Consider the following 72,089-nt stretch of genomic DNA (forward strand, 5'->3'; position numbering starts at 1 on the left):
CACATGCACTTACTTGCAAAGGACAGCAGATGGCAGTAAATGCACATACAATGCACAGCATGGCCCAGTGCTGAAAAGGAAAGAGCTGCTGAGACTGGGAATGCTTATGTCACTTCTAATTCTTCATCAATACATATTTGCACTAAGATCATCCATTACTTCTCTTATTTAATCGCCCGTAGCATGTTTCTCCTTTGGCATAGTGGCTCTAAATCCTCATATGAATTTCAAGAAATGTGTGTGCAAGTCATTACAATTTACTTATGGTGTTAATTGTTTTTGTATACACATTTTGTCTTTGATAAAATAATAAAATCTGTTTTTGACAAATTATTTAACCTCACACTTTGGCTCCATTTAGAAATGATTTAAGTTGGAATAAAAGCATAAAACAATACTGAATCCTGGGGGACAGTCTCAGTCCTGTATTTTCTGCTCAATCAACAAGCATCGATCCTTCCCATTCGCCTGATCAATATCCATTGTCAGATATGGTTTGCAATAAGGCTGTGTTAACAATGAGGGGGAGGGCAGGTGGGTGCAGGGTGTCCTCAGACACCACAGGAGCCCAAACCCTTAACCCCACCATGTTGCTATGTGCAGCCCTGCCTCGTGTCATTCAATCAATCAGCTTTGATCAAACCTGTCAGCTGTGCTCAAGTCACACAACTGTCTGTGTGTGTGTGTGCAGCTGAAGCATGATGAGCACGCTTTGGAGGACAATGTTGTCATCCACGTACATGTGCCTACCCAGACATAACCAATTTATCACCAAGTCTTTACCACCAAGTCTTATTACAGTGTCCTCACACTTCCCCGCACACACACACAAAAGCCATTAAAAACACAAAGTCAATGGACTCAGACAAGCAGCCGCATGTATTGCTTTAATATCTGCAGGCATTCCCGACACAGTAAAAAAGAGCTATGGGAGTGCTTCCATCGACTGTGACGAGCAGTGTTGCTAATGCTGCATGGGGAATTCTCCTGAAAAGCAATCACACAGGTAATCCACAGCAGTAGGAGTAGAAAATATTAGAAATATTGTGTTTAAACTGGATTTCTTTCATGAGGACAGGTGCAGGAAAAATTTTGATTTTACTCGGTAAAACCAGTTTGGGGTTTTCTAAACTGGTTGAGGAAGAATTTGTATGTAACGAGTCAGGAACAGTGGAAAATGGGATAAAAGTTAATATGAGAACATGTTATTTTATACTCTGTACAGTATACATCTTAAAAATACATTTCAGCCAAAAATAGATACGTGTGTGCCGCTGTAAATACCTGCATGCTGATGTTTTTTTCTTTCTTCTGTCAGACTGAGCACAGAGACTTGCAGGGTGGGGGGTGGGGGGAGGATAGATGGGTATGGAGTATAAAATCCCACTTCCCTGCAGAAATCTCAGCAGGTAAAAAGCAGATTGCAGCTGTTGGATGAAATCCATGAATTTAGAAAACAGGTCTTGTTGCCATGCAATTTTTTTGGAGGGGGGGGGGGTTGTCATGGCTTTTGAATAGGTTTCACGGGCCCCTGGGTCCTTAAACACACTCTCAATGAGGAAGCATGAAACCTTCATGTTCATGGGTGAGTTGTTCTTGAGTTCAAATGTATCCTAGCTTTAACAGAAATGATAGAACTAGGAGACGAGTAAAGGAATGAAGTTTGATGCTGAGCTCCTGTTTTCTTCAAGATGGGGAAGTAAAGTGATGTTAATGCTTTGTATCGATAGCAAACCTCGCAAATAGCTCCTTTAATGGTGCGCAACACTTTGGTAAACCACAAGTTTGAAACTAGTAGCTGGTAGTTGATAACAGTTTACGAACAGCTACACAAACTTAGTGAGGGAATCATCCCCGAAAAGCTGGTGCAACCCAATCCTGACATTTCTCCACAACAAATCACAACAACATCAACTCATCAGTCCTTGAAAAGAAAAAAAAGTGTTAGACAAACTCTTCCATGTCTTTTTATTGTGGCACTGTGCATTGTGCCAAATGGTGCTTGCAATCTCTGGTAGGATATGAAGATCTTAAATCTCTACCCATTAAAACTTCACTTGAGATCCGCTGCTTTCTCCACAGCCAGTTGTAAAGAAGGAAATATCGAGGCGATCTGAGTGACTCTGAGGCTGCGTTTTTATAACCGAGACGCTCGCTCTGAGATGCACTCGGAGGGCTAATCCCACTCTCTGAGGAGAGAGGTAGGTATTGGCTTTGATGATAGAAATGGATTAAACAGATTACATTAAAGGCCAGTCTAATTGAACCAATCTATCCTGATTCTGCTGCTGTAAGATAAATGATGAGAAGGCCAGATAGTATATATAGGTCGTGTGTTTGTGTGTCTGGCTTGGGGTTTCTCTGTGGACATTTACAGGCTTGCTTGAAAAACACAGCAGAAGCTCTTTCCTCATGTAGAAAAAGGTCCTATTGTATTAAAAGCATTATTGTAAGAATTCTTCCATAAGGATTGGGAAGTATTTCTGCCCAGATAAAATGAACTCTTACCAATATATGATATATGAAGGAATATTTCTGACATATTTTGCCAGTATTGTTCCAGTTATTAAGTAGTTTGTGCAACCAACATCTATGGCAGGGCTATTCAATTAAATTGGAATGGGGGCCAGTTCATGAAACTGAGGCAAAATAAGGGGCCAGAGAATATGAGCAATGACAGTAACAAATAAAAAAATTACAACAACATACTCAAGGAGTCAATATATTCTATTTTGTAAATGCAGAACAACATATGCACATAAAGCCACACATGGACTACTACTGTACAAACTTTTGTCCATTTTTTTCTTTTTAAGTTTGCACTCGTTTAAGTGATGGGCAACATCAAATTTATCTCCACCAACAAAAATAAAACCAATGTGCATAGTATTGTACAGAAAAGAATTATAACAACATAACAGTGCATGGCACTTTAACAAGACATTTCAAAACATTTCAAACTGCATTCAACAATAATCACCTCACTCATTTTAGCCCTGCTAACATGAGAAAAATCACTGTAACAGTCCCTCAGTTGATGTTAATTGAATCATAGTGTTCAAAAACCTCACCTCGGCCTTCCTCAGCTTCTCGAAAACGTCCGATGCAAGGCACTCTATTCTCCTCATATTTGATGTGTCAGATATCTGCTTGATTTTTTCCCCAATATCCATGCCACTCGTAACGATGCCGCTGTTGCTCTCTCTTGAGAGCATGTTGTCATGTTAGCCAACCTTCATGCTTGAAAGAAGAAGCAGAGCGTTGCACGAGCGCGCGAAGGGCGATTTTGATTGGTTATGTGCGGTCCCTCAAAATATATGTCTGGCTAAAATAGGTAGGAATTCTACCTGTTTTTCCACCATGACTTAAACGTGTGCACAGCACCTCCGACTGCACGAGAGAATGTATATATAGCCACAGTCGCTGTATGAGATTATCCGTATGAAATAATTACACTACACTCTAAGGGCCGGTACAAAATTCCTTAGGGGCTGGACCCGGCCCAAGGGCCGCCAATTGAATAGCCGGGATCTATGGTTTTTCCATTTTTTGGCACATTCAAGTGCTGGAAACCAAAGTGTTGCTCGAAATGGTAACATTACTCCTCTATATCCATGTATTCTTAATCATCTCCCAGATTAAGTTTCCAGCTCTGACTGTAACTTCTGAGAAAAAAAGTAAATGGGAAGAAATATCTACGTTGATAGATGGCCCGTCTCAGACAAGTTTTAGGTCTTTGCACGTTGGTTTTAATGATTCAAGTGGATTCTAAGATCTTAATGTAAGCACTGGAAATGGTTATGGGTAATATAAATGCATAGTTAATGGGCTGAAACATGCAAAACCACCAGTACCCTTAAAGTGCTGCTAATGGACTAAATGAATTTCATTAGTCTCAGTGTTTCGGTGGAGGATGACTGAAATTCAAAGGTATAAAATCTGAGGAGAAACACAGAGGACTTGTAAAGTTTTGGAAAAAAAATCTAAAATATACAGTCACTGAAGAGTCCGCTATTGCTCTTCCTCCATCCCAAGAGCAACGCTTCATACAAATCAAATTCTGAAACGAGTCAGCACAAAAGAAGTCAATTCTGCACCAGCATATTTCATCAGTCTCTCTCAATAGAAAAGTGTGTGTGTGTATGTACCTGTCGTCCCAGGCAGGCTCGTAATTGACAGTGTCCAGTTGAAGTGAGCGTGATGGGGTGACCTTTCCCTCCAACCTTGTTATCTGTGTGAACTCGTTAAGCAGGACTGTTTAATTAGCAGTGGGATGGCAATCAGGCAGGAGTCAGAGACCTCTGTGGTCATAGACACGGATCAATGGTCTTCAGGGAGTCTTTGCGCTCAGCAACAGGACACATATGTGCATACTTACACATACATGCAATCATACACTTAGGGAGAATTTACTACTTTAACTTTGTCTAAACATTTAGCTGATTTCATTGTGGACTTTAGGATTTTACCAGTGTGGGTTTTAAGGACCAATATCAATAAAGATATGGCTGAAAATATGTTTATATCTTTCAAATAAAGCTGCCAAACCCATACCTGTGAATGTTAGAATTCAGTTCTTATGTAAGCATATCCAAGGATTCAGACTTTCAGCATTTAGCTTTTAAGACTTTGTGATATTCATAAGTTCAACTAATGTATGTACGTCACCGTGGACGCCCTAAACCCCAATATATGGCTGTTGAACTTCTCATCTCAAAACCATGGGAATTAATTAGCTCCTTCTTGGGAGGCTTTCTGCAAGATTTTGCAGGGATTTGTCCCCATTCAGTCACAAGAGCATTAGTGAGTGTGGCCACTTATGCTGGATGATAAGGTCTGGCTCACAATTCATCCCAAAGATGTTGAACATGGTTGAGGTCAGGGCTCTGTACAGGCCAGTTCTTCCTCTCCTAACTGGGAAAACTGTTTCTTCATGGGCCAGGCTTTGTGCACAGGGATATGCCATATTGAAACAGGAAGTGCTCCTTTAGTGTAAAATATCATTGTATGCTGCTGGATTCAAACCCAGAGATACACAAAGGCATGGGTTGTCCACATACTTTTGGCCATATAGTGCAGGTTTAATTGCAGGTTTTACACACTCCATGCCACCAGTAACCCTGTGTGATCAAAGCGTATCCTCCTCTCCACCATAATAGTGGGAAACACCACTGCGAGACTAATATCCCTCTTTTATTAAAAGCCGAGCAGCAGACTGATAAAACAGCCTAACCCTGGTTGACATGCACACACACTTTGACATGGGTGTATACACATACACACACTCTTAAGAGTGTGTGCAAACATGTGCGTGTTTAAACTCGCACGCAGATGCACAAACATTCAGGCAAAGAAATGCGAGGCAGGAGCCAACAGCCGCTGCACCTGGTGAGATCCAAGTGAAAGTGAGAAGCATAAAAAAGAGCTGAACGCTCAGGTCTGTTGATCTATTTTTACCGCAGAGCAGGGGGCAGAGGGGGAGAGAGAGAGAGAGAGAGAGCTTCCTGCATAATGCATGGCCCTGTAGAGCAGCAGTGGCTTTTACACTGCGCTCTCTCACTGGGCTTCCAGGTGTCTGCGCTGTCTGTCAAACAGGGAGCATATAGCAGAGCCAGGTGCTCTCACATGGTGCTCTGGTTGATCTCTCTCGGAGCACGAGACCACCGGCTTATCCAGCTGCTCGTTCTCTCTCCAAACACAAGATCTGACCTGTAGTTTCATTCAAATCTGTCTCTGAGGTGTAAGAACAGTCAGAAGCTGGAGGGAGGAAACAAGTGCACATATGTACACATTATAGATTGCCCCAGTTGGAGTGAGATAGCACTTTGAAAACGGAGTACATCTAGGACAAATGCACACTATTGTTTCAAGGGTCGTGCAGCATTTTTTATTCATTCATTTATTTATATATTTTTTAGAATCTATGCAGTGGAAACTCATGAATTGAGCTCATGAATTTCCCCCCGTCTCAGAAACAATGCTGCTACAGTTTCTCTCCAAATTTAGCTGAGGAAATGTTTCTTTAGGGAGATAAACACAATGTAATAGCCACAGTGTGCTATTCAATTCTCTTCTTTGAAAATAACAGAATTAAATGTTGTAAAAGTTAGTTCAGTCGTTCATTTTCGTCTGTTATCAAGTCCAATGTGGTTGATTGTAGTAGTAGGTTTCAACAAAAGATTGAATATTTCTTCTTTTCTTTTTTGCTGTCACTGTTATATACTGTACACTTAGAATTCAGAGGATAAGTTTTAATGGTATATTCTTACACCTCTAAATAACTAGATTTGGTTTGGGGGCAGGCCATCTGTGCATCCCTAAAGGGGGGTTGGGTTGCTGCTGGGCATCACAAGGAGGGAGACTAATGAAAGCTTGATGAGGATGCTTCTCTGAATCCACCAGCATGATTAGGCTTTAATTACCAAGGGCCACCTCGACATATTCCCTATAATTGGAAATACCTAAGCACTTGGCTGCTCATGGCATGAAACCAAAGGATCCATGTCTCCCAAACGTTTGGGGAACAAGCTTCATTCTCGTTTTAGAGAAGCTGCAACAGGAGATTTTGAGGTGTTTCAGACTGAAGCTTGTCTTCATGCAGATCATTTGCTAGTTCTTTGTAATCTTAGCAAGGACTTCTTGTTATCAGCCCAGTCAGTGGCAGAGTGCACTGACAGTCTGAGCATGGAATAAGATATTGTGAGGGAGGCTTTAAACTTGTAGCTGCTTCCCAGTATGCTGGCATCTCCACATTGCCAGATGTGACAATAACATCCCTATATGGCTGCCAAACGCCTACAAGACACCCACAGGCATTGGCAGCTTCCCTGGTGAAATCTTCTGTTGCACAACCACATGGAGGAAAAAAAGGCTTTATGTTCTGCTGGTTAAGTGAATCACTGCCTTGCCTGAAGAATCGGTCTTTCTTTCATTACAGTCGCTTCAATTCAGTGCCGTCACACCATTTATACCCTCCTTCAATGCCGTGAGCTGCGGCTAAATCATTGTATGTAAAACAAAGACAACATTTCTGAAAAGTGCTCAGGTGTTTTGGCGCTGAATAGCGGAGCAGAGACAGTAGACGATTCAAGGGCAAGCTGATGCTCCTGCAGGACACAATGAAGAATGAGACAGTATATTTAAAAAGACTAATTTTTGTACCATTACATGTTAAATTTTGCTTTTAAAGTGAATTCAAGGTTGCAAAATAACCTCAAGCTCTCTGATACCAAATATGAGGATCTCTGTTCGTAAAAAAGAAAAAAGTTTTTCTGGTCACTCGTGCATAGAATAAACAGTATATACACTTATTAAGGTCAAGTACTTTGAATGAAAGTTAAAATCCAAATACATGCATATTCAGAAGATAATATCATGGGATGTTTTAATCCTGCTGTCCTACAAGATTTACATAGATGTTATCATTTGATGCAGATGAGTGGAAACAACAAAGGGGACAGGGTTACTGAGTACATGAAACCAAGCATTCAGCAGCCGTGTTTATCAACTCGGCTTTTCTATTATTCAGATTATTCTGCTTGGGATCCCCGGTGTAATTAGCCGAATAACAAATCCACCTCTTTCCACAGTCTGTCTGAGCATTGATTCTGTCAAATTCACCAGCTGTCAAGTGCTATAAGACAAGAAGAAAATGTGCGGAACATGCACATGTTGAAGTTTTACTTCCAGTGCTGATTGTGTGGTCTGACTTGGTTTAGGTTCATGTCCTAATGTACGTCTATGATACTAAAGGTCTGGTTTGAGGGATGCCATCATTGTTCTGTCGGCTGGTCACTCCACCACTTTGGTCCAGAGTAAGATAATTCAACAATTATTGGATTGATGTTCGCTTACTACCACCGTGAGGAATTACAGTAACTTTGGTGATCCTTAACCTTTTCATCTCTGGCCCTCATCAGGTCAAATTTCCACATCTTACCTGCAGATATTCAACATTAAACTGCATGACGTAGTACTTGCAAATGTGTGTGTTGACCTTTATGTTGATGTAAATTGTGATCCCCTCTTTGTTGAAACCCATTAAGGCCATTTAGCTCAGCTGTGAACTCACATACAACCTTATTTCCATCACACAGAATGAAAATGATGATCGAGAAGCGCTCACGGGACGTGCGACCTTTATTGAAAAATGACTCCATTATTTCTAATTTTATAACGTGTCTCCAGGATTGACATAGTAGGTGTAGTTAGGTAGATAATATGTGGCTGTCTGTAATTACAGATAAAAGAACATTAAGTTCGACAGATACATGTAAGCTTCTTGATGAGGGTGCCCATTTCAATTAGGGAGCATTAAATGAAACAAAAAACCTTATGGGAGTTTCTCACTGCCAGACCCAAGGAGAATTAATACACTGCATAGGGCCATTTACCAGGGAGTAATTACTCCCTAATTATCCATTAGTTATTCGATTACCCTTTTATCAGCTAGTCATGGTCAAAAGGCAGGAATAGCGGATAAGTCATCACCTTGGTTGGTAACAGATGTAATTAACGTGCCGTAGCTCCCTCGGAGGGAGACAACGAGAGAGTGCATTCAGGCAAAGTGAAGGTATTCTGGCCCATTTCCTGTGTTTGATCAAAAGGAACGATAAATCAGAGGCGTTTTTTTTTTTTTTTTTTTTTTTTTAAATCCATCCAAGGATGGTTTGCTGCAAGTGGCACAAAAGAGGGAGGGTGTAAATTAATTTTCCTGCCCACTTTCCCACTTGGTTTGCAGATTTAACTCTGAAAATGCAGCAAACCCTAAACGAGCCAGAGTTAGCAGTGCTGTGGTCAGTGCGAATAAAAGTGTAAGGGTATGTGAATAAACTCTGGGTGCTCTTTGTTAGCAAACTGAATGGCTCTGTGATTGAGACTCGATAAGAAATCAGAAAATATTCTATGAGAAGATGGATGATTAGGTGCATATTGTCGCTGGATGAAACTGCCATTAACAGACCAGCCAAGAATCATGAATACTCCATGCCAAACTGCTTCTACCATTTATTACACATAATTACATTCTTAAATAAAAACGATTCACCGAACAGTTCCTTGCATAGAGATATTACAATACCAATTTAAAAAAGAATTATGAAACAAACCAGTAACAAAAATAAATCTTTCTCATTTTTCCATAATAAAGAACATTATCGTACCCATACATCATAATATACAAATGATAAATTTGAAACACTTTGTACAGCGAAAGAAAAGGAGAAAGACAACGGAGGAAAAAAGGTGGAGAGGGGGGTGAGGAAGGGGAAGAGAGGTGGTGGTGGGGGGAGGGTGGGGAGTGGAGTGGGGGGGGGGGGGGGGGGGGTGGACAGAGAAGTTGAAAGGGATCATATCTGAGAAAATGGAAGTGGGGGGAGGGGAGGTGTGGGGGGGAGAAGAGAGGGAGGGGGAAGCGATGAGGGAATGCTGGTAGAAAAAGGGGGTGCGTTTGATTTGAAATTCAGACCTGGTGGAAACAGAGGTGGTGTCACACATAGTAATGCATGCCCCCCATCTCAAATCCCCCCCACCCCCCTCTGCTGAGAGCAAGGGCTGCAGTCAGGATCTCTGACTCTCACAATGTGGCATGAAAAACGGTGAAAAACACACAAGGAGAACGGAGAATAAGTGTGTGTGTGTGTGTGTGTGTGTGAGTATGTTCAGGTGTTTGTGTGTACTTGTATGTTTTGAATGCGCTTGTATGTATGGATCTGTGTCCGCGGAGTGTTTGCATGCATGTAGTGTGTGTAGGTATGTTTGAACGTCTGCAATGTGTGTGAATCCATGTAACGTGTAATGCAAGTGTGTACATTTGTGCTAAAAACAGCTACTATACAGACTTTGTGATCAGTGTTTCATCACCCAGGGTCGTCGTGTGTGTGAAGTGTAGTGTACAAGTGGACAGAAAACATCAGATATGCAAGTGATTTTTCCAAAAATTCAGAGTGCAAATACAAACAGACGAAGAACACACAGGCACAGCAGAATTGACAATCATTCATTAAGATGACACAAAACTGAACCGCATCCTCTGAGACAACATGAAACAGCCTTTCCAGAAAACACATTCACATTTGAAATCCCAGTTTTTGAGCTCCCGGTGTACACTTTAGGGACAATTTTTATTTATGTCAAGTCCCAAGAAGTCAGAATCAAATTTGAAACTGTCCTGTAAATGGGAAATTTCCATGTCTTGGCTCCTCAAAGTCTCAATGAACATGAAAACATTCATTCAGTCCAAAATCCTCTATGATTGGTACAGAACATGAACGAAAACAAGCAAACAAACAAAAAACAATCCAGAGCCGCACATTCCCACATTCGCAACAATTCAGTTCAACAGGAGAGTGTCCCGTTGAAATACTGAAACACACAAGTAGAGCTGCCATTGATGATACAATTTTAACCCGTGGGTTAAACTGCTAGTCTTCATTTTATCTTCCTCACTGAGAGTCGGGCTGAGCAGGGAAAACATGAACCTGCTAACCTGCTCTGACATTCCCATCTGAACTGGATGTATGAACCCAGTCTTGAAGGGGCTATATGTACGTTTTCTGTATCCAGGGAGAGGTGGTGGTGATGGTCGCCTGGCAACAGCTTCAGCCATTGTTGCATTTACAATACAAAAGGTTAGAATCTGAAAGTGACAAGACACATTGAAGCTAGCTGGTTAGCATGCTAACTGTGATAGAAATAGAGGCAAAATGTTTGATGCTGAACTCCCATCATTTCCTCTGGACTAACATAGGCTAGATAATAGTAGCAAAAACATACATATAGCTCCTTTAAATGTTTGTCACTATCCACTGAATGACTTTCAGTAATGACTGGTAGCATTGATAGCGTGCAGCCTGGATGGATAATGAGAATTTTTGGTCTCCTTGAAAATAAACCAGCAGTTAAAACTTGTATCAGTTGGTTTCTATTGTGGTCACTCCCTCCTCTCTTTGCATGTAGAGGCCTGTCACCATGATGTAAAAGTGAGCCTGGCTTGTTTTCACATTAAGAAAGAAAGTGTTTGCTATTAATGTGAAGCAGGAATTGATTTAGTATCTACTTCCAGAGCTGCAGACAGATCATGTCTAGATATGATTGAGCTGGGCTGCATTCATACCCAAAATTGAAATGCGCCTCTGGTATACAGAGTGAAATCAATTTTGTGTGTCCCTTGCCAAGAGGCAGAGTGCTGTGTGCTTCACTTTGCCTCAAACTATTAAAAGTCTTGTAAAATAAAGAATGAACACCTTGACGTAGCTGTTCCCAATCAAGTTCATCAGTATCTTGATAATCTACTTTTGTCCAAGCTGCCTTCTTGATTTGTGTGCGCTTGAGCTGAGCCGACGTTCATCCAAAATTCATTTGTGGATTAAACACATGACACTTTTAGTGTGATGTGGCAGAGAGCTGGATTTTATCTATCTATCATCTTTGTTCTATCGGACAAGAGTCAGATCATCAAGGGCAAATGTTAATTCCAGTTTTTTAGCAGTGCATATATGTGTCTCTGTGTGCATGTGGATTTCACTCCACTGCAGTTTCATGAGCTGATGGGGCAGTTATCATTGCTGACTGAGCAGATCCATCCCCACCTAACCTACTTCAGCCACCCACTGGAAATCTGCACTCATGGCCTCCCAGTACGACCAGTAAAATGTGTAGAGCTATCACCCGTGGCTACCTAGTTATTCCAAGTCTAACTGTTCATTTGTAATGTGAAAAAGAGAAACTATGAACAACAAATTGTGTCTGGTATGATCTTAGCAACCACACCAAGTGTTTTCATGGGCCCAGCAACATGTACAGACTTAGAACAGATACATTCACATTGATTTGCTCTGACAAGAGCCACCCAATTGATTGAATTTGTGTCGTGTGTCTTCCTACAAGTCCTTTCATGTCCAGCAGGGTAGAAATCTGCACTCAGACATACAGTACATGTACGGTCAGGAAGTCAGCAGGAATGTTCTTTTTTAGATATGCATAGGGCCAGATTAGGAGATGATGAGTGCTGCTTTTCTCTGAAATGAAGTCTGAAAGCTGCTAAATTGGAAGAGTTCTGCATGGGTGGTGCAAACGGGACAAACCCTCCTCGACCCAGTGGCTAGTTAGGTGCCAATCACTCTCAAAGGCCAAAGAGATCATTTCAGGCATCTACAGTAGACACTTGTGTTGTTTGTTTTTTTGTTTTTTGGCTGCATCCATTTCCAATGTGTTCTTCAAAATGGTCTTTTCAATTGTTTTTGTTGAACAAATAGGAGAATCTTTTTCTTAGAAACAATATAGCCTTTACATACATAGTGATCTTGTTTGCGTTCAGTGTGCTATAGCAGCCAGCTAGCTGCTTCAACTTGTGCATTTGGCTGTCCACGGTTCGTCGGCACGTGAAAGCCAGCGTTTGGTGAGTCCCAAATTGTCTCCCAGTTCAAGACAATGGGGCATTTTTACAAAAAGTTTGCGAAGAGTCAATTGTGCAACAGTTTCTGGCAACAACTTAGTAGAGCCGAGATCCTGGAGAGGAAAAACACTCTAAGGAGCCATCTAGCATCTCTTGAGACGCTTGGTTTCAGCTGACATTCTAGGAGATGAAGAGTCTTTTCCCAGAGTAGATTAGTTAGCCTCATCCAGTGGTAACCCTCAATGGATGATGTTCATAAAGCAAGCCAGCCCCCTGTATGACCTCAATCATTCTTCACAGCACGAGTGCAACACACTCCCATCCTCAAATCTTCAGGAAATCCAATCTAATGCACCGTTCAAACATGTGCTCCGATGCCATCGAACCAGAAGGATTTATAAATGGATCCAGTTGGCAGATGCGACAGAGGTCAGATGAAAAACTGTCAAATTATTATCTGTCCTATATATAAGATGATAAACCCTTTGGTGAATTGTGGCGAGTTTGAAGGAGTGAAAGCCAGCTTTCTTGCTTGCTTATCCTGTGAGATGATGCTGTTAAGCTACTGGAAATGAACTGTTCTCGTCAGCTTAAGGTACGCTCTAAGAAGAGGAAATCTTGACTATACAAACAGCAGTTCTGCACTTAGCATACTAAAATTACTGTACAACTGGTCTGGTTTGGCGTTGGTGTACTCGCTGGCACGTGGAGCACTGCTGCATGACCAGGGCTGACGTTTTGGAAGCGTTTCAGCTGAGGGACAACAGCAAAGACTGCAAAGACGACTTAAACAAAGAGCTGCCAACTACAGGCACGTGGTCCACCATTCATCACACGACATCCCCTCTGAGACACATATGAAGGGTGGGTTGGAGCGTCTGTATCGTCCACGCGACAACAACGGGAGACATTTGCGAGGTGATGATGTGTCATAGTGGAATCATGGACCAACTGGTTGAGCACAGATTTACAGAGCCACTAAGGACCTGTCTGTCTGTCTGCCTGTATTTCTGTCTGTAGTCAGCGTCCCTGTGTGCTGCCTCTCCCTCCAGTCCAGAAATCTGGTCTCTTTTGAGTCCATCCCTCTATCTCTTTCTCTCTCACATCCATAGTGTTATTTTTCAGTTTTCTTCCTCCACTCCGCCTCCATCCCCTTCCCCTCTCTTCCACTCCCGGTGACCTCTCTTGAATTCCTCAGATGTGCCTCTTCATGTGTAGCGCCAAGTGATCCGACCGCGAGAAACACCTGCAACCAAAGAGAGAAACAGAGAGCAGCTTGTTAGCTTGTTACCGATGCAGGGGAAAGAAGTTTGTTTTGTCGATTGAGCTAAATGTTGCTGTTAGCTAGTGAGTGCTGAGCCACTAATGCACACGCAATTAGTATATGTGTAACTAATTCATAATCAGCATTTTCAGCAGCACTCTTAATGACTTCAGCTGCGCCATGAATAACTAGAGAGCCCACAGATGGATCTGTTGAAATACTGTGGTGGGAGGGAGGAAAGGGAGAAAAAAAGCAGCATGCAAAACATGTGCTGTAAAACGATAGATAAATTAGATGAATCGAAGCCTCTCATCTGAAATCCGTCTTGCAGAATTGCTGGGGCGTAGCTGCTACGGTGAAAAATGAGACTGCTCTGGAAGTACACCGGTTTTAGAATGTTTGATTATTTCAACCTGATTGCCACAAATTGTCATAATGTATGCTTTCAGCTGGTGTTTTGTTTATTCCATGCATGCTTACATACAGATGCAGCCATTATGTGAGGCCTACTTTTGAATTCACCATTACTAGATCAACAGTGTTTCTGCTGCATGCTCACTGAACTAATATTACAGCTCCATTCCCAAGAGGAGTGCTTTGCAAAAAGCAATTGTTGCTTTCTTTTAGGTAATTGGAAGCCGTGTGTTCTAGTGATTAGTGTGTTAAGAAATATTTGAGATGAAGGCTTGTTTTAGAGTTTACAAATGCGATTCAATTTAATAATATTTAGGAGGAAAAAAGAAACAAGATGCTACAAAATTGCTCCCAAATTGCTTTGTTTTCTGAATGTGCTGTAAAATTTTCTGACATAAAGCCAGGAACTGTGTCTGAAAAGAAGGTGTGTGTTAGTAAAAGAGTGCAGAACGTCTGAAAAAACACCACTGGCTCAAAGGGATGTTGTCCCACGATGTCATGTGATGCATGTTTGTTTGACATTAGCAACCAAATCTCAGAATTAGTCTAAAATGGACATTTGCTAGCACTCCTTACAACGAGCAAACTGATAATCATTTATCATCATATAAATATTTCAATTATGCCTTAATCCACTCTGGCAAACTAAAAAGCATTTAAACGTGAAGCTGCAGTCAGAGAGTCAGACTCCCTCATACAGCTCTGCAACTGTTGATTTTCTTTTCTGACACCAGTTTTAGATTGGCTCTTTCCACCAAGACAGAGACAACTGTCTAAGATGTCGAGATGAATCAGTGTTTGGCCAAGAGGGGGAGTTACACTGTGATGAGCCACCAGTCATCTGTCTTACTGTCACACCTGCGTATGTGTGTGTGTGTGTGTGTGTGTGCACGCAAACAAACACACGTGGGATCAATGGACGGCTCAGGAGATGTGCATGGTGTGTTTTTGTGAGTGTGAGTGGAGATGTGTGTGCGCTCCGTGAGACAGATGGTAAAGTATGAGTCACGACTCGGGGGCACGACACCAGCTGGCACACCGTGGGTCTGTCTCCTCCTCCCCCAACTCCCCCGCCCCCCACACCCCTCCACCCCATCCTCAATCTTCCATCCCGTCTTCTCTGTCTCCCCTGTTTCCCCTCTTCCTTCATCTCAGCAGGGTGTATGTGTGTGTTTGTGTGTGTTGGGCTGGAGGGGTTGGGCGCCTTGTGACACATGACAGAGGTGGGCCAGAATTAGGGATGTGCCTGCAGGGGGGTGGGGGGTTGGGGTCTGGTGTTTGGGGGAGGTGGGAAATTTGAGGGGGGGGGATACTGTATTTACAGTCTGTCCAGCTGAGACCTGATTAAGTTGACTGCCTGGCCCTCTGCTCCCTCACACACACACACATATGCTCATGCACTGATGACCAAGACACACACTCTTTCACACACATTAAGGCAAAGTACCCCAGGTGAAGAGGGATTTCTTTTTGTCCTTTCATAATGAACCTATACATGATTCAAGAGGTCACATATTCTGTATTGTGACCTATTGTCTAACCGGGACACACACACACTCATATACACACACAGTGTATTGTGTAGAACGGTCTTTGACACTGGATGACATCTTTGTAAATTTCCAGCTTCATGAATATCTAAATACTGTTCTATGTCATTTACAGATAAATTTGATATTATTATTGATACAGTTATATCTACGCAGCAAATAAATAAATAAAAATAAAAATAAAATCAAAATGAAAAAACAATATAATTTTAAAGTGTTTTACATTCAGATGCCGTATCTTTTTGTGAGCGCGACGATTCTTGTGTTTATATTTACTTCTCATAGCATCAGGAATAAAAATGTGAAATATATTAATGTTTTATTAAACTATAGATTTGCAGTGTAATACCTTTAAAATGAGCTTTTCACCCAAATTTTCACCTGAGGTCCTCTGCCTTAAATACTGTGGTGGCTCCTGTCGACAATATTGCTCAGAGATCCCAGAGGTGTCAGTGAGGGACGGATCACAGACAGAATGATGTAATTAAAATAGAAGAAAACATTTGTGTGTGTTGAGTTGCTGGACTCAATGTGGCTCACTGGAGCCACATTTAAGGAGCCAGGAAAATGACCATTTTGCTGTGCTTCATAATTAAACTGAAGCCAGGGTGACTAATTAAGGAGCAGAGGCAGAGTCAACTGTTCAAAGTGACAAAGCCATGCACCTCCACACCTCTGACTGAGATCAGGAAGGTCTGTTCTGCTTTGTAGGATGCTAAACATGAAGTGTCAAGAAAGGTCAGAAAAGGCATAATAAGAAGGGACAGTTGGCAGCCATTTCCCCATTTACTGAGCAATTATATTTTAAGCATGATTTCAAAATGGATATTGTGTGTGGCAAACTGATCGGAAGAGCACTTTGCTCTGCTCAAGGACACTCTGTGCTCAGGTCAAAGGGATCAAACCAGGAATCATCCGGTTTACAGGAAACTTCCTCCAATCACTGGGCCACCCTGAGGTATTATTTACACTAACACATATACCTGTATTTTGGGTCAAAATCAGTTTAGCAAAACTGGAAAAGACATTTTTATAACCTGAAAACACAAATGTTTTCCTTACTAATAGTCTTTAACTTATCTATGAAGCATTAACAGACAATTAAACATTAAATGATCTTACAAACCCTTTAAAGTGTGTGATTCAGCACGAAGTAGTGCCCCAAAACTTGTGTTCAAATTAAAATTCCATACCAGAGACATGTGGTGGTGCTAATGAGTTCTACAGCCATTTTACACCTCTGTCCCTGTGTGAAAGCAGCCTCCAAATCAAGGCCATGTATCAGCATGTGAGAAGATTCACGATTAATATGCTGCACAGGGCCGAATGTGGGTACAGAGCAGAGCGAGCACCCTTTGGATTCCCATTGAAAGACAGAGCAGGTTGAGTCTTTGCGTGTGTTGCAGGAGGAGCACACATTAGTAATCCTGCCAGCACACTTTTAAACTGGGTCAGTACCAAACACATTTGGGTGTGTTACCAGCATCTTGTAGTGCTTCTTTACTAAACCTAACTGTGTACAAAACACAATGGGAAAACATAGCCTGCTGTGCAAGTGGAAGTACTTCAAATAACCCTTGGAAAATGGAAGAAGAAACATATAAGGGAGAGGGAAGGAGGGAGAGTTGTGTTTTGACAGACCTGTCACAGTGGTTGCACTTAAAAGGCTTGGCGCCGGTGTGTTTGCGGTAGTGCCTCGTCAGCTCGTCGCTCCGGGCGAATCGCCACTCGCAGCCCTCCCACGAGCACTTGTACGGTTTCTCACCTGGGGAATGAAAACAACAACAACAAAAAAAAAAAACACGCATAAGCACCTGTTTCATCACTCATCCACCAATCACACGCCTATTTGTCCTCTGTGGTCATACAAAATAAAACTCTGCGGTACTACTGTGGAATCACGAATACAAATATCTGGTGCCCTCGAGTTGGTGTTTGGTGCATGTTGCAACTTTAAGAGATTTTATTTAAAAAGGCTGTATCCTGCATATTTTGATTTCACTGCAGTTTGAGTTCTATTTCACCAATAAAGATCCCTGTGCCAGCCTTTACTTTTTTTACCCCCTGCTTTTTTTAGGGGTTGAAAAGAGAGAGAGGCAATGTTTAACACTGAGATGGCGAAGCTCCCACTGGTCTCCAATCTTGCTGAACATGCAGAAGAGGAGTAGAGGGTAAAGAGAAGTGGAGCGAGAGAAGAAGTGGAGTGGGGTGGGGGTGGGAGGGGGATTAGAGGCAAGGTGGATGAGAGAGTGAGAAGAGGAGGTGAGATGAGACCAGAAGAGGGGAAAAGTGGAGTAGGAGAGAAGTGCCGCAGAAGTGGATTAAGGCAGAGGAGGCTGCAGATATGCTGAGCAGGGGTGGTGGTGGGGGTGGTGGTGGTGATAATTAGGCCAGTCACACAACATAATGGCAAGGAAGCCACAATCTGCCAGCTGCGTCCAGTTCCTGAAGATGTCACCTGCATCAGTCACATCCCATCTGGACCGCTGGCTCGTGGTTGAATGCAGACACACTGACACACTGACCAGCTCTGCTTGAGTGGCTTCAGCACAAAAAACTGGCTTAATTTGTTGAATGTGATTATCAAAAGGGACACAATCAATAGATCAACTGCTTTGTGAGGACAGTGAGGACAGAGGAGAGTGCTCATGTGAAGAAAGTAGTGGTTATTGGTACCAGCTGTTGTAGAGATCTACTGATTGTGTGCAGATTTGTTCATGGGGAAGAAGCTGAAAAATCAATAACGTATACAGCACCTCTGTGTTCCAATTAAAGGTGCATTTCTGTGTTTTCAGTGTCTTAAATGTCACTAACATGAACTGCAATTTCATGGCTAATATGCAAAGCTGATTGGCACAAGCCAAGGCAAATGAGAAAGCAACACAAATCTCTCAACATATGACCCGCTCATGCATTTTCCATTAAACATGCTCGCAGAGCAGCCATGTTACAGAGAGCTCCATTAGCAGGAATCATTTAAGGTTTGGTGGTGAGAAACACAGGTGCATTAGGTTACAGCTATGATGAGGTGATAAATGAACAAGTGAGAAAAGAACGACCTCCAGTCATGACAGCAAACAAACACCAGTAATGAATACAAACTGATAACACTTTTGATTAAATTTGACTTCTTTCCCCTGTAAGTACATCATTTTCAGTATCACTTACATCCATTTAGCAGTAAAAGAATTTATTTCAGATAAAATATTTACGGCAGGTAAACCCTTTTTAGTAAACATTTTGTGCTAATAAAAGGTGCAGTTTAAGCCCCTTTAGTTTAGAGATCCAGGAATTAGCCCTATCCTCTTCTATCCAACCATCCATGTCCCTGTTGTGGACATGAATCCCTTCAAACTGCCTCACTTCCCAGAAACACTCAGAACAGCAGGTCTGGGCCATCCGGCTCTGGCCAATGAGATTCCCGGGAGGCAGGGATGCCTGATTGTGTTGCCTAGCAACGGGAGCAAGGGGGCGGAGTGTATATATGTGTGTGTGAGAAGGTGGAGGGAGTTGGTGGGCCGGCGGAGGGGGGGGGGCTGAAACATGAGGAGGCAGTAGTCAGTGCAGCTGGCTGGATCTGGCAACGGCACGCCACCATGCCACCGGCCAATTACCGAGCACGCTGGTAGAGCACGGAGGCAGTTGCCTAGCGACGGTAACCGTAGAGCTGTACGGGGCAAGATAGGGGGAGGTGGTGGTGGGGAGCGGGAGGCTGGGGTGGTGATAGTGGTGGTGGTAGTAGTAGTAGTAGAAGTGGTGGTGGTGGTGGTGGTGGTGCAGGAGGAGGAGAGGGAGGAGGGGCACTAACAGACCAGAGCCTGCAGCAGTACATAACCACTCAGCTACCGACTCTTCCAACGATACGCTGCCTGCCGTTGCCTAGCAACAGATACCCCCCTTCCTCCCCCCGTCCTCCTCCTCCTCCTCCGCTCTCCTCTCCCTCAAGATGCCCTCGCACAAATAGGCAAGTAGAGCAGGTACATACTCCCCTTCTTAAACACACATCACACACTGGACTGGAGCGGCTACTTTTTTAATACAATACTACATACAATATAACTGACTGGCAGCTCAAAATGGCAATCAGTAACCTAATCCACTGGATTAGCCCAAACTCAGCAACATAATCTGATTATGCTCTGTTACTTTTGGATTACTTTGCCTGTAAAACATATAATGTAGATTATGAAGCTAAGTGGATTATTTCTTCTGATTTAAAGAATCAGGATTTTGGACAGCGCTGTTGTTGAAAACCATTATTTATTCTGTATTATTTAATAAGATCCACATTAGCTGACACTATTCACTCACTCACTCAAAAATGATGCGCAATCAAAATGCTTTTTCCATTTGTAAATGTTTTTTTGGGCAGTAATCAAATAAGCAATCACATATTTCTCATCTGTAATCTGATAACTGGGTGTTTCCTGAGTCACTGTAATCCCATTATGTGTAATCTGTTACTTCCGAATGCTCTCACACACGCACACACAATTGCACACGCACGCACTCGCTCCAGCCTCCCAGGTGCCAGTGTTGAAGTTAATTGCATTCCCTCCATTAGCTGGTGCTGAAGCAGGGCATCCAGGTCTCAGAGGTCATTAGAGAGGCTCTTGGAGAACGCTTTATAGGCTCCTGCCTGCAACGAGCGCTGGCAACGAGCAGGAGGGAGAGGGAAAGAGAGACAGGTTATGAGAGGAAGATGATAGATGGGCGAACTGATGGAGAAAAGTATGTTAGAGAGAGGCATGAGAGTGATGGACAGACAGGGCTGAAAGCTGAGCATCTTTATATCCAAAGTAGGCAGGAAGGATGTGTAGGAGACTCTAGGAGACTGCTTCATGTCAAAAAATAGGCAGGGATTTTGGTTGTTGATAAACATAAATGACAGGAAACAAGTGGACAAAGTTGTCAGGATTTGCCAGTTAAAACATTTATAAAAGCTCTTAATTAAGACCTTCCTGGCTATGACCTAACATTAGCTCAAGCAGCTAAAATGCAGAGCTGTCAACAGTAGCATTACGGGGTCTCCTTTCAGGAATCAGATATGAAATGTGACTTTCCAGCATTTTCCTTAAAATTACACCCATATGTGATCGTTGATCATCCCGTTCCAAAGCCATGGGTATTAATCTTCTGCTGTGAGAGCCTCCACTCCTCTGTGAAGTCTCTCCGCAAGATTTTAGAGCCTGACTGCAGGGATTTTCTCCCATTCAGCCACAAGAGCATTAGCGAGGTTCAACACTGATGCTGGGCGATAAGGCCTGGACTGCAGTCAGTGTATGTCCAGTTTAATGCAAAGGTGTTGGATGAGGCCTTCTCCAAACTGTTGCCACAAAGTTGGACACCTAAAATATAATTGTATGCAGTATGATATCCTTTAATTGGAGCTAAGAGGCTTTTGTCAAAACTACAAAATACCAAGGTCAGTACACCAAAACATACTGAAAGGGATGTCCACGTACATTTGGTCGTGTAGTGTAGATTCGTGATTGGGGTAAAAAGATCTGTTTATTGAAAGCGGCACAAAATTGGTCAGAAAAAAGATATTTTCCTCAAATCGTTCAGCCCTTAGAGAGAGTGGCAGCAGAGCAGAGTGATAGAGTAAGAGCAAGGGAGAAAGCCATACAGACATACGAAAACACTGATATACAACGAAAAGGAGGAGAGAGCTAGAGCGAGAGAGAAGAGATTAGAAACATGGAGAGAGCGAGACAGATGAGAAACAGGGAAAGAGAAAGAGAGAGAGAAGGCAGAGTAACCCAACAGTCCTCATGTTTTACCCGTTCCCTCACCCTGCCCAAAATCTAATTGTACCATTCCTTATCTGCCATAAGCCTATTCACAAAAAGCTCTACAGGGCACTGTCATTTCAACTCAGCCCGTCTAATTCCAGATTAAATCGTAGCCTTTTCTCCGTCAGTAATTTATGAAAATAACAACTAAGAAAAAGAGGATTTGAGTAATGACATCTTTAAACTTGTCAGGATAATGGCTCTCTGAATGGGGGAGCCTGTGGCACTGCTGTCTTTTTCTGAAGAGGGTCGCGCTACTGTACCTCCCCCATTCCTGTCTTCTGTCTTTATCTACTCTTTGTTTCACTCCACGTCACTCTCTACTCTTCTTCTGCCTTTACTTAAGCTTTTGTGTTTTCTTTTGTCATCCTATGTCGACATTTCCCCCTTTTATGATTCCACCTTCCTGGTTTGAATAACAAGACAGATGTTCTTTGGGTAGATGCTTTTATCCAAAAGCACCTTAAGTGACAATGATAAACTGGGGGAGGAGGGAAATGAGATCTGACATGGATCACCCTCAGTTTTTTCAAGTAGACGAGTGTATTGTATTGTATAGTATAATACAATATTATAGTAATATAATATTGTATTGTAGTAATATATTACAGTAATATAATCCTGAAACAATTAGTATAATTAGTATATTATTTGATGAGTCAAGCAGTTAAATAACAGTTTAAATCATTCATCAAGCAAAAATGCAAAACATTTATTGGTTTCAGTTTCTCAAATTTGATAATTTGCTGCTGATCTCTGTTTAGTGTCATTATAAACTGTTTTTTTTCTGCAGTGTGAGGAAAGCACCTTCAGCTCTGGGAACTTGTTATTTTCTAATATTTGACAAAATGATTATTACTTGAGTAAAAAAAAAAAAAAAAAAAAATCAAGAAAAAAAAAACAACAACAGAAAATCTGTCTAAGAGTATGAAACCTATGCTAGTGGCACAGTGGTGATTTGAGCTGAATGCTAACAGTAGCATGCTAACAGGCTGATGCTGATGGGAATGCCAAAACAGTATTGAAATTTGGACCTGATGATGGTGCTAGCAGGGAAGTCAGAGGATTTCAAGAGTCACTACGATTCATCTTTTATCAGATTTCATGGCAACATGTCCAATTGCTTTTGAGACATTTAACTTTGGATTGAAATGGTCGACCTACAATGCCATCTGTACTGCTGTATCTCCAGTGGTTAAAACACATGAAGAACCATCTATATATCAATATGCTCCTTACAGGGCTAAAAATCACAAGTTGCCACCATATGTTCCTCATTTTGGTCATTACGCATGCCTCAAAGTACAATTCAAAATGTAGCGCATAGCATCAAAGGGGCTTTTCAATACTTGAAATGATACATCACAGTTTCTGTTTTAGTCTTCCTGTCAAACGCCTTGCTTGTATTATGAGTGGACCGCATCAGTGGCACTGGTCTCCCAGAGCTAAATCACAGGGGCTGTAGACACGCCACACTGGGCAAATCAATGATCGCGTGTCTGTGCCCTTTGTTCCAGTCAGGCAGACGTCTAAACCTGTGGTGTGCACCACCGAGGGTGTGATCACACATACGGCGTGTTTTCATCATCCTTAACATGCAGAAGTTGACAAGTTGACTTTCTTCAAATTCACACCCCCACCCCCTCCCCAAAATATACAAGTGAGCCAGAGCTAGTAAACAAGTCACATGCAGCATCTTTGTTGGACAGCTTAGGTGATCTGTCAGCCAAATAGTGGAGGGATCTAGACGGTGGGGAACAAACAAATCTAATTTCAGTCGCTTTAACTTCATTTAGTGTGATGGACGCTCTTTGCTGTATTTCCACCGGTGAAAACACCAAAAGAAAAAGCTATATATTATCATCAGTCCAGATGGCAATCCACCATACATTTAATTTGATATTCTAGGCTCTCCAAGCATGAGCCAAGGCTGTCTATCACATGTCAATATTCATCTCATTATACCCCCGAATGGGGGGGATTTGCATTTTTGACACTGCAGCCTAATTATTTTAGTTGCTGTGATTTAATGACATTGTTCTCACCTTCCTAGGCAAATCAAAAGAGGAAATGTTCAAGACTTCAAATAATCATGACCTGAGAAGGGTGCTGTAACCTAACCCTGCTAATTAATGCTGGCAAACACAGATGCTAAACAACCCTTTTCTCCCCCTTTATTATTGGAATAAGCATGTAAAAGGTATCCCTCATGACCTGACTCCTTAAATTATAATGCTGTCATATTTGAAACATATTTCCCTTGTCCGCCTCTGCAAAATCAGACACTCTCCAACCTCAGATTGAGAACCACTGACCTAGACTTAAAGAACGCATAGAGGACGGGAGGGCCTGAAATAAACTGGGGAAATGGCGGCCTATCCAGGTCAATCCATCCATCACTGTGCAGTTACTCAGACAGAGGACAGCTCCCCGACAGGGGTCTGAGTGGTTTGGGATTGAGATGGAAGAGCGGGAGAGTTATAGCTGCTGAACCCTCCCCCCTTCCTTCTTCAGAAGAACCTTGACAAGGAGGACCTGTCCTGGTTTGGCACAGAGAGGTACTTAGGTAGAAAGAGTGGGATAAGAGAGGGTTGGTTTTCTTAAATCATCACATTTTTATCTTACATGTTGATATTTCCATATGGCACAGAGGGGACTGGGCTTTAAGTCTGTTCCATGATTACAGAGCTGTTTCTTTGAACATTTCTTTTATCACTTTATGTGCATTTTTTACATGTTATAAGAATGTGAAGCAGCTGGATTTTCCTCATTTATCTGAAGTCAGGTTATCTAGGAATTGTGACTAGCTGGAGGGATGTGTGAATGAATGGATGAATGAATAAATGGATGGATGTAGTGCTCACACAGACCATAGCAAGATACAGAGGTTGATACTGGTCTACCCTGAAGAAGAAAAATGCTTACACAGTTTATTTCCCACCATAGACCAACAGAATAATGCATAAGCAAACTGTCCCCCATAGTATGAATGTCTGATTGAGTGGCTAAGACTTCAAGAAAACCACTGGTAGAAGAAGACTGGTGTAAGAAAACAACATCAAAGGCACAAAAAAGCTGGAATGCATCTAACTCTAGTCAAAACCCAGTGAGTACAGAAAGATTCTACACAGCAAAACAGATAGAAAACTCTTTCTCTCTCTTTGTTCACAACAGATATTCTGCCTATGCCCTCCTCACTGTGCAACAATCATTTAGCTTCAGGATTGAGTCTTTTTAACTTGTCACCAACAATGAGTGTCAATCAGTTTCATTAGGTGCAGGTGTATCAAGTGGCTACCTCTGATGAGATAGGCGTCCTCAGAACTGCCTTGCTGAAAGTCTCTGAGGGCCACTTACTGACATTATACCTGAAATGTGCACCAACTAATATGTGCATGTTCACAAACTATATTTACATCATGTAACCTTGTGTCTCTACCCATATACAAGCATACACATTAACATAAATTAATGTACATTAATGTGAGCTGTGTGGGCAATTCCAAACAATTATATCAAACCAGTACTGAAGCTAATTGACTACTGCACATTGAAGAGGCTTGTGCATTTTATTCCCATACAAACTAAGGCATTCAGACTGATATATCTGTCTGCAAAGTCCCTCAGGCTTTTGACTAATTCTCACCTGTGTGTGTCCTCTGATGAGCCTTTAAGTGGGAGCTCTTGGTGTACACCTTCCTGCAGCCATTGAACTGACAGCGGTGAATCCTCTTCTTGTTCTCCGGTAGCTCCCCAACCCCGATCACACACGCAGCGCCCTCCTCTTCGTCCTTCATTCGGACAGGGAGGGCATGTGCTGCCACCAGCCGGGCCGCACTAAGGCCCACCTTCCTGGCCACCAGCTTCAGGGTGAGTGTCCCGTCAGCCGAGGCCGTCAGCGTCTGGTTGGGTTTGACGAGGTGACGGCCAAGCTCTGGCGATGACGGGGGTGTCAGGGAGGTGACGGCACTCAGCTGAGCCTGGTGGACTCCCTCCATCCCTTCTACATTTTCCAGCCCCTGGCTTTTGGGTTTGAGGTCCCTTTTCATTGCACCAGTGGAGGGGAAGTTCTTCCGCGTTGGGCAGAGGATCACTGGAGGTGGGCTCGGAGGCGCAGGGAGGCTGGGCAGGCTGGGGAGCAGAGCATCTGTCAGCTCCTCCTCGCCGTCTTCTTTTAAATAGGCTGGGGTAAGGAGACCATCAAGGTCTTGGTCAAAGAGTTCAGACAAACGTTTGGGCTCTGTCTGCAGATAGCGCTCCAACTCTAGGCATGTCTGTAAGAGAGAAAGAGGGAGAAAAGACTCAATTTAAATTCAGCTCAGGCAAGTTCATGCATTTGGTCAACTGCACTGAAAATGCCCACCCTCACTCTCAGATCCCACTTGACCATTTCAACAGCCATCAGATCATCTGATATGCCTTTTCAAGCTGTGGAGAGAAAATCTGCATGGTGCCATCCGCTCACCCAGACAGGCAACTTAGCAGCTCTGCCAGCTGTCACATGCGCACACGCACAGATAGCCACCAAGACAGCCAGGATTACCTGGCAGCTCCAGCAAGACGGCTGATTACACACTGATTGATTGCAACTGCTGTAGCGCGGAACGAAAGCGAGGCGAGTGGATAGCAAGAGAAGTCCTAAACTGCACAGAACTCCTATCAAACAACATTTTATAGAGCTTTGACAAGCCATGTGTGCACCGGCTTCCAGTGAGCCAAGATAGGAAGATTTATTCAGCTGTAGTTATGGTCGGCTTCATCCCTATTACTCCAAACACCTCTCCCCGTGGAGGGCAAATAAAAGACTGCATCCCCGATTTGTGTGAACTGGCATCCTGAGAAGTCTATTACTTTGCAACACAAGCTGGCAAGGTTCTAAGAAGAGAACTGGAGAGGGAAAGAGACACTCCATGTCCAAGGATGAAGCTATTATGTTTGAATGGATGGCGCCAGTTTGATCCCAGGGATCGTTGTGTTTCGCTTGTAGCCACTAACCCGTTTTGACAGCTGAGATGGAGGCTAGCAGCTCCACTGGGTGCGTGCTACTCGCCACTTCATTTGTGTGTAAATAGGCACTGACAGACAGACTAGCTAGTTCCATTATCAGGAATAAGGTTGTACACACTGAACACATCAGAGATATTTACAATCTTACAACCACCCCCCCAAACTCCCCTTCCCTTGTTTGCACCTTCTAAAAATAAAACCACACATTTTTTTTCTTCCTTTTTTTGGAGGGGGGGTGTCTGTTGCTAAGGGAGTGTGATTTCTCCTCTAAGTCGTCATCTTCCGGGAACAAAAGGGGATTTGGAGTTGTTTTTTGACTGTTTACAGTATTAGCATACTGACATCAAATTAAAAAGCTGCTCCAGACCACATTTACAGTGAGAAGTGAAGATAATGTGCTGTGCCTCCTCCCTCCACTGCACGCCTACATGGTTGTTTTTTTTCTGTGATGGTTTTAAAAAAGAACTTCTTTCATGCACTGAGAGGTGTCTACTGTTTTCCTTGATAGCTGTGGCCAGTGAATTGTGACTTAAATGAGAAGGGTTTTTTCCCTTTATTCTTTCTTTCAAAGCATAATTAAATATTGAAGGGGTCGAGATATGATGAAGGGAATAACATGCACTGCAACTGGAAAACAATACAAGGTGCTCTTTTCACAGTCTGCGACATCTTTCAACCCATCCACCACCTCCCTCACCCCCCTCAACACTCTCTTTCTCACTCTTTTCGCTATTACCCATCTCCTTCTGCTTCACCACCTATCGATTCCCCAAAATCACCCTTCTTCCTCTCCCTCTTCCCCCTCTATTTCTTCTCATTGTGGTCTCCTCCTCTCCCAAGGTGAGGACTAATTATCCACTAAAACCAGCCAGTTAAAGGGGACTTTATTCAGCAAAACGCTGAGGACTGCAAACCAAGGTGAGTGTGTGTGTGTGTGTGTGTGTGTGAGGTAGAGATAGTTCAAGGGAGCGGAAAAGAGGATAGAAACGGATAAGTGAGAGGGGGGCTGAGTGGAAGGTGAAGTAGAAGGAGGAGGAGGAGGAGGAGAGTGATGGAGGGACAAGGTGAAGGAGGCTGGAGAGGAGAGAGGAGAGGGAGACAGAGTGAAGGAAGGTCTTGACTTCATTTTCTCCATGGGGGGTGAATCCTTTTTGGAAGTGTGACATTTGGCGTAACAGGATCCTGTCAGCGGGCAAACTGCGGGCCTCACACACACACACACACAGGGAAAAGGGTTCATGCACACTAAATGTTAGGTTACGACCCACGGTGATGTGCTACGATGTCAGGTGCGACGCGAAGCATGTGTGCACACATACATGCATACTGTACTTATCAGTGTGTGTACATGTGCGTACGTACAGAATACGGGATGCTTAACAAAGTAAGACGGATGAAAGAGGCTGCAGGTGAGGGCAGGTATGACAGGCTTATCGTGCACTCTCTCTCCCCATCCTTCTTTCCTTCCATCACTCCATCAAGCCCCCCCCCCTCCCCCTCCCCCAGGTGGTGACATTAACATTGTTAGAGAGAAGGTCATGCAGTTGATCAGCAGTTCCTGTGTGTGCAGCGTAGAGCAGTGTGGGTGTATGTACTGTATGTGGCTGCATGTAATTATGCAAGTTCGCGCGCGTGTGTGTGCACATAATTTTGCAAGTGCACGTGTATGTGTGAGGAGCATAATTATGCTGCTCTGTGTGTAATTATGCAGCTCTTGTGTGTGTTTGTGTTAGTGTGAACACCTACGCACATGCATAAACAAGTCTATTCGCTTGTCTCGTGGCCTAAAGTGAATGCGCAACTTGCATCTGTGTTTGTGTAGGCAAGAAAATCAAGAGCCAAAAGCATTGCACAAAAGCCAAGATAAAGGAGCACTAACGCTCCGCTTCGACTCTGTTTGGACGAACGCTGATCTGGAGAGCCAACATGAATTGGCTCTGCGTGAAGCCAGGGTCCATTTCCTAAAAGGCTTTTGGGATGATTCTTTCACACAACCCAGGATAAGCTGAGACAATCCAATGGCTGTCCCAGCAGCCCCACCTCCACCTCAGAGCCTGAGAGAATTGCTTTGGTGGCACAGGGTGGTGGGATGACAGATTCGAGCTTCCATGTTGTCAAGCATCTCTCCTGAGTATCACCAACAATAGGAGCACTGTTCAGGAGTATTTTACTTTTCTGTGTCCACTACAGTCAAGATTTCTAATGATCCATTCCAGTGCTCCAGTAAGCCATGACAGTGACAGTGAGTCAGCATGAACAATACCAGGACCCTGAAACCAGACCAGCTAAATGAAATTCAGCCATCATTAATTTTAATACTTATTTGCTTTTCCTTCTAGGACGTGTCAAAATGTCACTGAAAAAAAAACCAAAACAAACAAAGGGCCTATTAAATTCAATCAAGAGGTGTTGGGTGCACGAAATCTATTTCGACCTTTTTGTCCATGATCACAGGTCTCTTGCAGGTTATGATTAAGATTAAGCTTTGTGTGACCTTGCTGGCTGCACTATATCATTTATATTTATTGTCATTGAGAGGTTGCGACTAATTTTATGATCAAATGACGTGCCAAATGTCTTGTGATTAATCGTTTAATCTTGTAGTAGATAAATATCAGAAAACTATGAAAAATGCTATTGGTCTATAGGTCAAAATACCTTCAGTATGCATGGGGTCTGTGGCCGTTTCTCTACATACATATTTCCCAATAAACATACATCTTATTTGTAGAGGTATCACTTGGAAAACCACTTCAAGAAAAGCATGTCTGCATATAAAAACATAACTCATCCACAAAAAGTGTCTTTACTCCTACAGAGTTAACCTAGAGTTATAGTTGGGTTTAGGATCAGGTCACAGTTTTTTAGCTTAGGTTAAATCACTTGCCCTCTTTATTCCCTGCCCTCTTTGTCTCTATTACCCCAGTGGAAACCCATAAATATTTCAATGCAAACAAATGCTTAACCCCCCCCCCCCCCAACAAAAGGGAAAACTGACCACAGACAAATGCACTTAGTATTTCTTTTTCTGTACATACACAAAGATGAGCTCATGCGCAAATACACACACACTGAATCATGCATGCAGAACACACCTCAGGTTAGTGAGGCTTAAAATACAGCAGGTGTGACAAATATTCGCTGATCACAAGACACGCTTCTCGCAAAGTCAAACAGGCTGAGAGCTGTGAACCAGTCCAGATTCATTCACTTCTACTTCTCGGTCTCTGACTTTCAAGTAAAATTTAAAAAAACATCTCTCCCTCACTCCCCCTCTCTGTCTCATTGCGTCCCCTCTCCGTCTCACCCTCTCCTCCCTTCTTCCACGAGGCCCTTGGCCTGGCAGCTGATCCCCTCTCCACGTCACCTCCCTTCACATTTGGCCTGTGCCAAGCCGCCTGCCATCACCATCAAAGCGCAGGCTGCCTCCCAACTGTTAGCACCCCGCTACGTCGCTAATAAAAAGCCTGGGTTATAAATATGAACAGAAGAGCATGCATAATGCCCTAAAGGAAGGCCCAAAACACCACTAAACAGATAAATGTAATGGGGTGGATACGGCTCATTAATTTTAGGATGATCGTGTTTAGTTTTACAGATGCCGTGATAGAGACAAGGTGCTATGAATAATATGCAGAACTGATGCTTGCAGGGTTGAAAAGGGCAGGACTATAAGGGGGCCCTGAGCTGGAGGGGGTGATGCAGCACTATTGTTAAATGCACTGAGGTTGGGGGGTGCGGGTGCTGTCACATCTTTTCAGATATGACCCATGATTCCCTGCAGCATTGTCCTTGCAGATTCTGGCTTATATGGAAATCATTTTTTTGCTTAGAACTGAGATTTTGATTATTAAACTAGATTTTTAGACAGTGATTAAATAAAATAAAGCAATACTAATGTCATTATTTTGTGCAAAGTCATGGATATAAAATCAATATTTACAAAATATTTTGGCAAGTGACTGTATAACAGTAGTCATCTGTGAGTAATTTATAAGGGAATTCATTAAAGCTCTAGTATGACATTTTTGGAATTTTGTTTTATTTCATTAAATGTGAGGCTCAATGCCATCCTAATGTCTGCATGGTAAATCTGTAGCTGGAGGTCGCTCATGTTTAGCTTAGCTTTAAGATTGGAAATTAATTTTGAATACCAACAAGAAAGTGAAAGTATTTCCCAAAATATTTAATTGCTCTTTTTTGCTGTTTTGCTGTTGCTAACCCCGGCCCAGCTGGTCGTCTCGTCCTATAACACACTGTAGCGTCCAGTCTGCCCTGAAGAAGTAGCGCTGCTCAGAAGACATATCCTAACCTCTTATTTAATTAAATGGCTGAAGCAATGGCTCTTACCGACCATCACCACCACCTACGTATATAAGAGACCATGTATATAAATATAGCCCCTTTAAACAATGTTCCCAGCATGGCGTAACAGGGATTTTGTTTGTGGTGTTGTCTTTTGATGCCTTCACAGAAAGAAAGAAAAGCTGTGTTTACACAAAATGTGCTTTTGATTGTCGTTGTTGTCTTCCACAAATTGGAAAAAACTCCTTCTCAGCACCAACATGACATTTTGATTGCTTGGTTCGGCCATTTTCATTTCTAGAAGAGGTTTGATTACTCATTTTAAAAGTGAGTAACATTCATGTCATGGATGAATTAACACTGACGTCTCTGCAGCTCTGCTTCTCTTCTATTGTTGTTTTACATTGGACTGACAGTCTGTTTATTGCTTGTTGCATGCTTTTATTCAAACTACACAGCATCATTGGTCACAGAAAATAAGGCGGCCTTGGTTTAATTCACAGGGTGTGAATGCAGTACCACTGCCAATACCAATTCAGATTAAAATCCCTCTGAGAAATTAATCACAGTTTTACCCTACAGGTAGAACTACAGTTGTCAAATCAACAGAAAAATCTGGTCTACAATGAAGAAGATAACCCAAATGTCTTTATTTACAGCAATCTCTGTTGTTGCTGTTTGTAATTCTTCAACACCCTTGGCACTTTTATCTAAAAGTTTGGCAAGGTATGTAATTCAAAGAGCAGTCATTCACATACTGTGCCCATGTGTGTGTGTCAATGCACATGCGTGTCTTATCCTGCCATAGTGTGTTATAGGGCCTATGTCTCTCATTGATCTGGTGAGCCGAGCCAAGCCATCACTTTGAGGTGACAGCTAAATGACCAGTAGCCCTAGGCAGTGGCCATCTTGCCAACAGCCTTTGTGTGTTTGTGAGTGTGTGTTTGCGTGGCAGTGCCTAATCGATATGAAATGATACCGTGCAGGAGCTCATCAGCGGTGGCCATCGCAGCTGACAGAGATGGTAATCTATAGCTTCGCTGAGCAGTACTTACAGAGCACCCCCTGTACACACACACAAAGTCTCCAAAAAGCATCCCCCCCTAAACCTCTTCAGGGGTTTTTGCTCCTTTGCGTGCACTAGCTAAGAGCCCTGGCCCCCAGATTTCAGACTCCTTGGAGAGCAGCATGGCGTCATCAGCAGATCCCAGTTGAGCAGGGGGGGAACCTGCCTACGGGGCCAGGAGGAGGGGAAGGTTGGAGAGCGGGTGGGGAGATTATGCTTCATTTTCCTCGACACTGATCTGAATAGCAGAGCGTCCTCATGTCACCCTGTTACTCTCAATGGAGGCGAGTGGCAGGGGGTGCAGTGTTTGGCCAGGAGGGATCTTAGAGCTCCTGATGCCCCGACGGGCCTCCAGAGCAACAGAGCAAAGCAGAGATGGAAGGGGTAGAGACACAAAGAGAAAAAGCTAGAGGGGAGAGACAAAGCTAATTTATCTGCCTTCCCAGAAAGAAGAGAGAGACAGACAGGTGAAAGAAGAATGAGCAGGCCTCTACAAGTTATGCAAGGAATTACATCTCAGGGTAGGAAAGTTTAAAGAGAGTGGAAGAGGTTAAGGATGAAGCCACAGCATCTTCCCACCTACTGATGCATTAGCAACAAAAAAAAATTACAGTGCAGATTAGGAGGAAAAAAAAGAGAGGGAAAGATATGAAGCTTGAAAAGCCATAGATGGGAAACAGGAGTCTCCCTCCTCATTGACTAACAGCTCCATCTCTCCAGGCAGCCGAGCCTCACCTAGCTTCAGATAACATGCCGCGGAAACAGCTTAATTACACACGCGGCCTTATCAGACGACATTAGCCTCACAGTAATAATCAGAGCCGCCGTCAGCTCCTCCGTCAGAGCCTGGCAACGCAGCACCTTGAGGCGGTTTTTACACAGTGTGGGCTTCAAGCTGATAACAGACTCTGCCAGTTGTTAAATCACAATTTGCTGACAGAGTTTGAGGGAATAATGCACATTTGGTTGTAAACCTGACACCTCCTTTACACACAGTCAGTTTTTGTTTGGATGGGTGCACTAATAGACACGATGGGTACTTGAAACAGCGTTCAGGCAGCATTTTCAATTTTGCTTTATTGGACTTAATGCTTGGACACTTTATTTCAATATTCAGTGTTTAGCGTTTTGCTCTTTTAATTGAGTACAAGTATGAGGTTCAGCTTGCTAGTTTTTGGGAAAGATATCTTCCCCGCTAAACCCTCAGTTACTGGAGGTTTACATGACGTGTACGTGTGTGACGGAGGATCTTCAAAGCGCCTTTCATCTTGCAGGAAAGCCACAATGATGGAGCACTCAGAGTGCAAAAACCTGGTGACCTTTGCTTAATGGAGCAGAAAGACATTTCCCATTGCTTTCTCCCGAGCAGACACAACAGAAAGCACACATCCTCATCATCCCGACACCAGGGACCTCCCCTCTGTCATCCCATGACACAACATGGATGCCAAGAAGAACTCCTTTGAAAAATTACATATTTATGGAAATTGTTGTTGATACTAGTGATACAGACAAAAGTTCACTCAGTAGGTATTCATCCATATTTCCATGACAAATGAAAAAGTTCATGTTCGTGGGATTTTTTTTTTTCTAAAATGAGCCAATAATCCAAGTAGAAATACCTAATAATGACATAATGAAATTAAAGATAGTTGCAGCCAAGACTAGATCAAAACTCCAGATGCAGTTAGGGCAAATATTAACATGGTATCAATCTTCTTAACACATCTCAACTCTTGGCAACAAAGTGATAGGAAGTAATTATGTGGTACATCCTCCCAGAATGAATGCAGCATGTGGCATGTTGACATATGACTATCTCTGTTCTCAATATAGACATTTGCAGCAGTACTTTTGTACTACAATAAACAGCTGTCACATGTGGATAATCCATCTCTCCACACAGACAAAGCTACACATGTATCCTCTAAACGCTGAAAGTAGCTTGACAAGTAAACAGATTGAACTCGGGAAGATCGGCCGACCTTGAGAGCGATACAGACATTATTAAGAGGTCTTAGGCTCGGGATACAACAAGTGCACCGCATATAAAGACCTCTGCTGCTCCATCTAAATAGCTTGTGACAAAGTGTGGAAAATGTCTTTGTTCCGGTATTAAGTCGAGGAGAGGAGAGGTGAGGGTGAAATGGGATAGAGGAGAGGAAAGGAGAGAAGGGAAGAGAAAAGAAGAGAAGAGAGGAAGCAGCTCGAGACTGAAGATGAATGATGGAGAGGAGGATGAGATTGGAGAGAAGAGGAGAATAGCAGAGTATGGAGGATGGGTGGTGGTGGGGGGTTATAATCCCACCGACTGGAGCAGTGTTGCACTCGCTGGGGAGGGGAACTCTGTCTCTCTTTAACTGGATTTGGGTGAGCTGCTGTTTATCGGCGTATGAGTCGCCAAGCGCTCCCTCTCAGCTGTCAAAACCATCCTAATCTAATCAGGAGACATTTCAGCCATTCGCTTTCAACACGGTGGAGCGCAGAGTGCATATTGGACACACTTGTGTGCGTCCGTGCAAAAGCCAGAGCACATACATGTGTGTGGGTGCATTGATAGAGGGGGTCGGCAACAACAGTGGTTTTACACCGAGGTTAGCAGCTTGCAGCAGGATTTGGGGAGTCTGTGCTCCGGATGTGGAGACCCCATTGTGTGCGGCGGGCTGGCTAATCTTCATTACCGCACACAATGACGGGGCAAGAGAATGGGGCCTTGGCTGGAAAAGGCACGGAGAAACAAAAGAGTGGCGAGCAGCGAAAAGAGAAAGAGGGAGAGAGGGGAGGAGGGCCGAAAATAACAGAGGGGAGAGGAGAGAGGGGAGAGATAAAGGGAACAGTGAAGCGGAAAAACTCTGCTTCCTCCTCATACAGTGCCAGTCAGAGAGGGCCGTTCGGTACCCCAATCACGTCCACAAACCGTGAAGTGCAACTGTGGTGCCGTGCCTGCACTGATAAGAGCCAAAATGGTTCATTCTTACATGCTTCTTGGTGGCTGAATAAGAAGCCACCTCTGTTTTTTTCTGCCAGTCATCTTGTCTGTGTTTACCCTGATTTTTCCGTGCAGATGTTGTGTAACACTTAGCTTGTCTGTTACCGCCACAGTTTCAGGCTTTGCCACTCATTACAACACCAAACCTCAGGGTTAGCTAAGGAGCAAAAAGGGGGACTTGTGGGCTCGTTGCGAGCAGGTGGCAAGAAAACAAGCAGGAGCAGCGAAAGCAGGTCAGTGGCACAGTCTCGCAAGGCCAAGGTGGATTAGCTCAGGGTCGCAGACGTGTTGGGAGTGTGTGTTTGTGGGGAATCTGTGCAGTTACGCAAGAGTGTGTACATCCTGGCGACTTTATGTGCAGCCGAGACCATGCAAACAGGAGGTGGGGCACTGTCGTTCCGTCTTTATTCCCGTGGCAGTGCTTTCAAAACAAACCTGAGCAACAAAGATTAGCCCAAGCTGCTTAAAATATTGAAAGACGTCTCCTTGCCACCACTACCGCTGTGGGCTCTCCTCCAAGAGATAGTGTAGGAAGAGAGGGTGCATGTGAGTTTAGGTTGTATGCGGATGGGCGGAGGCAGCACGGCAGTCTGAACCCGTTCACCCTGCAGTGCGGAGTGGCTGGCTTTTCAGTGGGGGAAGCATGAGTGGAGAGCGAGGACTTTTCACCCCAATTTCATCCTGACAATATACAGCTGCTCAGCAGAGAGGGGAAGAGGGTGATGAGACGCACAGAGAAAGGTGTTAGGAACTCATTGACTTTAGGCCTTTAGCTCTGTGTGTGTTGGTGTGTGTGCTTTGGCTACTGTCCCACAAGTAGAGCATTCAGTTTGAAAAAGCGTGTGATTACAGGGCAAAGGGCGAAGCCAAAAAATAAGAGCTGAATTAAGATTTGGGGTTAAAGTTTAAAGGCTGGAAAATTAATGTGTTTTAAATTAACAGGAGGTCCTGACAGTTATAGTGAAACGCAGGCAACATAGGAACGTGTGTGTGTTTGTGTGCTTATAGACACACACACACTGTACAGTACATGCACCACCTGCTCTGCTGAATATTCGAGAGAAAACCGCCACTTTTCTTCCTCGTGCACACACAGGTACAAACACACACACACATAAACCCAATAAACTCTGTCTGTGAAGCTCTGACTTTCTTGCTCAAACACACACACATGCACATACACACACATACACCAATGAAAATTATTGATGTGCTCTCTTATAAAACAGTGGCTGCTCCCTAAAGTATTCCTGGCAACATCACAGGCTGAAAATAGCTGCCGACCCAAATAACTTTCCCCGCCGGAACAGAGACGAAGCCAGACCACAGCCACCGGCGACTGGCTTTACTAATTGGCATCATTTTACAATGAAATAATATCTGGGGCAATAGACTGAATAACACATAGCAGTAAACTGGAGAGCAGGAGGATGTGCTGTCTAGCCACACAAACACTTGCAGAGACGAGTGATTTGAGGAAGGGAGGGTTCGGCGGAGGGGGGGAAGGAGGACGGGGATGCCTTCGTTCTTGTTAGCATAAGTTATCAAATTCTCTTCCCTGAAAATACACAAGGGGGAACTGGGTAGTGAAACATTTATGTGACACCATCAGTTTAGTTAAAAGATGGGGAAAACATCTACAGCAGGGGTTCTTAAATGTTTTTAAGTCGCAAACTGCTGGTATTTACTAAGAGTTGTATCACAGATCCCCATACAGATAGTTTGTTTTTATTGATTCAACACTGAATAATAGAACTTCTTGGGGAGATAATAGAACAATCTATGAATAAATGCAGATTCTGTTACTGGAATAATAGTATAATCAATAAAGACACAATATAATGACCTCCTAAAAAATCTACTTATCAGAAGTAAACAGTTTTTGCACCCAGATTTGTTTGAAGTGACCAACTGCCTTTGCCCAAGGCTCTGCACTTATGTCAGCCCACAAGACACCACCCAAACTGCCAGTTCAGACCAAAATACTGTATCAAAATCACAAACACCACAAAACACATCCCGTGAACTGCTCATGCACATACACTCACGTGCAAGTACATCCAGGGGAAACAGAGAGGGAGGAAGGCATAAACACAGATGTCTTTTGGCAGCCCAAATCTTAATTAGCACCAGGAGATTCATCTAATCAAAGGGTTGCCAGCCCCATCATTAAGGCTAAAACACACACTGCTCTCCTCACATACCAGAACAGAACAATGGGAAACAGAGGTACGCTGTCACGCTGATGAATGGCTCTTCCCACAGGTCTCATTAAATCACGGAAGGGCACTTCCCAGGCCATTGGAAGAGTTAAGCAGGGTGCAGAATCCTCTCACCCCCTCTGTCTGTCTACTTTGACACTTAGAGCCTTTTTTTTCAAGGGTGCATGTCAAAATAATATTTTTCTTAGTGAAAAATTGCGCTTTCAGGCTTTGACATGTAGGCTAATCCCAATTCAAGCTGAATCTGCCTGGTTTTGAGGATACAAGTCGTATCTTATTCAGACAACTCAACCCTGCGGGGGCTCGAAACAACTGAAACTACATGACGTACCCAGTTGGCTGGAGACACCAGTGTCTTTAGGGTAATTTGGGACCCAGTTTAATCTTCCAATGAATTTAGCATCAGCTGCTGACAATGGAAAACATCCTTTATCTGTTTCTGACCTTCAAGGGCCCTAAAAATAAAAGGTTTTGATTTTTGGTGATTTGATTAATTGCAAATGTCATCTGGGAATTTGCACAATTAAAATGGGTCCTGCTTTATGACCTTGTCTTGTAGAGACACAAGTAGAAGCACTAAAAGCAGAAGAGTGATGATGCAAAAAGATAGGAAATAGAGGAGGAGGAAGAGATAGAAATACAGAGAGATAAGGGCAGGAAAGAGGATGAGGGATGTTTGGAGGAAAGACAGATACTGAGATATTGAAGGAGGAGAAAGGTCCTGACTCACTGACCAACCAGCCGGACAGCTTTGGAGCAGTGAGCCATAGCAGGTGGAAAAACACCACTGGCTTTGCATGTAGAACAACCGCAGCTGAGCGCTGAGCGTTGGCTGGCATGCAAAGCGTGCATACACACGTGACTACATAGACTCTTACAAAGACAAAGACACACTAACTTTCTGGAGCTTACATAAGACACCTAAAAGTCAAGTGCACACACCCATTCGCAGAGCCAGTAACTGGCATTGTTACGTCTTTACTGGTCCCTGAATGCAACCTCAAGCCAACATAATGTCCTTTCACAAAAGCACACGCTTGCCTAAAAAGTCAACAAGGCCTGCTCTGACAACTCAGCTGTGATCTTCACCAGTGACTGTCTCGCTTTATAAACTATCCAACCGGTTTCAGAGCGTGGCGCGTCCTTGCGGCTGTCACCACCAAGAGCTTAGGGCCGTGATTGATGACTGGCTTCATATGACAACAACAAGCAGCGGTGTTTACTCAGGGCAAATTGCCCTTGTCTCTCTCTTTCTCCCCCTCCATCTTTTTCTCCCCTTGTCTCTCGCTCAATCTTTGGAGGGAGACGGTCCACATGGCCGGATCTCTGGTTTCTGGATGGCTAGGAGTCCCTCGGGGTGGGATTAGCCTCCCAGACTGACAGCTAAACAAACAAATAGGCCAAAGCTGGTCTTCCTGCTTGCCAAGGCTGCCTAGCAACAGGTAGGCAGGAAGATGGGATGTAGCGCTTTGGATGTCACAGCCAATGGTGGCTATAAAATGCCTGGACATGGTGTGAATATGTGGCCATTATCAGAGCCAATGGATTTCCAAATATGTGAGCAGACTGGAAGATTAAACAAAGTGTGGACCCAGTAGGAAGACGGGGAGAAAGTAATTAAGGCAACCAAATACGTGGAGTCTTTACATAGTCAAGGCCCTATTGCATAGAGTTATTCATGGTGATTAGTTTACATGCTATTTAAAACATGTGACTGAATGGAACAATACACACACAAGGTAAAACAGACAAAATATTAAACTTGCCAACAGATACTAATATTAGTGACAACAGCAGATCATCTTATTGTTTACCTCTAACAGCAGCCACGTCTCTTTGACAAAGCCCAGAGAAACAGTCAGTTATTATATTGGCGCTTTGATTCAGTTAGTGGAAAAATCTGCATAACTGATGACAGCAAGTAGTTAAGGGAACTGTTCGACATTTTGGGAAATACTATTTCCTGGCTGGGTGCAGTGACTTCCTGGAGTCTCCACTGGTTGCTGGGCAAGCTCATAGTGACAAAAAGACTAAAAGTGACTAAAACATGTTAACTGGTGAGCTTTAGAGGTGCTAATAGGCAGATTTTGTTACCATCATACACCCAACTAGCTGTTTCCCTCCTTTCAAGACTTTGTGCTGTGTTGAGCTATTCCTTTGTGCTTATTATCAGCATGATAAAAAGTCAAACAGCTGTTTGTTTGCTACATTCTTGGTGTATTTTATGACTGTACACCATATATGCAGGCCAAGGCTATATACTGCAGCCTCCTGACAGAGGGTGCGGGCTTGTCCACTCATGGTCAATCTATTTGCCATAACAGACGCAGCTGATATTTGAGCAGCTCCTCTGGAATGCAGGGCTCACAACCATTTTGTCCTTTCATGGGGGAAAACTTTATTTAAATAACTGGGGAACTGTCTTAAATTAGATGTAAATATTTTGAGGCAACAATTTCTTCAGCAAATTTTTCTTTGTGCCTTCGTGCTCTGTGTAAAAGGGCCTTTGTTCAGCATTGTGCCAAATTTTGATTGCATAACTCTCCTGAGTTCAACTTTTTTGCAGGGAGGCTGACTTTAAATAGGGGTTAGCGCAGGGCAAATCAAACAAGGCAGCTGTGACTTCGTCAAAACTGTCTTCTCAGAATTTGTCAAAGAGAAAGAGAGCAAGAGAGAGTCATGAGATAAAGAGAGAGAGAGCTGGTGGTGATTCCAAAGCATAAAATGAGTCCCTGAGACGTCTCTTCCTTCTCTTCCTTTCTCTTTTCTCCCTGCGGTTGCCAAGCCGGATGGCAGAAGCGAAGCATGTCGGATCACTGTAAGGTGCTGTAACGGCTTCCCGATTTCGCCTCAAATGATGTGAAAGTCATTGCCAAGCCATGTGTGCTGGTGTGAGGCGAAAAAAATGACTGGCTCCTCTTCTCACTGTTAATCAAACCTGGGGTGGCAGAGCGTTTCACAGACGGAAGCCATACATAAAGATGTGCTTGTTCACCACGCTCCCTCTCCCTCCCCGCTGCCTTTCTCTCCTACACCACCTCCTCTGCCTCTCACCCTTCCACCTCTCTCTCCCTGTGACAGGCCAGTCACCAAAGCATCAGACAAATGAATACTTCCTTCGCCGTCCTCTCTTTCATCAGCGCTTCCCACCTTTTCATCAACGCCCATAAAGCAGTAGCAGGCACCTATCACTGGCAATTGCCTCTCAGCTGCCTGAGTGATGAGACAGAGGTGGCAGAGTTCACTAAGCGCTCTTATGGCAGAATGGATGTTACTGGGTCAGGGGGTCGCTCGCACATCTCATTACACAACATACACAGACACACAAACCTGCGCACCTGCAAGTGACGGTGTGTGCATGCACAGAAAATACATCCTGATCTCAAGAGAATATCCTGCAAAATTAAAATCTAGGCCTGCATGTAACAACAAACCTGTGCATGTGCATGTAACGATGCATGCATGCAGCAGAGATTAAAAAAAAAAAATCAGAGGATGTTCTAACCTCTAGAGACTAAAATAAAGGTAAAAAAAATACTGAGCTCCTAAAAAACTGTGAGCACTGCTTGTTAACATAACCGCTGCTTCTCAGGAGCCAAATTGAGTTTTTGCGGTTACAGCTCATTTATCTGTTTATACTAATTAGATGAACTCATAGCTCTTTTATTACAGAAATCAGACATCTTTTCTCAGGATCAATGCATTGAGTAATAACCTTGTGTCTGAAAACACTTTAAAAAAGCATCCAGCAGAAATGCTGCATTGTGCACTGGCGCACAAAGGCTCCCTTTCATGCCTGGCTGCGTCACGGGCCAAGTCGTGTCAAATAGATTCTACGTGGCATCCATCTTCGAGATCTTCTGACTGCTATCGGGTTAGAGGTGAGCCAAACAACGCAGCTGGAAATCAATTTCATATTCGACATCTGAGCATCACGAGCTCACTGGAATACTTTGAGGAAGCCTGGAAATTAACTGCTGAAATGAGTGCTGGTGTTTTACATGAATGCAAGTAAACTCTCAGGGATGGCTCTGCTGTCCCATCTGGGGTGATACTGCACTGCTACTCTCCTACCTTCCATCTCATTTCGAGAGGCTTTGTGCAAACGGGAGCAGACGTCAGTTAAACTAAAAGGGAATTAACTACATTTTTCTTTGGAGACTGTCCAAACTTGATTTCAGGAATTCCACATCTCCTGCTTACAGTTGATGTGACATTTTAATAAAGCCATAGGCGAGCAACAGAGCCACTACCAGGAGCTCTTCTGAGACAAATAAGATTAAGTCCCAGTTTGTCCTTCCTCCTCCTGCTCACAGAATACTGAACTGTGCCTGTTACAGGATTGATTTAATTTTAATTTGCATAAAATTACATCAAATAGCAGCCAGTAAAAGGTCGCAGACCAGATATGAGGTGTGTTTTAAAACTGGCTCATTTATTTTACCTTCCTACACTCATTCATTCTCATTGCCGGTGCTCCGCAAAACTGAAGCAGAGCAACTTGGGGGAACATTGTTACCTGGCAAGCCACTGTTACAACAGAAGTGAGTGGTGTGTACAGCATTGGGGAAAACGCACAAGACCTGAGCTTACACAACAACCCTGCAGAGATCAAAAATCCATACTGTGCTAATTCTATAAGAAGAAAGTGTGAGGAAAAAAAAGAAAAAGGAGAGAAAGGAGGAACGAGGGATGGAGGAAGACGCAGACAGGAAGGAGGGGGCCAGTTGGCTGCGCTCCCCAGCATGCCTGCTGTGTGTGAGAAAGCAGCTGTGGCCTACTGAGGATTACATAACATACTGAGACACATGCGCACCGGCGTGCACGTCCGCAGACACACACAGACACGTATGGATGCATATGGATATTCACAGACTCCCTGCTCTATCCTGTGTTGCTTCTTCTTCCTCTGTCTTTCTTTCTGTCTTCCTATCCTCATCATGATCCCTCTAGAGGCTGACAGAGGGGTCACCATGCTGATGCATCTCTCTGGCCCTGACCACAACTTTAACAACCAAGTGAGGAGCGACTGTCCCCTCCGAGGCCTCAGCCAAAATACAAAATAACTTCATCTAACTGCATCCCTACCTCTTCATCCTGATCCTGGACACATACCCTCTTCTTCTCTGTCTATCTGCATGTGTGCTCCTCGCTCCTGGAGGGGTTCGAGCCCACCGGACTGTGAAATTCGAAACCCTGCAGCGAAGGGGGGGGGGGTCTGCATGCTCAGCAACATCCCCCACCTCTACACGTTCCCCTCTGCACCCCATCCCCCCAGATAGAGCTGCTGCCTCTACTGCCACTGCCGCCGCTGCCTGGGAAATGTGCGTGTTACCGAGTGGATGTAAGTGGATGCATCAGGGTTTGCTCCTTCCACTTTTAGAAACACAGAAGCTACATACAATCTGTCCACATCCACATATAGAAACCCATAATGCATTGTGCAGCAACATACAGACATTTCGCTTGGGTAGGCATCAGGCAATCAGTGTACATGTGCGTGCAAGTGTGTGTGTGTGTTGAACCCCCTAAGGGATAATATATGTGTTGGAGGGTATGGAGTGTGTCCTGAGGTCAATGACAGACAGCCATTTGTGGTGTCCTGTTACGTCCTACCCATCAGGGTCAAGTGCTGTGGATGAGGGCATGTCATCAGCTCAACCTGAGGACGGCTGAAAAATCCATCATATCAGGGCGAAATTCAATCCAGATGTTTTTGTTTTTTTTCTTTTTTTAATTTCAGCAACTAAATGCTCAGAAGATGCAGATAAATGCTTGACAGTAAACCCAAATGAGGCTTTATCAGAGCGAACGCTGGTTTACAAAAGAGCATAACAAGCGCTAGAAATTGCAGCCAAGATAACAAGCCATTTCTGTTGGTATAAAGATGCAAAATAACACGTGTACTCTTTGCTTTGAAGGAAACTGGATTCCACAAATAATGAGTAAGTTCTGATCAGCCCTGCTTGTTCCAAATCCAGCTCAGCCCTGCTGTTTGTTCCAACTCTGAACAACCAACTGTACTGGGATTTGGAAGCGAGACAGCACAGTTCAGTTTGGCTCTATTAGGTTCAATAATGGAACAAATAGCAGCCTCAAATGTACCATCTGCAGACCTCCAAAACACTTTCCTCCTTTTCTACTCCCCATCCCCCTATAACTGCCTAAATCATGCCTCACATACACCAACAGGGGACACAGTCTTCATTCTTGCCATCGCATCTCAGGGAGCCATTTAGGGGCCGACTACAACGGCCTCCTATCTCACCATCAGCCCCCATAAAAGCATCAAATTCTAAATTGTGCCTGGAATACAGAGGGGATTGCTCAAACTGCGGGGAGACGGAGCTTTTAAAGGCGAGCCACGACTCATAATTCCTGTATTCAGGAAAGAGCTCGGTGGCATCTTCATGTCACCACAATGAACACAAGGATTGCTCTGCCAAGAACATGTCTATGCTGCGCAGGGTGGGAGGGCTTGTCAAAGTGTGGGGCAAGTCATAATCCGTGTGCTCAGAAGGACACAATACAATCTTCTTATCCTGGATAAGGGTTGTTTTCCAAAAAAACTTTGATAATTGCTCCAGTGACTTATAATAGGACACAAGACTTCAAATGCTTTGAATTAAAGCCAGCAAATTGGTTGAAAAGGTGTTTTTAAACTCTATGAATAACACCCCCCCCTCCCCAAAACACACACACCCCTTTTTTGATTTCTTTAATTATGGTCCTATTTTGAATTAGAATCATGTAAAAAAAAAAAACTGATGCACTGACAATGAAATGAAATTGGCACTTCTTAAGTAGCAAAAGTGACTAAAGGTGCCAGAAGCCTGTCAGCTTACATCTCAGGTGATGTAGATCTATTGATGCTATTAGGCAAGAAGCCTGTGACATTTTTGTTTTTGATGAGTTTATCCCTTTACTCCTTCCTTTTTTCCCTGCAAAGTAATAGCAGAAAAATAGATAACAGCTGCTAAACGAGAGCAGATATCTGCTTGGTTAAAGGAAATAAAACTAAAGCCTCCACATTTAAGAAACTGTGACTGTTAAACTTCATGATGATTTTCTCTAACTCCAAAATGGACATTCTCTCAGAGAAAATAAGCTGCACACAATCAAAGAACACTGACATTTCCAGTCTCGACAGATAAGAGCTTTCCCAGCCTTTCTGCCTTTTATACATGCATCTCTCTCTCAATTTCTCTCTCTCTCCCATTTGCATTAGGTATTGATTTTGATATGCAGGCTGTGGGTGAGAAACAGGAGACACACACTGCATATGGTACACGTAGGCCCCATGCAATTTTAAAAAATCCACTGACAGTGAAGGCAGGGAGTTGGAGACTTGTTATGAAAAGATGCGTCAGTGGCTAACAGTAGGATGCCAATTAGGCTGCTTGGCCACAACGAATGGATCCGCCGGTCACGCACCGGTTTCTCTCTCTCTCTCTCTCTCTCTCTCTACCTCTATCTCTCCCCCTGTCACTCCCCCCTCCCTCCAACCCTCCCTTAAGCGTGGAGCAGAGAAGTGGGGAAAAAAGCTGAAGCTCGTATTGCATGAACAATACTGGCATCAAATTTCCATGCAATGATTTTTTTTTTTGCCCGGTCAGTCAAGTGCAGCATGGAAAGCATCATCACCAGCAGCAGCAGCAATGCAGGTGGGCTGACGGCTGTATGGCCCTTATTTGGGCTTAAGTAGGGACAAAAAGAGTGTAGGAGTAATGAAAGATGTTTCTCCTATGTATGAAAGGTGCAACTAAAAAGATAAGGGTATGAAACACTGAGATTTTACGCATTTTAACACCAGAAACTGTTAAAAAAAGACAGTATTTCTACAAGTAGCAGTAACATTTCTAACAGTTACAATGTCTGGAAAATTCATAAAGCCTCAACCAACCCAAACACAGGTGTAATAATACACTTTCCACTGTGGATTTTTGCACTGATATGAACAGAGAGGAGATACTGTGGAATATAAGAGCAGTAATGGCCGTGTAAAGTACCAGTGCGTCTCCCCACGCATCCATCACCATGTGGCCGCGTGGATCCCTGTGCTTTTCTCTCAATATTCATCATCCACTGAAGTTGGATGAAGGAAGTAAGGGGGGTGTGGGGGTGTTGGAAACGAACATGCAGATGACAGTTCAGATGACATTCTTTTCCTCCACTGCCTTCGCACTTTTTTTTTCCACCACTGCATTTAAAGATGGTACAAAGCCAGACATGTTAGGATATCTATAATGAATAAGAGAGGGGACTTCTATCCATGCAGAGTGGGGGTTCACAACTCAGTAATCTGAGGGATGCAGATGTATTATTCACGACCAATTCGGTCCCTATTATGGGATTCGGATCTTCATCTTCCTAAATCGCATTTGACAGCTTTATTACGTGCGTCTGCATCTTATCCACTTTGCCATCTCTCGGAAAAAATATGTCTGATATATGAGTGATAGGAAGCATTTCATCTCCTAATTTCTGCCCGAACTCCTCTCACACTCACTCACTCACACACACACACACACACACACACACACACACACACAAACACCCATCCACGCTTTCAGGGGTGGAAAAAGTTGACGCCTGCATCCCCGAGCGCATGTGATTACAAATCAGCGAGCGAGTTTAAAACCCTCCGTGATGAAGGATGTTAACAGCGGGCTGGGATTGAAAGTTGAGACGTACCTGCTGCCAGTTTTCTTCCAGCGAAGGCATGGCAGAGAAGTAGCCGGTGTCGTGGACGAGCTGAAGTTCCTGAAAGATACTGTGGTTCGCCAAGACATCCATGCTGACGCTCGGTGATGGAAAACAAGAACGATCCACAAGAAATATGCCTCCTTTCTTGGCAGTGTCAGACCTCTACATCCACTTCTTTCATATTAGTCCGTAAGAGGAGATTAATTGCTCAGTGTGGCGGCTGGAAATGTGGCGGTTAGGATCCCTGTACCTGCGCGCATTATCGGACTCGGTGCGTAAATGAGACTGGAGGTGATGGAGGCTCCATGCGTATCCGTGTTGCCAAAATAGACACTGATAGGGAGCCAAAGGAGGGGAGGGGCTTGGTAAACGAAGGGGCGTTGTTTGGTTTGTCAATCAACTCCCCTACTTGTCCATTTAAGGCAAATGGGCGGTTGAGGAGTTATTAGTGTGGAGGTGGAGCATGGAGAGGCGGGGACAGAGGGATCTAACGGGCTGGATTGGCTCCGGACCCGCGTCACTCATGCCAAATATGGGCTCGATAGGTGAGCTATTTATGGATGGGTATATTAGATTTGGAAAAAGGTCTGAAAGGCTAGTCTGAGAGGAGAAGCCGTGGTGTAAACATCATGTGCTCACAAACAGGAGCTGGAAACAGTATTAATAGCCTGCTATATTGTTCCACTGTGTAAATATTTAATTAAAATGAGATGCAGGAAGAGGCATTAGGCTATAGGAAAAATATATTGCTGTACAGAGACTCACTATATGCTTTCATAATGAGTTTACAATAAACTTATCATGCTTAATGATATTTTAATCTCTTATAATATCACCATAATGCAGCTGCAGTGTTCCTGTGGAGATTTAATATTAAATAAGTGTCTGTGCTTTCCATAATAAACATTTAGTGTGTTTATTATATGTTTTTAATGTCATTAGCAGGACTCTGATCCACAAGTTGGTCACTGAGGTTAAAAGTTGTACAATTTACATCTTAACATGTGACATGCGAGAGGCTGATTATACTGACCCACATTGATAAAGATCAACCTCAGTACTTCTTTTATGCAGCTCATGTGCTGGGAGTAAAGAGGGGGTGAAAATAAGTCCACGGAGTGTGTGTGGAATGATAAATAAGTAACCAAATCTTCCTTGATACGTCTTGTTTGGTGGTGTGAGTGATGCCGCTTATTCGCTCGCCCCATGTGAGCCATTGAAATTGTACACTTCCACGCAGGCTCAGTAGTATTCTCTCACTGTTTCACACACACTCTCTCACACACACAGTATTGTAGAGGTCTGTAATCTCATTACAGTGCTAGGGGAGGCTGGCCGAGGGCCCCGGCTACGCGATTTACACATGGCATTTTGGGAGGGAGAGTTCAGCTCAGAGGGACGATGAAGCTCCTACTGACATTTATCCATTGGACACAACTCACTCTGCCTCTCTTTCCTTTTCTTGCTTCTTTTTCCCAGTCTCTCTGGTTGTTGTTTTCTCCCTCTTTTCCTGCCCCTTACTCTAACATCTGCCCTTCTTATTTCTCACCTATGCTATCCTTCCTCTCCTTCTGCCACTCTCCATCTATCCCTCACTTCTTCCCTCTAATCGTGTACCACAGTCAGTATTTCACTATCTGTGACAGAAACATAAATGCAAACATCAACGGCTGCCATGTGCTTTGCAGTGGTGGGGCAGCTGATGGAAAAGAAAACAACAGTCTGGCACACACGTGTCCTGTTTAGCCAGGCATCACATGGCTGACTGAGATGTAAAATATTTAAGAGATAAATCCTGTTATTTTTATGCATTTTTTATGTAGTCCCCTGGATTATGGGAGAAGCAGGAGAAAGTGAAAAAAGGTTTTATTCTCTGCTAATTGAAACTATTTAAAACAAACTGTTTGATGATTTTATCCAAAATTACCCCATGTGACAAAGCCAGTGGCTGATATTTGCTCATGTGCAGACCTATCAAATAACCATAACATCACAACAAAACACCAGAATTATAACACTGACCGGATGAGTCTGGCTGGGTCCAATCTCGTTGCTTTGTGGTTGGACAGGAACTAAAACAAAGAGCAAAACAGCAAAAGCACACATAGAGTTTATTTATGTTAATATTTATTCATAGTTTTTTTCATTAAAGCAAGTTTTGCACTCTTCCTCTCGGAGTGCACATTACATCGATTAAAGCTATGTGCAAATATGTTCACAGTGGAATACTGCTGACACATAGAAAATGTACATCCCTGACTGCATTTTAAGCTGAAATTTGTGACTCTATGCAGATGCAAACTACAGCAAAGGTGATCTACAACAGGTTCACGCAGTCAGGGTTTTAGAAATACTGAGGTCAAGAGTCTAAAGTGTGCCAGTGTAACCAATGACCTCCTTTACAGAAACTTTTGATCATACATCCAACATGAGAGGATGAAGAAGTAGCACTGCCTAGAGGACATAGTCTAACCCATGGTATATAAAGATATATGCAGTCTATGGGCTAACCCCATGTTTTATAAACGCAACAATGGCTGAAGCTTTTGACAAGCAAACAGCTGTTAATGCTAACACATAGCTATGTAGCCATAGCAACAACGTACATATAGCACCTTGAAACAAGCCTACAACAGTTAAATGTATGAATTTTGACTCTAAAAATATCAGAATCTGGCTTTAAAAAACTCACTCACCGTGTAGTTTTTGTGTAGTCGTAGACTGTAAACTGCTCAGGTTGTTGTTATGCAGTGAAAATGTCATCAGGAAATACATTCTTTACTGAAGTGATGAAGTTAGACAATGGCACTGTCAGCTAAACATGAGCAACCTGACAAGTCTTTGCATTTGTCTCCAGCAGAATATGAAGAGCTTATGTTACTGAAGGAAGACTGAGCTCTAGAGTCCTAAAATGCTTATAATTCTCAACATATAAAGCTGCTGCATGGATATGGGCAAATATAACAAAATAGCCTACAAAATACACCTTAAAGCATTAATTTTTGTAGCAGCTTAGCAATGTTACAGCACTATAAATATTACACCATCTCACTGAAGTAGGCCTGTGCCACATTTTTTATTATTAAGGTCACAGTGAACATTATTACTGAGTTTCAGAGTCTTTATGTGGTGTTGTGTAACAATATTATGGGTACTTTTCTCCATTTTGTGCCATTATCTTCCTATTTAAACTAATCTTCCTTTTTATTTTATCATCCCATCTTATGGACCACACTTATTTCAAGCAAGTCCCTGAAATTAGTGAAAGTGCACGGGAAGAAATGCAGTTATTTCACACTTATTTCACCCTCCAACTTGCTGAAATAGTTTGTTTTGCAGTGTACCACCCAGCTGCCATCACCGGGAATTAGCAAAACTGAAAGCCTCATCTTCGTGCTCATTCGTTCTCAGACGCGTACACCCCCTGCCTCCTCCTTCTCCTCTTCCTCCTCGGCCTGAAGCCCATGCATATCATAGATAAAAAATAAGTGCTCACCATTATCCGTGGGCACACAGCGTTATATTGTGGATGCTGACATTGCTCTTACCTGGCAGTTGGTGCTTTTACTATATTAATAATGGAGCAGGCACCATCCATCATGGGGATATGAGGCTGCTAATCATGTCAGCTCCCTGCATATTCACTCCTTTCATCAAAAGAGGAGAGGTAGTGGGAGAGAGGCAGAGGAAGACAGAGAGAAAAAGGAAGGAAAAGCAGAGAGAGTGACGGTGAGAAGTGGAGATAAACAAAGAGAGGGGAATGATGAAGGAAAAGAGAGGAAGAGAGGGGGAAAGAGGGAGATGGAAGGGGACAATATCAATGTGCTGAACACATGACAGATGCCCTTGGCCTTTTGCTGAATGGCTTCCCTGTTGGCAGGAGTTAACCAGTGTATTTAAACAGGACAAGACGAATGGGACCTCTGCTCCCCCTGCTCACTGAACCAGCCCATTTCTATTCCAACTCACAGCCTTCCCCCATGTGGGAATGCTAATATGGTTAGCTGACATTGCCGGGGTTAAAACTTCATAACGGCGTTTTCATTGTAATATTCACTTCACTGTAACTTTCCTATTTTTCAAACCTTCTCCTAGGGACTTCTGCTGAGCCTGCTGAGTGTTTTTTTAGCATTTGTGCTGCTTGACATGGCGCAAACACAAACAAAAAAAGTCATTTAGTTTAATAGCAAGTGTTACCAGTGTGTTTTTTTACACACTCTGGGTTTACTTATTCTGCTGCCAAAGTGGTTTCACTTATATTGAGAAAAACAGCAGATCATGCTGCTCTAACATCACATAACTGCGCTACAAAATTTCTTAAACAGGTTGATTTGATTGAAAACAGCACCTGATGGTTGCAGTAACACACTCCCCAGCTCACCCCTCTACCCATTAGTCTCCAGCAACCGAAGGACCTTGAGCATCAGTGCTTTGCTTTGCTTCATTTTGCCTCATTTGATGTGACATCCACATGCCCTGATGTGTTTGAACACAACATCTACACAAATATGGTGCCTTTTCATCCATTTCAAATTGCCTCAGTGGAATATTATGATAACCTTTATATTTAGAGAAAATAAAACCACACAAATTTGCTTTCCAACATCTGTCCTCGAACATGCCTTCCACCCCAGCCATCAGCACAGAGGAGGAAATTTGTGTCATGATTGATGGGCCTGGTTAAATAAAGATAAGATTTTGAAACTGTGGCCATATGTCTGCCGTATGCACTGTCTCTTTTGGCTCGGAGCCTGGATGCAGAACATCTTCAATATCCTGACGTCTTCTTCATGCTGCTCTTCCACAGGGGAGGAACCAGGGGAGCGGGGAGAAGGTGGAGGTGGGCGACGAGCAGGGGAGGGGGCGCGGAGGGGTGGATTTCAGAGCGACAGGCCGACTGAGAAAAGCGATAATGAGCGCTCGGGGCTGTCTGGGGTGCAAACTCCCTTCTTGCGTGAGATAGCTGCAAGGGAAGGGGAGGGAACATAGAGGGGAGGTGGGGGTGGGGGGTGAAGGGAGTAAAGGGTGCAGGAGAAAGTGCCCTCTCAGCTGGGTGATGTTTGATGCGGCACTGCTGCTTCCTACGCCGGGAAAAGGAGAGCAGAAACACTGCCAGTGAGGAGGCCATGAGGGGCAGCTGTTAAGTGCCAATTAGGCAGCGATGAGTGGGAGACGGAAATACCCATTTGCACACACACGCACTGCAAGCAGGCAGGGAGGAGTAGTCAAAAAGTGAAACAAATAGGGCCTAATCCCTGTCAGTTTTCCCAGAGTCGCTCTTCTTCTCACCCTCTATCGCCCTCCTGCCTGTTAGGTAATGTCACATCAGAGTCGGCTAAAAATGTGGGTTATGATATGCTGTTCCATTTAGGTCTGTCTCCATCTGGCCTCGTCTGAAGGCCAGTGAAAAGAACGTTTTGTAAGAGCTTGTCACATTATGCCAAAGGAGAATGCCCTGTGTCAGGCGTCCAATTAGTGAGCGGATTCACTCACATATTTAGTCCCTGACAGAAAGTGATAAGGTGAGTGAGGAAAGTGGAGCCACAATGGTTTTTTTAGAGCTTTTTTCAGTCGTAGATAAGCTATTTAAAGAAGAGCATCTAGTGTCTTTGTCAGTGAGTCAGTGTGTATATGTGGGAGTGTGTATGTCTTATTCATGTTTATGTGCATCTGTTGGTGTCTGCACACCCATGCCTGCACATAAGGGTGTTAAAACTTCGACTTGGTCAGGGAGAGCTGGGAGTCAGATGAGACCAGATGAAAAAGAAGAGAAGAAGAAAAGAAAATGCTGCTCTCCAGACAGTCCTCGAACAGGGTTCTGGCAACAAAATATTACCAAAGAACAAATGAAAAATACCTGCTACTTTCCTGATCTGCACCTGGCAACAGCAGGAAAGAGCTCATAATACAACAGCATCATGGGGTAGGGTTTAGCGCTGTGTGTGAGAGGATGTGTGTTTTCAGGAGGTAACTTGGCATAAAAAAGGAGCCATGAGGTCAGGAATAACACACCTCTTCTATGGGGAGCTATGGCAACGGTAGCTATAGTGAAGTGGCTGACCTTGTTTGCAGCAAAAGGAGACATTTACATTATCTGAATTCAGCACCTACAGGTGCACACACCGACTCTCTCTCTGTCACAGAAACACATAATCAAGCTAAATTATTTTTTTTCATCCTTTTACACTTTGTTCACATGAAATTGTACAGCAGACCAAATTACCTTGATAGATTCACAATGGCTTCAAATGTAGAAGCGTCATTTGTCATCACGGTCACTGACAATGAATGAGTCTTTTCATGTCCGAGCTCCCAGTCAATCTTGTCTCCATGCACGCCGCACATCTGAGGCCTCGGTAATTTCCCCTGGCTGCCGCCTCAGATCCACCCGCGCCATGCTGCGTTTTGTATATTCATGTGTGTACCTTCCTATCTTAATCCTAGCTATTACTCGCATGGCTGGCCATGTCAAGGGGAGATTTGCTCACTCACAGTGAATGGGCCAATATTGACAGCACGCCCACCGCATCAGCGATCAGTGTAAGGGCTTAGCGCGCACTAGATTCACAGGTTTGAAGCTGAATTCAATGAGGAGGGTGGTGTGTTGGAAAACAATCCTCACAGGGAATCTATGCAAATGCTAAATGTCTAAACTCTGAGAGTGTCAGGAGTGATGACTGTGCTGTGGATGTTGAGAGTGTCCATGTGTTAAAGGTTTTAATGGTAATGCACTGTATTGTATTTTCTTGTAAGGTTAGGGCAAATGCATGGTACTAAGGCTATGACCCAATAGTGCATATTTTTCATTTTTCATAAAGGCCCAAATCACATAAGACTAGTATCAGGTCTTCTGTTTTTGCCTGAAGAAGACTCATGTTATCTTGAATTGCTGTGATTCCAGTGTGCACATACTTTTCTGTTGTATTCTCTTTGATTCATTTGGTATTCAGGTTCACTCAAGGAAGGTTCATGGATGTGCACACAAACCTAATGATGTATGATACCCCAGAATCAGCTCAAGTATGCTAGGCTGAGTCCAGGTCCTGAAACTGGTCTAAAGTTGGCCCAAGTGCTATCAACTAGAGCTGATTAACAGCCAAAATCCCTGACAAAATCTTAATTTTGCAGGCATATATGGTCAAGAACTGGCTAATATTTGGTTCTTCTGTGTCAGAATTAGTGCGCCAACATTAAGGCACAGTTAATTAGTCTACAAATATCGTGATCATATGTGCAGGATTTCTTGTTTTTTTTCCAGTTAGCATTAACAGCTGTTTATTTACCAAGAGCTTCAGCCATTGTTTCATTTTCAAGACAAGAGGTTACAATATACATTTTGCCAAAGAGCATAGCTTAGCATGTCATCACATCTTGACCCCTGCACTACATAAAGGTTACTTCAGATAAGCTGCAGTTCATACTGAGCAGTGCTGACAACTGCTCAGGGTTAACTGGGGTTGGGTCACTTCAGCTTAGGCCAGGTCAAGTGTTTGTTGGAATAAATTTGAAATATTTATTTCATTTGGATTACTGGGACAGATAACCTGAGGTCAAGCCCTCAAATCTCTTCATTTCAAGGAGAAGTAGGGTCAACCATTCTTCACTTGAAAGATCTGGGTCCAAGTCTTTTTTTTATCTACCTTGCTGAAGTGTCCTTGAACAAAACAAAGCCTTCCCAGTTGCTGCTCTATAGCAAACCTCTGCAACCCAGCGGAGATGAACAACTCATCCCCCAGTAAATGGATTTCTGTCCTGATGTGATTCAGTTCTGTTTGAGTTTAGCTCAGTTCATTTGAGTTCATTTTAACTCAGTTTACTTTTACTTTTCTCTGCACTTCAGCTCAATTCAATAAAGTAGGAGTAAACTCTTGCTGTCGTTTATCAAACACGGCAGCACCGTCTGCAGCAGCAGCTGGTCCAAACCCCAACTGATCTCTCCCATATAGAGGTCAAAAGTTGACAAGAAGCTGACTCCCCTTTCATCCCCCAAACCGGGAGCTTCACGCTACAATTTCCAGAGGCATGTCACCACTTCAAAGGTGTTAGCGAAATGATTTGCAGACGAAAGCATCGCCGCTTCTCTCTCTTGGCTGGTTCACAGTTGTCGCTGTCGCACTTTGTTTTGCTTAAATGAAATGATTGAGTCCTGGCTCGGTGACGCCATTTCAAGGAAAAGCAGCCTCACATCATTACCGGTGACATTAGCAGGTGACAGCAGCGGCAGCCACAGAGCCACCAATGCACCGAGGTTCAAAGCGCCTTAGCTGCGTAAACAGATGAGACGAAAGAAAGTCAGAGGGAGAGGGAAGGGAAAAAAGCAAAGAGTAAAGTAATAGTTGGTTTGAAGGTGATCATACATACCCAGATATTTGTTCCTAAATAAGATTAGATGCAAAATTAACATTAAAAAAGTGACAATTTATCTTACATAATGACAGCACTGTCTTAAACAACCCATAAGCTTGATTTTATGCTGGAGAGCTTACAGGAGAGCTTTTGACATCAGAATAATTACAAAGAGCATCATATATTTGCCCTTGTTTTGTAATACACTATTTTAAAGCTCTAGATGCAGAGATCAATACTGTATAAAAAACCATGTAGGATTGCATTTCCTCTATACTTCTCCAATCTCCCCAGTGCAGAGGGCCATGTAGTCAGATACTGTAAATTCCCTTAAGACTATCGATTCAGGTTGCAGGTCGCAGAGTCCAGCGCTTCAACAACAGAGCAAACTGACCTCAGGGCAGGCAGTAAAGTAAAGCCAATGACGCTAAGTTGGACTATGAAGTGCTTTTAATAGTCATACTCATGGCTGAAAATGTGTTGATTTTATTTGCTGCAGAGCAACAACATGAAGGACAAGGGAGTTGATGAGGCCATATGATAGTCATATGATAGTGAGGTTGCACTCAAGTAATAACCCTTTGGCTGCTTCAAATGGTGAATACTGCGTCTTTTGTGCGACGCAGCGCAGAGTGGTGAATGGTGCATTCAACTATCTCCCTGCAGAGGGGTGAGGAAAAAGATGTTTGAGGAGCTAAAAATGAATGATGTTTTCAGGAAACTGTCGCTGTGTTTTTCCGGTGCTGTTCATCAGGTCAAGGCACATTTTCCCAACTGCATCAACTCATTTCATTAAAGCACCTTTCATCCTTTGAGCATACTGTTCTGATGTCTCGCTGGATGACGAGCAAAGCATGACGCTTGCACAGATGCAATACATTCGTCATGGGGTTTTGGGTTGATCCAGCATCACCATACAAACAGTAAACAAACTCCTTCTTCTAAGAGTGGGGCGTCTATTTATTTAGCAGAAAAGCGCTCCCCATTAGCGTTCAAATTGCTGCTGTAAATAGAGGCAGTCCACATTAACAACCTCGTCCTCTGTGCATAATGCTGCCGGCGTCAGTGTGCCTTGTCATTATGACCATTTCTGCTCCATTATTTCAACACCAGCTCACCAAATCCCCCCTTTCGAATTCATCGTCCCCCTCCTGTTCGCTTCAGTACATTGGGGCTCGCACTTCAAACCGCTCTAAAATGAGCTTGCTTTGCCAGGCCGGCAGCTAGCCAGACCAATCATCCATCTGCAATAATAGAAATCTTCTGGCTGATGATAGACTGAGGCAATCACTGGGCAGGCTGAGTGGGCTCTTCAGTCTGGCCTCTCCACCCCTGCTGCTGGTTGATAGCAGGGGAGGACCGCGGGAGGCTGGCATGGATATCTGGTAGGTAGGCCTCAGAGTGCCCTAGCTGGCTATCAGACTGTATGAATACACATGGGGGAAAAAACAATAATAAAAACCAGATAAAAAATACTTGGGGGGGGGGGGGGGGGGGGGGGGGTGCATGCAATATTTTATCATTCAAAGGGACTATTTGTTTCTGGGAGGGTTACAGTTATGGTTAGTGTTAACATTTTCCCACAGCACTTTTAAGATCAGTCTAATGAAGTCAGTACAATAGCAACAGGGGAAAACACCTTTAAAGTTCCTCAAAATGGATGGCTAGCTTAACTGAACTACACATCACCATTTCCATGTCCACACAGCCAGCGCTGCTTTAACTCTAAGTTATAATGTTAAAGGCCCTACGGTAATTTCACTGTCAGATTTTATATTTCAGTGCCGTCAGATGGAAATCCTGTACTGTATCTTCAATTTGTCAAATTTTCAGGAAGAAAAAAAGCCTGAAAAAACAGCTTGGTGGTGATTTATTTCTGAGATACTCCAATGTGATTTTAAAAGGTTTTTATAGTAATTTCTCAACCCATTGGAGTGCTTGTCATCCAGATACAGGATCTAGTATTGCATTTCAATAAGTTGAGATACAGTTTTAAAAAGAATGGTGAAAATTGAAGGCAGCAGAGCCTTACGTGTCCTGACGTTTAGTCCCTAGTATAAAGTGTTTTGTGAGTCTTCTCTTGGAGTAGATTGATGCTGAACTTGCAATGTTTCCTCTTGACTGATAAATAAACAGCTGTTTATTTACGTTTTTCACTGAAAGCTTATGATATACTTGTCAACAAATACATAATCATTAAACCCTAAGTGTTAGGGAAACCAACGTTTCTGAGAGGAGATGTTTCCTGACGTCAATCCAGCTAATCTTTCTGTGAGAGTACTGCATGAGTACTCGGCCTGGACACAACAGCAAACAAACTTTTTCAGTGTGATCCCAGCTTGAAGCAGTGTAGGTCTCACCAAATACTATTGGTAAACCAAACAAGATCTGCAAACCTCTCCCCGCTGATAAAGCAATAGTAATAAATCCATGTGCATTTGAAAATGGGTCTGAACCCAGCCTGCATTCAGTCTGTCAAGCACATTGGTCTTGGGTGAAGCTGCAGCCCTCTAATTATTATACAACAAACCAACAAACGGCACAGACATGAAAGGGCAACTAAAAAAGACTGGATAAGTGGGAAAATTCCCCAGAAACTGAACTGTTCATGCAGTAAACTGTGTTTTCTTTCAGACATAAAGACACATTTCAACTTTGTTAATCTGCCCCTACAAGTGTTTATTCATGACTGCTTGACTGGAAGACTGTACACCTGGATAGTCATCGAGCCACTATGGCTTCTTTAGATTCTGCCGCCCTTCTTCTCTTTCATCCCCTCATTATTTCTCTCTCAACCATCCTCCCTCTCACCACATCTCAGGCTCTCTCCATGCCCCGAGCACCTCCATCCCTCAATCATCCCGCACTTCCCCCAGCTCTCCACACCTCCACTTCGACCCGGCTCCATCCCGCCATCCATCCTTCCACCTCTCCATTGCGTTCATCTGCATGGAGAGCGTCTCATTCTGCCCAGGCTAATTGGCTCTAATTAGAGTCATTCAGCAGGGGTTAATCAAGGATGACTTACGCAGATTATGACTGGTTGGGGGAGGAATTGGGGGCAACAGACTGCCTATGTGCCACACCGGCAGGCACGTACCTCTCCTCCCAGCACGGCCTGGGGACTTGGCATAGATAAATGTGTTTAAACCTATGCCACGATGTGATGTTTTAATACATGTGCTCCTGAACAGCATCCACCCACTACATCTGTGAAAATATAAGTCAGAAAAACTTTATTTTACTTGTGAAAATGACAAAGAAAAATCCAGACAATATGTTGAAATGAAGAAATTCACTTAATTACCATCAGTATTGTTGAAAATATGTGATTTGCATCAGTAATATGATATTATCTCTCCCTTCCTGGATGACACTTGTTAAAGTTAAGAAAGAATTTAAACAAGAATTTGAGACAGTCACATTTCTACCCGATACTTTTGCAAATGAGGTGGGCTTGTGAAAGATGAGATTTAAAACACCTGTGATTGCTTGACAGCTGGACAGTTTTGTCAGAAAATGAGGCGTTTAACATTTTTAAGTTAAAGTTAAACAGAACTGTTGTTTCAGTGGCCAAACCACACTTTAAAATACAGTCATTAAAATGCTGTTGATATGACGGTGAAATGATGATGATGATGTGACGTATTGTCCGAATCAAACAGGCGCAATCAGGCTAAATGACTGGAAACACCTATAGAGGTGTATTGTATGGATGTAGTGCCTTTACAATGATATAAAATGTTAATTTTTAGGAGTCTGAAGTTGTAAAACAGTATCTCTGAAGAAAAATAAATTCCAAAGACTAAACCCCACCAGATTGGAAACCACTGCTCCAAACAATTTACATACAATATAAGGAACACTATAATAAATGATGACAGCAAATACTTGTTGATAAGAGTTCATGTTCAGTTGTACAAACTCTTTAGGCCTGTGACATCTGAGCCAAATGAATGCTCCTGAGCAATCAGCTGACACACCTGCAGCACATTAGCTGTTGATTCCCAACGTCTCCTCTTCCCCTGACAGCAGTTTCAACCCAAAGCCTATTCTCTTATGGTTTGCCTGTCCCTTTGTAAACACTGTTCCTTCATTTTGGAGAAAAGAGACTCAAACATTTGTCCAAGAGGCAGACAGAGCATATAATGGCCTATTTGCTTAAATGTTTTCATTGCAGGTCTGTGAAATTACCACCTGACATGTTTCCAAGTGGTCTTCTTCACACTCAGTGTAGTATGCACAATGCAATATCGCAGGTCTCTTTATTGCCTTCCCCTGTTCTTACATAAAGAGGCCTGTGGTAATTATTTAGGAGGGCCGTGCTGTACTGAGATCCCTCTGGGACTGGAAACATTATGGCTGGGTCACACACACTCACACACACACACACTGGCATACTGGACAGAGAGTAATGGCCCAACCCCTGGTGGTAATGGCTTCTCTTTCTGCGTGTGAGTGTGTGTGCACGGTGGCATACATGTATTCATCTGAGCATGCTCCTACCAAGTCTATTTGATGTGACTAGTCCATTAGATTTTCAATGGGCTCCTACACCATAATCCTGAATACACTAAGGTTTTTTTCGATGGGCTCTTCATTGGAACTGCCCCACAGTACAGATTGCTCTTGTCACTGTTGAAGCAGACAAATTCCCCCTCATATCCTCTGCATATGGGATGGGATTGTCTCGTTATGACCCTGTTACATTCCCCCATGGCAACATTAGCCAGTGGCTGTAAAAAGACTATTAGGACCCAAATCATTCTGGACTGGAGACGGCGAGGCTAAGAGAAGTTAGCGAAGGGTGATGGGAAAGAGAGAAGAAGATATAGAAAGAGATAAAGTGAGAGAGTGGGGGATTAGGTGGTGTGATTTGAGAGGGCTTCAGAGACCTCCAGTGTTGCTCCACATGCACACATGAACTCTTGCGTATGATAATAACAATAATAATAAACTTTATTTGTATAGCACCACTCATACAGAGTGAAGCTCAAAGTGCTTTGCAACAAAGTAAAGAAACAAGAGAATAAAAACAGCATATACATACATATATATATATACAGTATATATATATACACTGCACGCTCACACACTCTGCAGCAACGTAGCCATCCTAATCCACCGCAGCCAATCAATAAGCACTTGACAGGTACTGAAATACAATATAGAGAACAGCACTAGCCTGCTGGTTCTTCTGCTCCATTTAAACTGCAGTTTGACAGCTGAGGAGGGAAACGGGAGGGGGGATGCATTTGGAGATGTCTCGATTAGCTGTGACACAGAGATCCAATGGAGGAGCGGAGAATTTGGCCGTGCAAATCTAATTTAATGTAGTTATTTTTGTCAATTATTGAGCCACAATAGTCTTAAATGTGGAAAACATGTCAGTGCACTTTGATAATTTATTCAAATTCTTGTTAAATAGCAACTTGTTTGACTTGGAAATGGATTAAAATTATTAACTGGCTGAAGTATATGCCAAAATATATCTGCATACACCTGTGTGGACACCTAGTAACCACCATTTTTGTTTTTGCTTTTTTCAAAGAAATAAAAAAAAGAAAAGCATCCTTAATTGTTTTTTCCACCCTTTCTTTCCCTCTGTCTTCTGTGGCAGATGAGGATCCGGTGCTAATGTCCCTCTTCCATCACAGCTCCTCTCCAGCTGCAAAACGCTGATTGGAGCTGGAACCATCTCATGATTGCACTCTCTTATTGGGAGCACAAAAAAAGAAAAAGAAAAAAAAAAACAGTGAGAAAATAAAAAAAAAAAAACCTCATTTAATTCATTCTGCCTATCTCTCCCACCCCATCTTCTAGTGTTTTGCGAGGTGGAAATTGGAAACGCCCCGTGAATGCGTCGGGGAGACATCCCAAACCGAATTGAGGTGCCATTACCCCGATGGGTGAAGCACAGTGGGGCTGAAAAATCTCTGGCTTGCTCTCTCTCGCTCAATGATTGTCTCATCAGCAGGAGTAATTTGGGTTTCTGGTTATCGCGTCATTTCTGATGCCGACGAGGGGGAGAAACGGGCAGAGACGTAATTACTTCTCTCTGCAGACGGAGAACAGATGAGGAATTGGGGAGTAATTAATAACTGGCTGGTACCCTACTGGAGTAGATGTTACCTCCCAGCACTGCTGCCTCCTCTGAGAGAGACTTTACTCACTGTGAGAAACGAGTGGGAACATACTCTAGTAGCAAGCCTGATGGATCAGCAACAGGCATTTCAAAGGGGGAGAAAGAAAAAGAAATGAGATAGCGCGATAAGAGTGAAAGAGGCAGGGTGGGGGTGGGAGGGAAGACGATGAAATTGAGGAGTGATAGGTGCTGAGGAGAGAAGAAAGAGTGAAGATGGGGGATGAAGTGGATGGCGAGGGGGCAGATTGGCCTTGGCTTTAGTGCACCTGAGAGGCAGGGGAAGAGAAATGAGAGGATAGTTGCAGACAGGTGAGGGGGGAAAGGTAGCAGAGGAGAGGAAGAAGATGCTAGACTAGTCGAGTATATGCATTACACATAAGTGATAAGCCCACTTTTTATAGGAGGCTGTCAAATGGGCCTTTTCTGAGTCACTTTCCAGCTCATGTGAAATAAATCAAGACTACATTACAAAAGGATACACCTCTCCTTTTCTTACTGACCGTTTTCATTTCCTCACCTACGTTTGAATAATGTTTGGCTCTTCCGCTCCCATCTCCGGCATGCATAGATTATTTTGTGAAGCTCCCTGGCAACCGCATTCACAATGCTGCCAGAGCTTCCTATCTTATCTTCTCCGTCTGAGGTGTCGCGTCAGCCTTGACAACATATTACCCTGCACTTTGCTGTCGAACTCGTCTCTCTTTCTCTGTTTTTTGTCATTGAGTGAAACAGAGTGAGTGAAACTGACCTCTCTGCAAAAAAGGCGCATAATTTTTTTGTATTCTTTATTAAAATCTACTCCATCTCTCTCTGTGCTGATGTGGAAGTCTGTTCAGCTTCCCATTTTCATTCTGCACCACTTTCTCCTCTCCATCTCCCCTCCTGTTTAATAAGATCTTGGTGGCAGCAGCGTCAGCGGCGGCGGCATCGTGTCTGGTGTCGGATGCCAAGAACGGAGGGAGATGATCGGCGCTTGTCAAAATACAATCTGGAGGCTTAGGTGAAGTCAACAAGATGAGAGACGGTATCTGAACGGAGGAAGAGGAGGGCCGGCAATGATGTTTACTTCTCTGTCACACACACGCACACACACATGCAGTGATAACCATCTAACAAGCAAGAGCACATACACAAGCTATCATGTGCAATCGCATGCAATAAAGTACACTCAGTGGACATGCATCTATTTAGCACATATAAGAACACACAAACACACACTATGATGGTTATCTTCCACATAGCAGCACAAACAGAAGCTGATAGCAGGTATGCATGCACACACACACTCATACCATGATTGGCCATTTTCACAGGAGCTAAGTGACTCCTCTTCATGAGATACGGTGATGAATGTTGTGTTAGGACTCCATAGCTGCACTCTAATATTCAAAGACAATACATGACGGATCGGCGCTGATAAAGCAGCAGCCGGACAAAGAGGAATTAAAAGGCAGAGCTGGTGAAAGGTAAATGAGTTTGAGTGCACTGAAGAGGCTCGTATTGTTACAGGCCAGTACTAATCAATCACACTCATCTGCGTCTCTGAGAGGGTTTATTAACAATTCAGGAAGCAGCCGGCCCACCATTTTGACCATTAGCTGATTCCTGCTCCAGCTCTGTATCTTTCTACATCTCTTTTTCCTACCTTGCTCTTTGTGCTCCCTCACTCTCTATTCTCTCCACCAGTCAGAAGGCTTTCTGTAGATCAGGGCTATCCTAACTGGGAGTTGATGGAGCAAATATGATCCTATATTTTCTGTTAGTCCTGTGCTGCATCACTCCCACAGACAGACATGCTGCAATTTTACTGTTTCTGGGGAGTAATGTTGAGAAAACTACCGCTCAGAGATAATTTCTGAATGATCAGGTTGCTGTAATTCTGAGTCAGTCTACCTCACCAAATTGCTTTCTTTTACTCACAAATTTTCTTATTCAATCTATGGATACAGACAGTGTTTTTTTAGGTGTGTCTCTCTTTATAGCTTGGTGGTTTTATAGCTGTTCAGCCAGTGTTTGTGCACAGTCAGTCCTCCAGGGCCCCGATGATGATGCCAGGTGTGGTTGCTAGGCAATTTGTGACGCAGCTGATGGTAAAAGTGAGCAGGTAGGGGTTCAGGCGCCACGCTGAGAATATGCACCATCGCTGGGATCTGTAAACCCCAATGAGCCACACTCCATCAGGTAAGAGGAGGTCTGTCTGTGTTTGTTTCTCTGCCTCCTCCTCCCACTATCCTCTATCTGTTGACAACACCTGTGGAAAGCAGCTGGCTGGGGTAGCAGGGTGCTTTGCATCGTACGCGCAGGCAGAGGGGGCTGGGTAAAACCCGCTGGGGTTACAGGGATGTTACACACCATGACAACAGTCTGAGGCCCCTGCTGCTGATGCAACTGCTCACATGGGACACAGAGACAGGGGAGGGGAGCGAGGAAAGGTGTTTGCATGTGTGAGTAGGTGTGTGTTTGTGTTGTTTCTGTGTGTTAGTGTGCACTGGAACACGTGTATGTGTGCGTGGGCGAGATACCTGCATCTATTTCAGCAGAAGAACAGGTGGTATCCTTATGCAAAATGGGGAGTTTCAGTCCAAGAGTTAGAAGAATATATGTCTGATGTAAAGAAGGTGCAGGACAAGAGCAGCATACTAAGGAAGAAAAATACGGATATTGGTCAAGAACTACAAAAATTAGTCTATGAATATACACAGACAAACCTGTAATATTGTAATTTTATAAACAAATGCCTCCGAATGTGATTACCAAGAGAGTCTGAGTCGTATAATCAGCGGCCAATTTGTGCTGTCTCCTCATTTTTGTCTTCACTTTCCATTACCGGAAACATTTCCAAAGCTGTTACTGTTGCACCTTGTTTTCTGTAATCACTGCAGTGATCAGTGTCCTCCTGCAGCAGGAAACATAAGTTTTTTGGTAACCAGGAGAATAAAATTGGTTTAGACTGATCCTGTTTTTTAAATCAGAAAGACATTAAGAAAGCATGCTGTTGTAATAAATAAATATATGGCTCTCACCCATGTTGCCAAATTCAAATCACCCTGCTTGCTTTCATGTATCAAGACAATAAGTGTGATAGGAATTCAGCCTCCACAACAAGCCCACACTATCTGATGTAATATTGCTACTTCACCAGCACCATTAGACTGCAGATTTAGCAATTGATTTCAGTGGCTCCAGCTCTTACCGACAACATGAGCCCAAAGCTGGTCTCTTTGGCTGGTAAATCAAAGGCTGTGGCTTGTTATCAGGTTTCATATGCAGCTTGAGGATCAGGGGTATGTAATGTAATAAAACAGGTGCTCAGTGGGAGAGCTCTGATGGTATTACTACTGGTGCGCTGGGTCAGGCATAAGCCTCACAGGCTCAGATGCATAACTTACTCACATGTATGCATGTTATAGATGCTGATGCACAGAAACAGACAGACCCACATAAACATACTCATACTGTATATAAATGCAAGTCTACCTCCTACATGCACACACGCTATTGAGCAGGAAACTGTCATATGTTTTAGATTTTCCTGAAAAAAAAAATTAATTCATGAGGATTTCAAAAACTCTGGAAACAATCCTGGCTGCTTTTATCGCACCATCCCGCTGAAGTATTGCTCAATCCCCGCTCCCCCCTGCATGACACGACAAATCCCTCCCGGCCCGAAATCCAATCCTGCCTCTGTGTGACCGGGGAGGTACCGTGACGGATAGCTTGTAAGCATCCCACCATGTTTCATCAAGCCTTCTTCTCTCTTTGTCAGAGCCGGAGACTGAAGACTTCCATACAGCGCCTCACCTTAGGGATGACGCTGTGTTCAATAATTCAGTGGCTGTTGCTCCAGTCCTGTGGAGAGCACTCATCAGTGACCGATGAACATCCCTAGTGGGTCCTGGCTCCATCCGGGAAGGGTTTTTTTTTTTATAAACCAGAGTGGACTGTAAAATCTATGGTTAACTATCATAGTTTCTCGTTTGCTCAGCTATGCAACCAGTGACCATTGATCAGTATACCTGCTCTTCAATGTTTTACATTGAAGATTTGTCAAGCCCAACAGTAAGCCAGAGTTCATCCCCCATCTCTTCTACTCCCTGAGCACCCGGCCCCTGATTCTCAAGTTGCAGGATTTGGTTTTTGTGGGAAAAAGTGCTGGAGAAGAGAAGGCATCAAAGCTGACAGACAGCTGGGGAGGGGAGACATATAGAGAACTGGTCAGGGCAGACTGGCAGAGGCAGGACGACATGGAGTCTGACCAATTAATCACACCCAGCGAGGTTTGAGTCCTCTGGGGTTTAGGAGTATTTCAAAGAGAGTTGGAGGTTAACGTGCAACTGTGGAGAACACAACAGATAAAACCTCCTCCACTGGGTACCTCCTAAAAATCAATGTTCTTCTTGGCTCACCTCAGGTTGATTCTCATTTCAATGCTGCTTGACTGGCAAGGTGGTCAAAAATATTTTAGCAATGCTGCCAGAAAGGTTTGCTATACGTTACACCATACTCCCACAGCAGTGCTACTGAACATGCATTACATGTAGGATGGGAATTGCTGGCCGCTTTGAGTTATATATATTTTATAAGTCTGTCGGGTTTTTCTTCGCCCCTCAAGTCTTCAAAATGGCCACAGAGGGAATGAGGTTAATTCTTAATGATAATGTATATTTATTTCTTACTGCACACATTTTGAGGTCTTAGCAATAAGAAGTCTTTGCCATTCTAACACTGTCCTGTAGGGAATTTAGACAGCAATAACTTCTACCTCTGCCACATTTATGTGCCATGCCTTTAACAAGACCACTGGCCTGGGAAACAACCATCGAGGGAAGCTGGCAGGAGTCCTGGGTGACATGTTCTTGGTCTGCTTCAGGCATCGTTAGCAGAGTCCAGGTGGGAGAAGACGGTAAGGGAAGAAAGAAGAAATAAAGTAGCGAGGGAAGCAGGTGAAAAGGAGGGAAGAAAGATGATGTCGCTAGAGTGACCATAATTCTGAGGGTTATAACAACCATTGTTGAAACTAGCAATAATGAACACTGAATTATCACTGCATGGATTCACATCACATCCTGTAACACCCAGTCTGCCCCCAGACATTAGCCATGTAGCGATAGCAAAACCTTATATTGTACCTTTAATAAAAGAAGACTCGTTCAAGGATAATACATTTCTATGTTCTAAATTCTATTCTATGATAAAGCTGATATACACGGTTGGACATGCATGGTTTTTACTGGACAGCATTTAGGACTAGAGCCAAATGTGGCTGCTGCAATGCCTGAGCAGCCTAAACCATAGTATTACACTGGGAGACAAAAAGAAGCTTTGTTTTCACATTACTGGGCAGAAAAAGGGGTTACGACCCATGTCAAGCATTTGCAGTGAACAATGTGGGAACAACTGCACATGCATGATAACCATTTTCCCCGCTTTGTTCTTTCTCAGCTGCCAATCTCCCTCTGTAGATCTATAGGAGACACATAAGGCACATAAAAACACACACATCCACACAGGAGCAGGGGCTCTTTTCTCCCCAGTCCAGCAGTGTTTTCTCAATAGAGAGCAGAGGAAACAGCATGATCTAAATAGCTCATTAACTTTTGATGACTGGGTCCTTTGGCTGTAGATCTTGAAAGCAAACGGGAGCCAGACTCCTTATGGCTATTGATTCAGCAGCACCCCCCTCTGCACGTCCCAAGGAGGGCTACTGGGGACTCCAAATTATTCAAGCCAGGATCCCTGCATTTGTTAATGACTGACTGGGACAGTGTGAGACCTGCTCTGTTATAAAAGCACAAACCACATGTGTTACAGCATCACTAACGGCCATAACACATAATTGATATGATCACACTGAGAATAAAATAACCAGTAAGAGGAAACTACTACTACTGAAGAATCTCAAGTTTATTTTTATTAATACATATTGATCTGTGCATTTTGCAGCGTGTAGTAGCATTAAACATATTAGTGTTTGGTTTTCAACTTATCTAGTGATTACCAAGAGCTATAGCCATCATTGCATTAACAAGAGGCAGGGCTACTTCTTCGTCATTTTGCAGCTTAAGTGGGGTTTATTTGCAGCAGAAGGGGGTTAATGGCTGTCATGCTGTAAATGCTTAGGTAACTTTTATTTTGCCTTGTTTCATCACTGAAGTGGAAACTACTGCTGTGCAATTGCTGTATTTATGTTCTTTTGTTCACTGTGATGGAGGGCAGCAAATGCAGTGAATAGAGGGTTTCTGCCGGAAATGATTTTGCTAGAATGTGTCACTGAAAAGATATTCTTCAACGTTGTCTATCAACACTGCATGTGTTATCTCTGTAGCTGCCATAGCCCCAACTTGTATGGGAACTACATGTGTAGGCTCATTAGCTAGGCAGTAACCCCTTTACTTGCAAAGCTAAATAGCATTCAGTGTTTCAAAAGAGAAAAAGCAGGATTAGGAAAAAGCCTTAAAATCTGAGAACCATTGAACTGTGCTACTTTTTTATTTCCTGCATCAACGTTTGACTTCTAGCAGTTTCAGATCTTAGCCCTACACAGAAAGCTCTGCCAGTAGCAGTTTGGACAATAAGCCTAATGTTGAGATTATTTGCACTGGAGAGGGAGAGGGTTAATGCTTTTGTTGAAATACCAAACGGAAGTGGAGTATGTAAATTTGGATTAAGCGGATAAGGCCCCCGTCAGCTTCAATAAGTATTGTTGCCATTGTGTGTGAGTGTGTGTGTGTATCTGTTTGTGTGCATGTGTGTCAGCCAGTGGCTTTAGGCTGAGGAAATACATATAAATGAGCTCTTTACCTGCAACTACCACTTCAATTAAAGGCTTTACTTAGGCAAAGCTCGTAACTGTGTGTGTTTTCACGTGCATGTGTGTACCTCTATGAACATATGTCTATATATATACGCCTGAGGGACAGACCAATCCACGCTTTTAAATCACACCTTGAACTGCTTGATGACTGTGGGCCAACGGGCTCTGTGTCCGAAGCTGATAGTGCCGCTCTATGACTCAACCTATATCTGGTGTTACGTTTCCAGCATCACGTTCTGCGCAGCACCAGGGGAGAAAGACCGAGGGACCAAGGAAAGCACTGATAAGGCGTGGAGCTAGTCGTGTAGAGGGTCAGTGCGGCGGAGAGATAGGGCAGCTACATGGCAAAAGGAAACCAAGCATGACCACTTTCTTACTCTTTCACTCATCCGTCTTTCCTTTCCATCTCTCCACCCCTCTGGTCATCCTCAATATGGTCTTGTTATCTCACGCAGCACTGACGGCTGCAGCCTGTGTGCGACTGTGTGTGTATCTTTGCTTGCGTTCGTGCTCCTATTTGTGTATGAATGCGTGCGCGCGGGCCTGCCATTTTGTCATCCCTGTGTTCAATTCTCCCAAACATCATTTCAGCCGCTATTGAGGTCTGCAACGGCGAGCACAGAGCCGTCCTTTCAGCATGAACAAAAAGTAAGGATGAGACGAGGTAAAGCCCCTGCATCGATTTTACACCCACTCCTCGGCTGCAGCTGTCCTTGAATATAAATGATGGTGTTTCAACCCACTCCTCTCTGCAAGGCTCCCAGAATTCTTTATGGCTATCATAGAGAGGATCTCCCTCATTTTCTAAGCTTATCCAAACCTGCTCTTCTCATATCCCCACAGCAACCGGAGGATAGACCCCGACATCTGCCTCATCACTGAAACTCATTTTGACACCCAAGAGGGAGGCAAACTAAGAGAGAATTTGATCTCTGTGAGTCTCTGGGAGCGAGTTCTCTAATCTTTCCCCGACCAATCCGGTGGGGCAGGGACACTTACTGTACAACTCACTCATCTCCAGTGGCGGCTTTGATTCACTCGCTCCTCTCTGCTGATTTTGCATAATCACACCGTAATGAGGTTGGCTGTGGTGCGCTGGCGTGGCCCCGGTCTGCAGCTAGCTTGTGCTCGCATGTTAAGGGGCTGCAAAGGAGGTTTTAGTTAAGAGGAGGGAAGAGGAGGAGTTGGAGGGAGTGGAAGGAGAAAAGGTCTGGAGCCCCCTACTTTGTGAGGACATTTGTTAGAAATACAATTACACAGGCGCACAGAGGCATACCAGGCTCCACAATGATTTCTCCATTCTCCAGCCGGTGGAGCGGCTAATTTCCTTAGCAGCTAAGTACTTATAGATTGCTCCGTAACAGAAGTTCTCGACGACAGAGCCCGAGCTCAACGGACGAGGGCAATGTATCGCATGATTGTTTCTGCCTCATATCTGCCACATAGTCAGGCTTGTTCTCATACAGGAGCCACATTACTGTGCTCCACACTCAGTAGGTAAAGATTCAGGATGGGGATCAGATTTTCTGAAGAATAGCTGTTTGTGTTGTTTTCACTGCTACCTGAGCAGAAATACAATATAATGTGACCCAGAACATAATACAACTACAGCATAGGGCTATTATGCTGATTTGAGAGAAAACTGGCTTCACTCCAAGTAGTCGATGCTAAAAAGTTGATACACACTTTTTTGTATTCTCCATCTCGTGCAACTCAATTCTTCTATTCCACTACTCCGCATACAATTTATACACAAATCAATTGAAATTATAGATATGATGCACTGTTGTTTAAACTACCTAACTGGAAGAGAAAAGAAAGGTAAACTGGAAATGTTCATGTTCATGTGATAAGTATGTAACTCTCTGAAAAATGCCATTCTGTATAATCAGTGCTTTTATTTTTGATATTCAAATACATTTAGTTGATATAATTAAATTAAACTTTTGTAGTTTTATTCAAATGAAAATGTCCCCACCCAGTCCATGACCCTTGACCCCAGGGCCATTTGCTTCTAATGAGGATGTAACTCTTTCAAACCCTTTTATGGGTCATTAATATATAATTTCCTTTCCCAAAAATGCCAGTAATTGCAAGGCACTGTAGTTTTAGCAACAATTACTTAAGCAAGAGTAAGTAATACAGTACAGTAGCAGTGAAAGAATACGTCTAGTACTACAGTGTGGCTCACATGTGTTTTTAATAGATCTGGACAACAATGAAGGTCTGTGCCACAGAGGGATGACATACATCAGGCTGCACAGGCCATACTTCAATTCACTGTTGGTTTTGGTCTTTTAATACAGTTTGATGAGTGAGTTTTACATGGTTAGGAATTTAAATGGGGAAACTGTGTCATAAAAGTGAAGCATATTTATTTACAGGGCTTCATTCCAAAAAGTTATGTATGTATTTTAGGAAAACAATGTTTCACGTGATTGATTATAGCAGCATCATTATATCGCCTACAGTGTTATTTTATTATAGCAAGTCACTTAGGTAGGTAGGCTATATAAATATTACCTTCATGCCAGCCTTTATTTACTCAGTGTCCTATTTTCCAGATGGTGGCTCTCTCATTTCATCAACTTTACTTCCGATGCACTCAGATCAGTGGGACTAGCGGTGTATGAGGCCTGTGTGGGCTTGTGGTTTTTGTGTGCATCTCCCATAACATCACAAGTGCCAGGCGTCACGCTGAGAGTGGACATGAGGTGACGGACCGCTGCGAGCTACTGTCAAACTCTGCAGGGGGTGTCGTTTACCCATCATGCAGTGTTGTGGAAAGCGAGGCATCACCAGTCGTGTCATTAACCCTTTACGTGTGGCTGCGTCTCAACAAGCAGACACGGAGCTGCATCTAATTTTGGCCTCTATAGAAGTCGCCACTGTAGCAGTACCAATTTATTTCGACGGTTTGTTGCTATTCAGTATGTCTGACATTTGTTCTGTGGCTGCAAAGATGAAACTGGTGACTTCATCTTTATGTTTAAGCTCAGATTTTTTTCACTTTTACAGGCCATGATATTGTCAGTAATGGATTTCTTTCAAACTTTCAAATATCAATATCAGTATTTGCTTTAAAAATTCAGCATCAGTTGTGGCTTCATCACTGTCACAATCCACCACATGATTCTGAGCATCACTGCATTCTCACAAATAAACTTCAATTGACAATTTCAGTTAAAAATGCTAAATATCCATCTGTTTTGTGTGTGTTTCCTGAATGAAACATGCCATTAGCAATAAAAAACTGACTAACTTGACTGCTCTAAGAGGATTTATAGGAGCCCCAGCTACACATATACACAAACATACAGTCTCGCCTACCCCACTGACCTGCTTTCTCAACACAGCAGATGTACATGATGTTCCCTCTCCCCTTTTTCTTTCCCTTCCCTTCTTCTCTCTCCACACACACACACACACACTCACACACACGCGATATATACGCACAGATGAGCGGGTGAAGTGCAGAGCGGTCTTGTGGGTGCTCATCACACACACTTGACAGAAGCAGTGCTCTTGGCAAGGAGGAGCGACATGATATATGAAGATGGCCACTTTGAGCCCACCATCACACACACACATGCACACACACTGCTCACACACACTGCTCATCAGCCCCCTGCCCTCCAACCAGCTCTTGAGACGGTGATGGTGACATATATGGAACACATGCAGACTGAAGCCTCTTAAATATTCATGTCTCGTCTGTGTGCCTGTACATCGCCGTGTGCATCACAGACGGCGTGTGCATGTTTGTGTGTAAGTGTGTGTGTGTGTGTGTGTGTGTGTGTGTGTGTGTGTGCATGTGCATCCATACATTCGCAGACAGATGTCAGTCTGGATTTGTGCGTGTGTCTGCGTTGGCTGCATATCAGTACATGATTGTATACTTACTGTGCAGCTGTGAATATCTATCGTCCTATTTCAGCTGTCAGCTGTTAAACTCTCTATTCTACACACAGACTCAACAGTAGAGGAATCAAATCTGATTTTGCAAACTGTGACTCTTATCCTCACAGCAGCCATTTTGAACATACACTAGATGCACTTAATTTTAACCAGGTTGCCTTCTCAAGGGAGTCCTACATGAGCCACCACCGATCTAACAGTTAACACCCTGAGGGAGACACGGATATCAGTACCAAAGTTCATCGGAATCCATGCGATAGTCGAAGGACATTTCACTAGAAAGAAACCTCATGGTAGCACGAGCGGAAATGTCAGGGGATCACCAAAGTCAGTAGGAGTCATCCTCTGTGCATCGTAAATGTCACAATTTCACTGCAATCTGTCCCAAAGATGTTGAGATTTCTTACTGGGTTTGGGAAAACTTTGACTTGCTGGTGTCCAGATGTCACAAATCTTTGATTCATTTTTTCATTTCACAGCCAAACAAAAACAATTACACTTTTTCAGTCCTTAGAAAAACCCTGACTGCTCACTTAAGTGCAAGTGTATAATTTAGGTCCTAAAGTGTGTATGGTCTTACATATATTCACTCAATTTTCAGCCCTCTTAAGGTTGTTGTTGTCGTCCAAACTGTTATCACAGTGACCCATCTCTGTTCTGAGAGTATCGCACAGGCCTGAAGTACTTTAACACATTGTTGTGACTCTAAGAGGCTACAGCCAAACAGCCAATGGGTTTGGATATGAATACCCCCCCACTATAACTTGCACTCTTCTCAAAACGACCTTTGAGTCCATCCGGGTCTTTACGAGACACCGTTTTAATGAAAGCCCTCGCCTCGAGGTCTGTCTCAATGCTGTAATGTATGGTCGAGTGTCTGGGCCTATTTGCCGTTATAACACTTGAATCTAATCAGAGGATAGGCCACTTTTAGAGTGTTTGGAGAAACCACTTGTGCCCACAGGCAATCAACACCTCATCAGAGGCCCCCCTCTCACATGGAGAGAAGGGGGCACGAGGCCCAGCAGTGAAGAGCACAATTTTACCTCCTCGTCTTTCTTCCCCTTTCTTCTTTCTCTGTAGCCTTTGTTGTGTTACTCTCCTCTTTGTGTTTTTTGTCAATTCTTGTCAGACTTACTCTCATTTTTGTGAAA

At 43.5% G+C, this 72,089-nt stretch overlaps 1 protein-coding gene across 1 annotated transcript; it reads right to left on the reverse strand.

The window, feature by feature from the left end:
- Window positions 1-9,333: 9,333 nt before the first annotated feature.
- Window positions 9,334-46,034, reverse strand: klf7a (Kruppel-like factor 7a). The gene is made up of 4 exons (XM_018661058.2): window positions 45,701-46,034; window positions 25,064-25,691; window positions 17,264-17,387; window positions 9,334-13,640 (listed from the first exon to the last, which is right to left on the reverse strand). The coding sequence occupies exons 1-4, from the start codon at window positions 45,800-45,802 to the stop codon at window positions 13,589-13,591; spliced, it is 906 nt and encodes a 301-aa protein (XP_018516574.1). The 5' UTR covers window positions 45,803-46,034; the 3' UTR covers window positions 9,334-13,588.
- Between the last annotated feature and the right edge of the window lie 26,055 nt (window positions 46,035-72,089).

The sequence above is a fragment of the Lates calcarifer genome, linkage group LG7_2 (assembly GCF_001640805.2).
Source record: "Lates calcarifer isolate ASB-BC8 linkage group LG7_2, TLL_Latcal_v3, whole genome shotgun sequence".
Classification (NCBI taxonomy): domain Eukaryota; kingdom Metazoa; phylum Chordata; class Actinopteri; family Centropomidae; genus Lates; species Lates calcarifer.

Coding starts and splice junctions, on each gene's coding strand:
- klf7a (XM_018661058.2), bottom strand. CDS start 45,802: ATGGATGTCTTGGCGAACCACAGTATCTTTCAGGAACTTCAGCTCGTC. Junction 25,692..45,700: donor TGGAAGAAAACTGGCAGCAG/GTACGTCTCAAC, acceptor TCTCTCTTACAG/ACATGCCTAGAGTTGGAGCG. Junction 17,388..25,063: donor TCATCAGAGGACACACACAG/GTGAGAATTAGT, acceptor TTCATTCCCCAG/GTGAGAAACCGTACAAGTGC.